General features: G+C 34.2%; 2 protein-coding genes across 2 annotated transcripts; one reads left to right on the forward strand and one right to left on the reverse strand.

Annotated features, from left to right (window-relative positions):
* Positions 1-11,787: 11,787 nt before the first annotated feature.
* On the forward strand, positions 11,788-49,373 carry LOC149780315 (charged multivesicular body protein 1a-like). The gene is made up of 8 exons (XM_089937157.1): positions 11,788-11,873; positions 19,602-19,621; positions 20,740-20,817; positions 21,995-22,141; positions 28,043-28,111; positions 33,845-33,904; positions 35,516-35,703; positions 42,214-49,373. The coding sequence occupies exons 1-8, from the start codon at positions 11,867-11,869 to the stop codon at positions 42,233-42,235; spliced, it is 591 nt and encodes a 196-aa protein (XP_089793283.1). The 5' UTR covers positions 11,788-11,866; the 3' UTR covers positions 42,236-49,373.
* Positions 49,374-60,382: 11,009 nt separating this feature from the next.
* Positions 60,383-68,691, reverse strand: LOC149780316 (small ribosomal subunit protein uS17m-like). Its single transcript, XM_089937158.1, has 2 exons — positions 68,533-68,691; positions 60,383-62,147 (listed from the first exon to the last, which is right to left on the reverse strand). Exons 1-2 carry the CDS (start codon positions 68,653-68,655, stop codon positions 61,899-61,901), a joined length of 372 nt encoding a protein of 123 aa, XP_089793284.1. The 5' UTR covers positions 68,656-68,691; the 3' UTR covers positions 60,383-61,898.
* Positions 68,692-72,089: the final 3,398 nt, after the last annotated feature.

The following is a 72,089-nucleotide window of genomic DNA, read 5'->3' on the forward strand; positions in this document are numbered from 1 at the left end:
TATTATTTCAGTATTATTATCATCGATCTTTCAAAATCTATATTTTAAAATAACACCGTGCTTAAGTTTCATGTTGGTATGAATGATTGCTTTTTACTTCTTTATACTCTGTTGTCTGATGAAACAAACATTGATAATATATTTAGAACCTTAATTTATTGTTATTGATTCTTTTATTTATCCCTTTATATATCTTTTCTTCAACTAGTTGCTCTACATGTATTTTAGATCAATGTTATACAAACTCTTGTATTAGTACCAATTTTCATAAGTGACTATGTTTACTTTTAATTTATGGAAGACCATAAATGTTCTCTGTAGAATAGTCACTTGTGTCTGAGCTAAAAATACTTTCTTTCAACCTATCACAGAAATCACCAGCCTTAACACTTAAGCACTGTAAATTAGTATCAGTGAACAATAGCGTTATATTATCAACTATTTTCCATCTTAATACACCAAAGCGGTGTTTGTACATTACCAATTTTCTTATTTTACGTACAGTAAACCCACCTTCGCTTGTAGAGTTTTATGTTCCTAGGATTCATGTTAACTATAACTAAGTTTTCAACTAGTATTACGCTTTTACAACATTGTGGTTGACGTTGAAGTTTGGAATACGTTTTAAATTATATATCTTCTTTACTATTTTATGATTCCTATAGTCATCAACTCCAAGTCTTTTTAAAAGTTATTATTGGCTTTGTGTATTAAACAGGCATTTTAAAAAATGTCATTTTCTGATAAAGGTCGTTGATTAAATAATATATAACACCTATACAAATTTATCAGCTCAAGATCTATGAATTCTGACATAGCCGAGCCATAAAGATTGTTCTTTTATGATGCATGATATATTCTTTTACTTTATTTGTTTTATACTTACTATCATATCATTATTTTAGTTTTCTATTTAATTTGTATAGTACTGAGATTTGCCTTGCACTAACAATAACCCTATCTTTAATAACCTCGTAATCAATTAATAACTCTACTTCTACTAAAAAGCATCATGAGCCAATCCCGCTGCTCTGTACTAATGAGCTGGTCCAACTTTATACATTTGCATGCATATATAATATTTAATTATTCAAAATTATTTCTTTAATTATTCATAAATACCACATAGTAAAAGTCTCTTTACAGTTATGGAAATCACCAAATTTATCGTTTATCTCTGTGATAAAAAATAAACGTATCTATCGTTATGCATTGAGTAGCACATGTACGGGGATCTGTATTGCAGAACCTATAATAATATCATTGATATTTGCATAAACAAAAAAGAATTTCACATTTTGCAGGTGTAGGACAGTATTACTACACATTCTGAATTCCACAACTGTTGAATTTGTTTATGTCACAACCTTTCGTCTTGAATATCAATGTATTTTTGATTACTTCAAACAGCGGTGTGTTCATATGTATGTCGTTAGCATTTTTAGGGTAATATAGGTTGTACCTATCCGGGTACCCTGGTCTCCCATGATGCTCCGCACACGAAGCCTGGGACGCACCGCTGAGTGGCACATGACGGTGGAGAAATTCCAGACGGTGGAAGTAATATAAAATGCTTTGGCAATAAAGGAAAAAAAAAACATTACATCAGTTATTTCTAGCTGTGTTTCCACGAGCTTTTTCGTTGTCTTGGACACAACTGTGCAATACTGTCATTTAGGCCATTATGCGTTGGGGTACGATGTGAGGTTGCGGACAATATGGGAGACCAGGGTACCAGGCAACGTTGTACCGTGTTACCGCACACTTTGAAATTCAAACCAAAGCTGTTAAAGTGAACTTGTTAAATCAGGATATCGGGTTCTATGAAGTGTTGATGATAATAGGTAGGAAGTTTAGAAGATGTTTTATTCAAATGATTTAATACGGATATCTGATATTTCGTTGTTATGTTGTAGTGACGTTTGTGTTTTAGTCTGTTGTTTACGGGTTTAAGTGCAATTCAAGTAATTTTGACTGAAGTTAGACACGAATAGGCACTTGTCAACCTTGACATTTCCTAGTACAAAATTACCATTGGTGTATATAGTTTAAACAAAATGGCTGCTGTGCGTTTGGTTTCGGAATTTATGTGCACATATATTAAAATTTATGTCAATCAAATAAATTTATGGGAGAAAATAAGTGAGTCGTTTAATCTAGTTTTGCATCGGTCTGTGTTTTATCCGTATTACTGAGGGAAAGAATGTGTTTTTAAAAAAGGCGTGCAGGTCTGAAATGAACAAAAATCGATTCACTATTTAATTTGTCTACTGAGATTAACTTGTTTACATGTTGAGAATGCCATATCTCAGCAATTCCTAATTGTAAAACAAAATCTTTAATGTACAACAAGTTTAGTTTTGTTTTATGCTTCCACGAGAACCCAATCCATCAACAATGATCATAGACGTTGACTGTTACGAAGGGACATGTATAATATTACAATGGTGTGAACAAAATATTTTCAAGGAGAAAAGAACAGATGATTTGCCATTTTTTTGGGGTGTGTGTGTGTGTGTGTGTGTGTGTTATGTTCCAAAGTTCCAATAATACATTTAATTTACACGATAGTATTACCTTTGCCGGCTTTAACAGTCAGGTTACATGCTTTTTAATCATTGCACTAACTCTGCTCTGAAAATGGGCTATCTAAATTTAGTTTTTATTGAGACCGTATGAAGAAACGTGCGCTGAATACGTCTCTCATAAGTAACAAAACCACCATGTTGTACTCTTTCTCTTGTACAAATATTGAATTTCAGCATAGTGAAAATATGTAAACCAGTCTGACACCATTTTGAAATAGTGGATCTGCTTTGAATGTAGCAGGCCCACAATAAGTGCAGTAGCTTAGGGGTGCTCACCAATAACTATGTACTTTTGAGAGAGTGACGTATGTAAGGTGAAATTGTTTGCATCTGAAAAATGCACAGTGGAGAGAATGTCGGCATACCTCTATGCTCTTTGATGTAATGTTGCTTAAATTTCTTTGGATATTGCACTTGTGGAAATTGTACATGATCTAAGCAAACAGCTAATTAAAATTACTGTTCCCTGGTGCTAAAACAAATCGGCTTGAATTAGTCTAAAGTACACTATCTTTAGCAGCTATTATAATAGGGAAAATGAAGTTTGACAGACAAGACAATACAAGCTTCTGAAAGTGCAATGAATGAATTACCAAATATATAAAATGTAAAAAAAAATGTTATCGGCTCTTTATTTTGTACAATTTAGCTCTGAAATCCAGAAGTGAAAAATGGAGCGTGCATTTTTTAAAAAGATGTACATCTGAATTAAGGCCAAGCTGTATACCCTATAACCCCTATTACACCCATCAATCATACACCAAAAAAGGGAATCAAAGGTTCTTTGAACAATACCTAACATATACAAGGTCTTTTTTAAGCAGCCAGTATGACCGGTGAGGAAATCCGGGGAATTTTTTTTGTCTCTTTTAAAGTGTAAGCCCTATGCAAAATACAAAACTGTAGAGCGCCACCTTACATACACGTCTCTTCTGGTGACCTGAAATAATGATACTATGCAAATAATACTCTAACAACAGTTCTTACTCTGCTGAAGTATTGCTCATCTAATACAATTGTTTCATAATAAATTAAATGCAAGTTAGAGACAAATCTTCATCATTCCTTCACTTGCCCATAGTTAGCTATTAAAGTTATGCAATATTGGTTCCGTTATAATCACCCGCGCTCACAGTTAATAGCTTCCCTGTCAATTCTTCCATTCATCTTTCCCGCCTTCCATCTATCCATCCTGCACATGTTGGATGGTAGTACGTTCTATTATGAACATTAAAATAATTCATAACGTCTTCAGAACAGTACTAATCTTTTCATGATGCAAACATCCTATAATTAGTTCTGATTTTGTTTCTCTGAATCGTTAAAATGAATCCATGTATTCCTACAGATTGACATCTACCCTCAAATATGTGATTAAGCTGTCTCATTGTATCTTGAAAGTTGTATCAATTGATTACAATTTGCTCTGTTGACGTCTATGGAAGAGAATCGCCGCCAAAAATATGGAAAAAAAGCAAAATAAGTCATTTTCAAAATAAAGAAAGAAAAGCTCGAATTAAACAATCCAGTTTCTAAAATAAAAGATTAAAGCGCAGCCAATAAGATTAATTCTGCAATAAAACAAACGAGGCACAAACGAAACGGAAGCGTTTGATGATGCAAATAGTGGAATAAAGCAAATCAAGAACAAGCAGAACAAGCTTATGACCTAAACGCTTGTATGTATGTATGTATGTATGTATGTTTATGATGCTGCACGCTTTGAGGTTAATTTGTGTTTTATCAGTAGATTAAAAGTCATAATAAAAAAGAAATGTTTATTTTGGTGATCGATATTACAAAACTTATCACACCATTATTAAAGGAATTATATTATTCATGTTGTAACATAGTATTTTATGATCGGATGATAATCTTAAATTTCAATAATGATACAAATACTTTAAGAAGAAGGAGAATCTTTTGGTTTTGGTAGCTCTGACTTGTGAAGACAGCAACCTTAAAAAAGCTCTTGATTGCAATGTTGGAGCTACTTATGAATTTATCTAATTATATGAATATTATATTAATTATATTAATTCTTTCCTCTCTGGATGGCTACGTATGGGCTATTTATAGGTTTATCTAATTATTTGAATGTTACATTAATTCTTTACCTTCGAATCCCATATTATTCATTCACTGAAATATTAAATGTTTGTTCTATGATTGACATGTCATTTATCTGATCACTGTTATTATGTAGAGCCAACTAGGATATATTGTCACTGTTTATACTATTTATTCCAGTGAAAATAACAGGATCCACTGTGCTTGTTCTTCAAGATATGAATTGCCTTTTTATTTTCAATCTAGTCTGGTAATTTATTTTACATAGAACTTTCAGTAAGAGGAGATAATATCTAAAGCAAAATAATATTATTAAAGTTAAATATCAGTACTATTGCAAGTTATGTGATCAATACTATTAAACGTTTTCTTTAAAGCATTACTATTAATAGTTAAAAAATAAACAATATTAAAAGTTAAAATAGTCAATACTTTTAGAAGAATTATGTGTATGCGTATCTTAAACCGCATGTTGTTCAAACTTTCATAATAAATAATCTTATTATTATTATTACATGCAAATTATTTCTCCGTTGACTTAACATTGTCAGAATTGTTCAGTATTTTTCGATAGTACACGACTTCATACTGCACGACATGTGTCTAAAAAGTATCGTGTATCTGGAACTACTGTGTGTGTGTGTGTGTGTTTTGGACTTTTAATGTAGCTTTAACAATTTTTCAGTCATATCACTACGATGTATGCAGTGTGGCAGTTTATAGTGATGTCTAGCACTGGGGCATCATGCCGCAGACATGTAGTACAATGTCCCACCCAGTCACATTATCCTGACACCGGGCAAACCAGTCCTAACACTAACCTCTTAATGCTGAGCGCCAAGCGAGGGAGCTGTTAGTACCATTGTTGTAAGTCTTTGGTATGACTCGGCCGGGGATCGAACCCACGACCTCCCGCATCTGAGGCGGACGCTCTAACCACTAGGCCACCGGATTGGTAGGAAATACTTTGTAAACAAACCATGTACATTTATGTTTAAGTATTAGACCCCTTAGCTTTTGGTTGATTAGATTTGTTTGTAAATGAACTAAACAAGCTGTTTCATCCATCTTAAAGTAGAGATAAAGTTAACGGTGTGGACGAGTTCACTGAGTCACAAACAAAATTTTCAAACAAGCACACGAATGAATGTGATATCAGCAATGTAAACAACAAAAGTGAGAGAGGCAGTAATTGAAAATACCATTGTGATCATTTAAACAGCAATGTGGAGAAATATTCGTAATTTTTCGCACATAGAATGGTTCAGACTATGGCCAATGATCTCTATGGTCTATTAAAAAAAAAAAGCATAGAAAAGCATATTCAAACCATGGGTTATCGCATGTCTATTAATGACATCCCATTTTACAAATCAGTCAAAACGCTAAATTCCAGAAAAAGAAATGCAACTGAAGGATTTGGAAGGAAACTAAGAGCATCAGAGCCAATAAGTCAAGAGGACGAAAAAGTATTATTTCCGCTGGATAAATGGGTTGTCACACAACAGCTGCTTTCCAGTTTTCTCCGTGGAACTATTTTGATACAATGTTAGGCTAGCGAAAAAAATCATGTAGTTCATAGCTGGGGTTCCTCCAACAGTGAGCATGTAAGTGACAGGGCAAAAATATGTCTTCTTTAGCTGGTAATACGAATGGCCATAAATATACATACATATATGCATCTTGAATTTCCTCAAAATGTACGTTCTGCAAATTCGATTGGCATGACCAATATCATTCGTTCCAAAACCTGATACACACCGCGAAATTGTACTGTAATTTTAACTACATTTCCAACAGAAACCAAATTCTCCTTACTGCTCTCAAAAGGAAATGAATGTGATATTCCATAGCTTCTTCATAATTTCAGTTAAAAGATTTAATATGTTTCGCACATTATGATCCTAGCCAGTCCACTGCACAAATCACCGTACATCGTACGGATTGACTCAGCTATACAAAAAATCCAGCTCATCACAAGCAGGAAAGCAAAAATGAGTTGGATCAACCCCCCAAAAAACCCAACCCAAACCATTAATTCCAGACCAAATGGCGCGCGTGACGAAGTTCAAGGATCGCTGGGCTGTGCTATATACGTATTAATACTGTAACCGTGTACTGAACAATATACGGTTGTATTTATTTTGGAATACAACATAAATTCAATTGCTTTGTTTCTTGACCGCTCCGGTGGCCAGAGGTTAGATCGTCAGCCTCGCATGCAGGAGGTCGTGGGTTCTAACCTCGGCCGACTCATACCAAGGACTTATAGAAATGGTACTAGAAGCTGCAACGCTAGGCGCTCAGCATCAAGAGGTTAGTGTTGGGACTGATTAATCTGGTGTCAGGATAATGTGACTAGGTGGGTCATCATGTTACATGTCTGCGGCATGATGTCCCAGTGCTAGACACCACTATAAACTGCCACAATGCAGACATCGTAGCGATATGACTGAAAATTGTTAAAGCTATGTAAAAAATCCAAATCAAACACACACACACACACACACACACACACACACTTTGTTTCTTGTAGTGTATTACTTTAATAATGAATTAAGCGTTAGGTAGGAAAACAAAATGAGTATATACTAAAAAGGTTACACTCCCAAGGCCGTGCAGTATTACTCAGACAAACTCATCATATTTTCCCATTAAAAAAAGCGGCACAGTATAATTACAGGTAAGTCATAATATTACTACTGTGTTCATGTGTAAATAATGTTTCAAATTATTTGAATGTAGCCTTGAAACCATATCAGTGGAATAATTGGTTGCCTCTCTAGTGAAATATTTCATAAGAGAAGTAGCGGTCTTTCAACTTGTGTAGCTTCATCTGATCAATTAAAACTTAAATAAATTTACTATTAATTCGATGATCTTGTAATGTGTTACTAGTTGTGGTAATTGTTTCACGTGATATGTTAAAAATGTCGTGATAGTCTTGGGAGCTTCTGCGTGGGCTAATGTGCTTTAGTGACAGTCTTAGGAGCTCTTGAGTAGGCCAATGTAACTCACTGATAGTCTTGTGGGCTTCTATGTGGGCTCATTTAATTTACTGATAGCCTTTGAAATCTCTGAATGGGCTATTGTTACTTGTTATATACTAGATTATCTGTGTTTATTTTGTAATGTTTTTGTTATCAATGTTAGACTTTAATTAGCGAAACAGTGACGAAATCTTAACTTCTCTCAAGCACCAGCACTTTTTATTCCGTTCTTTTTTCCCGGTCAGAGGTGTTAGAATAATTTTTTTTTTTGTTTTGCTTCTCTCGTAAGCAGTTATGGTCTAAATAAACGTCATTTCTATTCTCACTAGTTTACACTGATGACATTTGTTTTAGTCCTGTATCATTTATTAGTGAAATTTCTTCGTAATATTGAACGTTTCACTCAACCCTAATATCATATAGTTTAGTTACTGCGTTCTAATTGTTAAAACACATATATCAAATTGATGGTAACTGTTATACGTGCTGATAGCCGTATACAAATCTAATTTTTTTTAAAACTGAAAGGTTACGATGCTTACAATTATGTAATTTTAACAGTTTATTTAAATCTCACCGACCCACCCAGACACACACATGTGCTGGAATTCCTATTTATATTTTATATATACCACTTAAAATATCATATATATATATATATATATATATATATATATATATATATATATATATATATATATATATATATATATATATATTATGTATAAAAATGTTAACGGAAACTCCTATACCGACTGGTAACCGTACTTATATATACTACCTAGTCAAACGTTTTCTTCATTTCTCAAAGAACCGATTAACAAAATAAAGATGCACTTGCCTTTTTAAGCCCTCTTCCAACGTTATAAGATGCGATCTAAATGCAACACATTCGTGTATTTAGATAAATCCACATCACAGACCATCGTATTATTTTGTGCTATATCATTACATAATACAAAATGAAGCCCTGAGTACATTTTATTATCATGAAACGTGAGATACTGGGTAAAGTAAGATCTTCGCGTCTCATTTGTAATGGAAATTCGCTGCATGCGCGACAATGAACAATTTGAGAAGAGTGGTGAGATAAGAGAAGTCGATGAAATATTGTGTAGACTGTGTTTTTTGTAAAATCCTTTGTTACTCTTTCTCATCATGTGTTCCAGCTTGAACCAGTGCAGAACGTGAAGGAACTTTACGAAATTTAAGATTTGCCGTAGATCTCTCCCATACCCGACCCCTCCCCCCCCCCCCATCACGTATAAAATATGGCACTTACATAAATGAAATAGACATACATACTGACAAACAAACAGACAGTCGAAGTGATTAGTCAATTAAGGATAAAAATGGGTATATATATATATATATATATATATATATATATATATATATATAGAGAGAGAGAGAGAGAGAGAGAGAGAGAGAGAGAGAGAGAGAGAGAGAGAAATATAGTTGGACAGAGAGGCGTGTATCTTTTGAACGAAAAGTGAAAGGAGCGACATCTATGAACGAGTGATCGAATCATAATTCCCCCGGCCTAATTATTGCTTACAGTTTATTTAATTTATTCCTGAAATGTATCAAAGGTTCATACAAGCAGGTCTTCACCCGAAACTTAAGTTCATTTTAAGTCAATATTTATTGTTTTGCCATTGTATATTTGATGACTGGAGCTTCTATTTCGCAGATTTGCAGATACAAATTCACATAATGAAAGGGCATAAAAAGCATAATTACAAAACCAAGAGAAAGTGGAGACTTACAACACTGTACAAAACTGACAAGGACGAAAGCACCCATTACAAATCTTCATCAAACATTATCCGCCACGTCTAAAACAAAGATTGCCAAAATCTAAATGCAACACATTCATGTATTTAGATAAATTCACGTCACAGACCATCGTATTATTTTGTGCTATATCATTACATAATACAAAATGAAGCCCTGAGTACATTTAATTTATCATGAAACGTGAGATATTGGGTAAAGTAAGATCTTCGCGTCTCATTGTAATGGAAATTTGCTGCATGCGCGACAATGAACAATTTGAGAAGAGTGGTGAGATAAGAGAAGTCGATGAAATATTGTGTAGACTGTGGTTTTTGTAAAATCCTTTGTTACTCTTTCTCATCATGTGTTCCAGCTTGAACCAGTGCAGAACGTGAAGGAACTTTACGATATTTAAGATTTGTCGTAGCTCTCTACCCTACCTGCCCCCCCCCCCCCACCATCACGTATAAAATATGGCACTTACATAAATGAAACAGACAATCCATACTGACAAACAAACAGACAGTCGAAGCGATTGGTCAATTAGGGATAAAAATGGGTATATATATATATATATATATATATATATATATATATATATATATATATATATATATATATATATATATATATAGATAGATAGATAGATAGATAGAGAGAAAGAGAGAGAGATAGAGAGAAATATAGTTAGACAGAGAGGCATGTATCTTTTGAAAGAAAAGTTAAAGGAGCGACATCTATGAACGAGTAATCGAATCATAATTCCCCTGGCCTAATTATTGCTTACAATTTATTTAATTTATTCCTAAAATGTATCAAAGGTTCATACAAGCAGGTCTTCACCCGAAACTTAAGTTCATTTTAAGTCAATTTTTATTGTTTTGCCATTGTATATTTGATGACTGGAGCTTCTATTTCGCAGATTTGCAGATACAAATTCGCATCATGAAAGGGCATAAAAAGCATGATTACAAAGCCAAGAGAAAGTGGAGACTTACAACACTGTACAAAACTGACAAGGACGAAAGCACCCATTACAAATCTTAATCAAACATTATACGCCAAGTCTAAAACGTAACATTGCCCCCCACAAAAAAAAATAAATTATTTAATCGTCAGCACTTATATCATGCAGCGAATCTAAAATTTAAAAGGTTATTAAAATTCATTGGATCAACAAGAGATGCAAAAGGGCCAAAAGTAACACACACAGACTTGTAGACTGCGGAAGATGAACACCAGTCTCTTCGATTTAATATTTGTTACTTTCAACAAAAGCTTGGGATAGTTTGATATCACCTACTTGATAAATCTGTTGCTAGCAATGTTTTAAAAACAACAACAACCACGTCATCATCATCATCAAAACCAACAACAACAACAAAAACAACAACAACAACAACAATAATAATAATAATAATAATAATAATAATAATAATAATAATAATAATAATAATTTATTCGGTACAAGAATCGGGTCGGGCATATATCAGCTCAATGTTAATGTTAAATAACTTACTATTAAACCACTTGTGCATACAATACGTCTTTGACAATGTGATAACTATCTCAACATAAAAACAATATATTCACAACGATAAGGAACACTGACGGCTACTTTTCATTTCTATAATATTCTGAAACATTAAAACATAAACAAAGAGAGACGCAAAAAAAAAACCTCCCAGAATCGAGGGCTTGAAACGGTCTTTAGTTACTGTTACATCAACATGAATATGCATATGCATGCTTCTTTTCTTTTCTTTGTTTCTTTGTCTCTTTCTGTGCAGATGACGTCACCTTAATATTAGCAACAATATAGTTCCTTAAGGTCACTTGTGAATGTTTTTATTTTATTTTATAATTGTTTAGTCATGAATAAAAAGTAATCATTGTTACGTTACAATTGAAAGTATATTTGTTTATTTATTACGAAGATATGACGTCCAGAAAGGAATATGAATAAGCAGGCTCCAAGGAGTATGACCTAACAGAGGCATTATCTGCCTCTTGCTGCGGTGAATATGTTATCATGCAAGGTTGTCTTTATTTGCTAAGAGAACAATGACATAACAGTTACTCTTGGCCAAATTAGGAAACAGATATATAATATTATTCATTAAAGTTAGAGATAGCTAATAAATTTACGTAACAATCTTACCTTGTAATATCCTGATTCTGGTCAGTCCTTGCAACAGATAACTCTTGTCTGAAAATAGTTTGTAAAACATGTGAACTTGAACAAAAATAGAAACAGGAAGTTATGAATATTTGTTTACATCCTTTGGTATACCATGGCTATCTTCCCGTATTGCTGGTAAAGATGATCCAACATGCAAATTTCAACCAATCGCTGTCTGTAGAGATATTGTATCCGGTATTGTAACTATAAACTTGTGCAAATTAATCACTGGAGTTCGGTACAAGACGTAAGGTGAAATGGATGGTAATTCATGATACGTTGCCATGTTAATTTTGTCTCGCATAAATGTATCTTTGAAAACGTTCCCCCATGTTTAAACAATTTAATTTCAGCATAAATAACGAAGTATTCCATTAGGTTTTGGGTCGGGTTTCTCGTTTTTTTTTTCCTCACTTATTATGGACGAGCAAAACGTTTGTCTGCCAGTTGTCATCATTTTCAAACATTTTTGATCGTGCTTTGGCACACTCACGAGGAGTATGAAAAATGAGAACGACTCGTTGGTCACTTTTCCTTGACGCTTGGGGAAAAGTGGGGGATCAGCGATTTGATTCATAACGGGAGTGATTGGTGTTGGGGTGGGGACCTCTATTATAGTCGCACCCCTTGCCGTTTGTTTGTACCCTCCCCCTCGATTTGAAAAACGAAAAACATCAAAGATATAAAAATGCAAATGTTAATCGTTTCATTCATTGATTTATAATTTCTAACCTGACTGTCGTCAAATGTGCCCTAACACTCGACTTATTGGCGTTTCAAAACAAACGGAAGCTCCAATGTAAACAAGCAGACAGACTGCTCACTGACATTTTCTCGTTTCTAGAATAGTCCATTGATTAAAGTTATGATAAGTACCATTAACAAAACAGAGCTGTCAAATCGCCTTTGTCAGTAGTTTCATTAAAGAAATATTAGTACACCTACTTCTTAAATGGTGTTCTAAAACAAGGCTATATGTATTTGAATGGTGTTATAAAACAAGGCTCTATATATCAGCAGAGCAGCTGAGTATGATTCACACCTGGCACTTTTTCAGCATATTGTCAGCAAGTTTTAAAGTTGTTCCATATGTATACTGATAAAAATTAAGTAGGCCTTTTATTTTATACCAGAATTGCTGAATTTCATTGTAGAAATACATTTAATAGCATTTAACTTTTTCATATGTCATATTTTTAGTTCTTCCACCACATTAATTCATCTAATAACTGCTTCCATTTTCAGTCTTGCTTTTTTTTGGTACCATATAAGGACACTGCATCCATATTTGGAAACATAAACAGATCATAGTAAATGGCATGCATTGAATAATGTATAATAGAATATCCAAATATGTTATAGCAAGCCTTATTTGGAATATGACAGTTACCACAAGAATTTAACATTATCTGTCATGGCAGACAAAATGCAGTTAGTGTAACTATATCAAATATATTTTATCTTCTATTGGCTTAGTAACTTCGCCATAAGCTGAAGTTCCTTTAAAATATGATTCTGCTTAGAGAGTATAATTTTACCCAATTGTTCTTTTTGAGTTTAACGATAGTTTTATTTCCTCCATTATGTGATAATGTGATCAGCCCATAGCGTTGACTACATGGTAGCTAAGGACCAGCGAGTTGTTCTCCACTTTTTTTTGCTAACATGTTTGGTGGTGGAATACAAATGGATAAGGCATGATTTATGCTGGAGCATCAGCTTTGTTGATCAGGTGGATTATTGAGCTGCTTGCTACTAATTAATTTTATTTTTTAATGACCTTTGTATGTGGACAGTTAGTTTAATCCCTCTTCTTTTGAGCCATGGCATGGCATTAAATTCTTCAGACCTCTGCCTTTTATTGGGTAATAATCCCTGTCAGAACAGAAGATGCATGCATCCATCTGCTATTGACCTCAAATTTGAATTGCTGACAAATGCATGGAAAGCAGCATCACCTCAAGGCAAGTGCAATGTGTTATAACCATCCCACACATTATTTAGTTCCTGTTGATATATAGGCTTTGCTATATGGTTAAGATATATTGTTCTTGCCTTGGAGTGATGCTACTTTCATGCATCAGTAGTTCAGATTATATAATGCTTCATGAGCGATCAACATGTGAGATATTGGTCATGGTGAATCTTTTTTCTTCAGAGAATGCATACACCAAAGTGATAGCTATTCCGAGGTGGCCTCCAATGGGATGTGCTCTTAAGAGAATGTCTGATTACCATGGCAGTTGAGAAGTTCACTGTCAAAGTAAAAAATAAATAAATTGGGGTTAAAATGTTAATTTCATAAATTTAAGCAAGATCTTTGCATGCCCATTTTGTAGTTGATCGATTAAATGATGATGATTTATGTTATATTACATGGCATATTTGTAATTAAGTAAGATTAACATAAACTTAAATTGTATACCCCATGTCTAGGAAGCACCTTATATGAATTTGAAGGGATGGGCTCATTAACAACTTGCCTTTATACTCAGATCTAAGAACCCACACTGACACAAAAATCACCAGGTAAAAAATACATCCATTATGGCCCCTATAAGTTGGATAACTTTAATCATGTGATCAGTTCAGCTTGTATTATTATTATTATTTAAATTATGAATTGAATATTGTATGAATGGGATTTGATCACTTTCATTCATATTTACATGTAAGAAAAATCATCAATTTTGTTTAACCCTGAATAGAGTTACTTTTCACATTTTTAATCTTCAGGACTGTGTGAACTTCCTGTCATTAGCTTTACATGCGAGTTATTTAGATCTGATGCATGATGACAATACTGAGTGGAAACATATATATATATATATAATGTGTGATCTCATATTTGAATTATGCCCTCTATTTCCCAGTATGCATATTTGTATTTAACATTGGATTTAAGCAATACTTTATTTTCAAGTCGAAAGTTAGCCATGTTCTTTTGGCCATATGACTAAAAGCTAATAGAAACTACATTGTAACAAATTTAACTGAGTAACCAGATTATATTTTTGTATTTGCAAGTTAGTAAAAATGCTTAATCAACTACCCTTAATAAATTTTTTCAATTTTCTTTATTTGTTTCATATATTTTCTCAATGACAGCACTTTCAAAGATTTCTAAATGAGTTTGAAACAACCCTTGTACCATGTACATGAGGGCTAATGCACACGTCTTCAAATCATACTGATATTCCTTATTTCTTTGTTGCGGATAAAACATTATCATAACTATTCATACATAACACACTAAATTGCATAAAATTACAAACATGGCTCCTTTACAGTCAGTATATGAACTAAATCCTTCTTTCCAACCAAATCAACGCAGACGTGAGTGCATATAGTTTTAGAAGGAGGGGTTTTCGTAATATGTAATCACTCACTTTGCTTCATTACAATGGTCCATTGATAGGATTGCAAATTTATGGTTGATTTGTATACGTACTTGCAGTAATTTTAGGCATTGGTTAACACATTAATCCCTGGTGACGAGTTTACAGTGCAGGAGATAGTAATGTATACTGCAGGTCTTTGTAGCATAAAGGTCATGTATGATACACTAAAGTGTGTGGTATTATAGAGAGGCAGACAGATGTAGCTCTACAACGATACCAAATAATCTGGAAGTTCTAGTTGCACTACAAAATACAGAGGGATAAACCTAATTTTTTGGACCCAATTTTTTTCCACCCAAAATGTGCCCGTGGTCCAAATCTGATTTTGTGTCCAGAATTTATACTTTTTGGTCTCAGATCTAAGGTAGACTGATATGAACTGCAAACAGACAGATGAACCTTTGCAAAAAGTAGGATAAGATGGGCATTTGGAATAAAGAGTGGTCTCTATACGAAAATAATTCGTCCATTAAGCAAAAAAAACTCCTACTTTTACCCTTCTGCTCATGCACGAGCCAAATAGCCAATGAAGAATGACGTTTCTAACACAACTAGACATTATGTTATTGGAAAATCATCTGGAAGTTGATTTATTAGGATTTATTCAGAAATAGCTTTCAAAATGTGTTTCCTACTTGAATTTCAGGCGAAAACAACAAAAACCTCTAGGGGTTAATGTGTTTAACAGTATCTGCTTCACTGCTTTTTTCTGTATTTTCACAAATACAAGTTAAGTCAGAAAACAACTTGGACTTTACAACACTTCTCCATTCTCACAAATTCCACAACATAGCACTGTCCCATACGTTTCTGACCTACATAATTGCAATTTAAAAATCTTAAATAACATAATACCTAGACTTTGCTTTATATGAATTGTATATTTTTCTGAATACATTTGCCCCATGATTTACAAACTAATAAACTGGTACTTCCTAATCCTACAAGGTAAGACACATCACCTGATATTTTTGTTCTAGCACTAAAACAAAAATAATGTGCTATCTTACATTGTAGGACTAAGTACTTCCCACACATAGCGATGTCTGCCATTATTTACCTGTTACTGGTTCACTTACAGTTTCAAACTAATTTTATGACAAGTAGTGTAGAAGAGGCAGTTAAAATATCCAGATCACCGATTCTGATCTTAAAACACAAATTGCTATTTACATACTATTGTTAAAGCTTCGAAAACAAGTTTGCATGTTTTATCATTGAGGGATAACATGTGGGAAATTGGGCTGTGATACTGCTGCTAACTTACTTGGGAAAGGGTAAATGGTTGTTGTTGTTGTTGTTCTAGGGTTTAACGCCATTTTTCAGCACAAGATAGGCTATACATGGCAGCCAGTATAACTGGTGGAGGAAGAACCCTGGAAAACCCAGGGAAGAACCACCGACCCATGAGAAGCTACTGGCAGGCTTTCCCACATACCCACGCTAGCCAGACCTTGGACTCGAACCCATGCAGACAGAGGTGAAATGGCAGTGATCCGGAACAGTGAGCGCTTTAGACCACTCGGCCACTCAGGGCCCCAAAGGGTAAATGGTCAACCAGCTATTAAAACACATGCCTATGAATGTGCAAAAGCTTGTTTGTTGGCTTAATTTATATAAAAACAAGGCCTAGCTACTGATGGCTTGATGAATACATTTTGCTACAACACAACACTAGAACTAACCTGGCTAAGGCGAGGGGGCATCTCAAAATATATGGTCGGTCAATGTACCATTTAAAAAAAATAACTGCTATGGTGGCCTAGTGGTTAGAGCATCCTCCTCGGATATGAAAGGTTGTGGGTTTGATCCCTGGCTGAATCATACCAAAGACTGTCAAAAATGTGCTCAGCATTTAGAGGTTAGTGTTAGGACTGGTCAGCCTGGTGTCAGGATAATGTGACAGGGTGGGACATCGTGCTACATGTCTGTGGCATGATGCCCCAAAGCTAGACATCACTATAAACTATCACACTGCAGACATCGTAGCGATATGACTGAAAAATTGTTAAAGCTATGTTAAAAATCCAAATCACCCACACACACACACATACACACTTTTAAAAAAATAACAGAGCGAAGTCATTTTTGTTTTCCTAACAGAAGAAGGTGAAGTTTACATTTTTTAGGTGACTTAGTCACCCATTTCGCCTGGTAGCATGACCCCTGGCTACTAAGTAAAACAGTCAAGGAAAATTTGAATTTCATTGTGCCTTTTGACCTGTTTGAATTAGACGTTACTCCATTTTGATATCAACATGGATTTCACTACATTTCTCATTTGGTGGACAAAATGATGCATGGGGTAGACAATGTTACATCATATTTTGGAGATGTCATTTGTATAGTATGTCATATCTTTTAAATGACTTTAATTATTGCCATAAGTATATGATGAGCAAAATAAAAGACGTAAAAGAAAAGAAAGTAAATTGTTTAGTTAAGAATAAACCTAACACAGTTTGAAGAAAAGACATCTGGTATTTTAATATGGGATTAAAAGATAATGGCTGGGTATTTATCGAGGTGTAAATTTTTACCTAATCACTCACAAAGGAAATAATGTCCAAAGGATCACCTTGCTCATGTCATATGACCATGACCTTCAGTAAGAACTGGTTCAACATATTGCTGAAAGAAAATGGATTAATTTATTTATGTAGAGTTGCTTGTAAAGCCTGCATGCTTTATTTGTCTAAAGAATAGAGCATTGGAGTACAGTAACGACTGTGCAAAAGTATTGTTTGAACTTATAATCATCGCTTTTATCTGGGATTGCAGATTTTGATCTGTAGTGATTGGCAGGGTGGCTTGTCGTATTTAGTATGTCAGGAGTTGGTATAGACAAGGTTTCACCTAAAGTGCAATGGAAGAAACTGATTGGAAGCCAGAATTAATCCACATCTTGTACTGATGTGTAAAAAAAATCCAGATCAATATCACATGACTATTTATATCCACTCACTTTGTAGAAAACTCAGACAATTTGTAAATATTATATTTATCTTATTTAAAAAATTTCTTCAGAAATTATTTTGTCATATATTTTGGCAAGTTCAATCTCCAAAGGGAAAATTGAGTCATCTTGCCCCGGATCTAGTTAATACTTGTCCAGATCTGTAAATGTTTTTGGACTTGTGAGACCTGTGTCAACTTACTGCAGCCAAGGCAGACGAACTAGAAAGACTTTGAAAAGCTAATGTCAGTCAGAGAAATAATGGATAAACAGTGTTGCATCTCGACTGAGCCCAGGGGATATTCCCCCACCCCAAACTGCCAGTGCTCCTGTGAATTTAACAAACCCTTTTATCTTGATTATTGTACAGAGGTGCTTAATGTCTCCCAGATAGTTCAATCATGGTGCAATACTTTTTATGTCATATGGATTTTATTCACAGTTAAAATCAATTGCTTTGTGAGAAAATCAAGCATTCTGGGTAAATAGTTGTAGAAATCATCTTTAAAGGTTTTATAGCTATTCTGACATTTGCGGTATTGTTAAAAGAACCCTGCAACATCATTGTTGCACTTAAAATCCCAAGGGCAGGGGACACTGTATCCCAAATCCTCCATATTTTTGGGGGAGAAACAACATTTTAAGTGTACAAATAAAAATAGTATATTCTACTTAATTCACCCTCCCGAGTTGGGTGACAAATGAAAATTATATATTAGTATTGCTAAATAATTGAGATAAACTTACTTGCTTTGACAGTTTTGCCACTTTAACTTTGTCTTCAGTACTGTATTATATCATACATCTACTTGTAATTTCCTTGGACAGTTACATTATTGTAATAAATGTTATAAAAGTGCTGGAGTCACTCATGCAATTGTTAGCGTGATTGATTCACCTTAAATGAGCTGCACTTGGGAATATTCTGTTCCAGATCATGTTGCCTTTTAATTTTAGTGTTCACTTATTATCTAGAGCATTTATATTCCAGTCTATTCTGAATTACTTTCCATATCATATTACTCATTTATTGACTCAACTGTATTTAGATAAACTGGGTGCCTATTTCAACCTCAAAATAAACAGTGGCAGCCATCAAAGACTTAAGATTGCAAGTTGGTGAATTACCAGAAACCTTTAATGTTTTAATTGCTAAATATGTTGTTAAAAGTGTGGACATTAATTTATAGTTTTTATTACCTTTGGCAACTTTGGCCATTGCTACAACCAACATAGACATGGATGGACATGTCATAAAGAAAAGTAGTAGGCATGTTTTTCAAATTTAGGGACATCAGATGCAGAAATTGTATGAAACCTGTGATCTTTATATTAATTATATAAAGATATGTGTTTCTTGAGCAAATTCTGTGAATTCATTAATTTTGTCAGGTATCAATTTTCATACTTTTGCACCACTCCCTGGTGACATTTTTTCATACTTAAATGTATGTTTGTAGAAGTGGGTTTCAACAGATAGATCATTATTCACTGGGCTTTTAAACTTATTGTTTATTAATGAAGTGCATGAAAATTGGTATCCCATGAAAAATAAGTTCACAATTGATTCTTTTTTGTTAAAGTTATATTATTTGCTAATTTAATTTTTTTAAAGTAATTTATTTTCTCTTTCAGATACTATTTTCCAGTTGAGGGTGAGTTACATATGGATATAAATATTCAGATGTATTGAAATGTTGCTAAAGCTGGTCATGGTATCAAGGTGAAGAAATTCCCTTGCTGCCAGTGGATGTGAAAATTGCCATGTTACCCTTTTTTGACTTCCTTTGCCAGAGCATTACAAAACTAATTTATTATTTTTTGTTATTTTCCAGAAAAAAATGTAACAGTATATCTTGGAACTTGTTCATTTTCACATGTCTTTGGCTCCTAAATTTTTCTTATCCTTTATATTGGTTTCATGAAAAGTTCATTTGTCCCGTGTTGAACATTGATATGTGATGCTCTTTCATGAATTTCATAAATCTTATTATTGCGGTACATGGATATTAGTTGGCAACATGTGCAGTGGTTTAGGTAATAAGTAAAAACTTTAGACCATGCATGCAATGCGTAAAATTTCACAAATAGTTTGAGAATGTTTTACAAACTTTAAGGAGAAGAAACACCTAAAGTTCATGAAATTTAATAAGTTTGTTGGATGTTATGTCCAAAAACGTATATTGGATTTGATTTATTGTTTTGTAAGTTTTAGTTGCATTTTAACACATCATTGGCTATATGATGTCAAGGAAATGGTAGCTAAGGACACACAGAGAAACTGACCAGGGTTGTCCTGGTCAGGTATTGTATTTGTGATCCTTGGATGATGAGCCCAACACCCTACTAATAGATCTACCATGTTTCCCATCATTGGCTTTGAACAGAGAATCTGTGGTATATTCATTCACATTAAATCATGATAATCATAGTAAAACCTCGAATATCCAGACTTGTTATGGAAACTGAAAATGGTTCCTATAATCAAGTTTTGATAAATTAGAAATGTTACAGTTTGTGGAACAGGAACAAAGCAAAACTTTAGGTCTGCATTTTACTTATATAAGGTAGATTATAAAATAGAGTGTATATAGTTTAAAGTCATCCATATCAGTGCAAGTTAGATAAGAATGAGAAGAAAAAAATTGTCAGTCAAAAGAGATAGCAACAACAGCAATGACAACAAGAAGATATTCTACCAGATATTTCTTTTCACAGCAACATTTATTTTGTTTTATTAAACAATGTTACCTTTCATTCATTTGAATTTCAGTTCACAACCAAGCAGTTAGAGAGACTGGCTAATAAGGCAGAGAAGGAACAGAAAAAGGAACAATCAAAAATTAAAAAGGTAGAGCACACTTTTCAGAACAAGGGAATTAACTCCTCAATGACTTACCAAACCTTTAGACCTCAAATTCTTAATACTTCTTGAAATTGAAAAAAACGAAAAAGAAATTATGAAGGACTGAAATAATCATAGCTCCTTAACATATCCTTTACAGCTCATTTACCTACTTGAATAGGAAAAACTGCAGCAGAATGGAAAATTTCAGAGGTTAATTTTGCTAATTGATGCTGAGGCTATCAGTTTGAATTATTATACAAAACCAGTCCAGCTGTAATAGGTAAAGTGGGTTTCTGATAAACAGTACAAGATTATGGTCTTAGATTTCTGAATGTACTAAGCATGCACAGAATGGAATAAGTAGATGCTGTGTAGCATTCTTGCTGTTCTCCTGTACATTCTTTTTAAAATGATTGTAATAATAGCAGTAGGTAATCACTTATAGGTTATGTGTAAAGAAAATCAGATAATGTACATATGCAAGTTCAAATATTCACATCAATATTTGTTTTCATCATTAGAAAGGTTACTTTCTATTCTTTTTCATGTTAGAAAAAGAAAATAATTTTTTAAAAATTTCTACATAATTTATAAGTTCTATCCTCAGTATATGCTAATTGATGTGATGTCTCACAATTATGTGTACATTTTGCTTATGTTCAGGCTTTAAATCAGGGGTGAGCATACTACAGCCCACGGGCCACATGCAGCCTGCCAAGGGTTTTCATGCAGCCTAGGAACAAGTCATCATTCGCAATGACTTTGTTTATGTTACTCTGTTTATCAAATAAATGTGCTTCTTTTGAAGTTTTAGTTTAAGTTTTCAGATATTAACAACTGAAAATTAATTAGATGTTATTTAGAAAAACCTTTTGTTTTTCCTATTTCAAATATTAATTTATTTACTTAATGAACTATGTTGTCCGCGACAAGGTGTAAATTTGTGTATGCGGCACTTGCACTGGAAAGTTTGCCCACCTCTGCTGTAAAGTATAATGTAATATTAAGTATTTATCAACCATTAGATTTTCCTAAAAGAAAGTTGTGTTGATTTTATGAAGAACAAAATTATGTTGTCCAAAAATTATGTACAAAAAGGTGATAAAGCCCTCTTTGCAAGATTGCCCATATGTGAAATGAATTACAAATACACTTAATCATTACTCCCTATTTCTACCAGGCTTTACAGCAAAAGAATCCAGACGCAGCCAGGATCTATGCAGAGAATGCTATCAGAAAAAAGCATGAATCCCTCACCTATCTTCGTTTTGCAGCAAAAGTGGATGGTGTTGCAGCCAAAGTCAAGACTGCAGTTGCCATGAAAGGGGTATTATATTTTATACATTATTAATGCATCCACAGTAATTGAAGAATGTACTTGTCAGGACTTACACTACCCTCTACCATGTTGCAGTGAATTTTGTTGCCAATCATAAATCTTTTTTGGCCAATTCAGATTTCTATTTTTTCAACATTTGGACCAAAATTTGTATTGAAATCCCTTGATGTATTGCAAAAATAGTTATTTTCTATAATCTTTGAGTAGATGGTTGATTGTTCTCCTCACTGGCATCACTGACAGCTGATAATTTAACAAATTCAAAAGCTTGTAGTTGTATTACTACCTGTACAAGTGCTTGATGGCAAGTTAAGTTTTCTCCTCATGGTTTAAGAAAAAGTGAATAATTTAAGTTGAATTTTAATAATTATCCTGGGTACATGCTGGATTCAAATTTTTAGTACTATTTAGGAAACAATTCACTTCATTTTGCCCCTTTTAGACAGAACATTTAGAGAAGTGAGTTTTTTAGGTCAGGTTTTATAATGGACAACTAATTTTCTCAACAAGTGTTTATCTTGCCCTGAAAGTTGATAGTATTAAAATGCTCATTATATTTGATAAAAAAATGTCCACAACTTGGTCTTGAATCAGGAAAACTGTTTCATAGCATTGTTGACTGTATTAGATCATAACCTTACATATAGGTAACTGTTCCTGAAAATTGGCAAATAATACTTGTCCAAGTCAAATATGCTCATTCTATTGATTTTTTAGTTCTACTGGTCATAGATGGACTTTCATCTTTTGTCCATCATCCTGTGTCTGTTGTCCATTAGCATGTGTTAGTTATTACTAATCCTCCTACACTGCATGGGAGGATTACCAGTAAACTTTACAAACACATATATTGAAAAGAAAAAATTGAACCAGTGAAAATGGTGATCATTGTATGTCCAAGCAGCCGTCTTCAAAATTGTGTTATCTCTAATTCTCTAATTCTCGTGAATGGATGGTCATATATACATGGAGTTTTCAATTAGAGACTTTTATATCAAGTTGATCAGACAGACGTTTATTCCCACATTCCCATCCATATGTCCTCATGAATGGATGGTCATATATACATGGGGTTTTCAATTAGAGACTTTTGTATCAAGTTGATCAGACAGACATTTATTCCCACATTCCTATCCATATGTCCTCATGAATGGATGGTCATGTATACATGGGGTTTTCAATTAGAGACTTTTGTATCAAGTTGATCAGACAGACATATATTCCCACATTCACATCCATATGTCCTTATGAATGGATGATCATATATACGTATGGTTTTCAATTAGAGACTTTTATATCAAGTTGATCAGACAGACATATATTCCCACATTCCCATCCATATGTCCTTATTCAAATTCCTGCAGTTTCATGCTCACTCCTGGCTTGAATATAGTTCATGGGTCTTTATGAAACTACTCTCTGTCATATCTCTGTTCCATACAACTTAATCAGTGATCTTCTTGATCCAGCAATAAATCTACCTAGGTCAAACAGCCTGAGATCCACATGTTCCATCCTTGCCTGGACTGTCTTCTCCTTCACCCTTTTTTCATGTCCAGAGACCCTTTCAGCAGAAACAATTCAACTAAAGTCATGGAAAGAATTGTGCATGACAGAATGTTAGAAGGCTCTCCACTTTAAAGGATTATGGAGGGAAGTGGCACATTTTCAGGGACTGGTGCAAAGTCAAAACCTTGTTCCTTTGAGTGCCTTTGTTCCACAGGTAGCTGACCTTTTTCTTTGGCTCTTTGAGGAGAAACAGTTGGCTTTAATATAATTACTATTAAGGGTAACCATTTTGTGATATTTGACATGTTCCATCATCATGACAGGGAGGATCTTATTCATAAAAAAGACCTCTCTGACTTGTTGTCCAACTTTGATTTGTACAGGCCTAAATCACTGACATTATTTCCTTAGTGGAAACTTACCTGAGAATTTAACTTAGCTGAATTCAAACAGATTTGAGCCTTTAGCCATGACCTCACATAAGCTTCTTTCATACAAAACCTTTTTTACTGATAGTGCTTGTTTTGGCATGCAGAGTCTGTGCATTACATGCCCTCTCTGTTTACCCAACCTACCTTCAGTTTTAGTTAGATGGCTCGGCAGTCCTTATGATGTAACTCAGTTTCATCACAAGGAATTGGTTGCCATCAGCAGGCAATCAGAAAGTAATTATACTACCTTTCTTCTGCATTGAGACAACCAAAGAAGATTTCAGACAGGACCCAGTATGTGTACTCAGACTTCATCTAAAGCAGACTGAATCAATGTGCGGAGCTCAAAGACACATCTTTTTTTCCAGTTAAACCTGGGCAAGAAGACATAATCCCACTAGCCCTTTCATCGTTGAAGTGGGTAATACACATGGCATGATCTGACATATCACCAGAATAGATCTTTGTTTATGAGATAGCAGCAGTCTTTGTAACCTGTGCCTTTGGCTGTCATATCTGTATCAAAGATGCAAGGCCATTGGTTGGCAGGCACTGTCAACCTTCTCCAGTTTTTATCTACAAAATACTAAATCTACCAGTTGACCCAAATAACCTGCAGTTCGGACAAGATAGTTCAGAATCAATCATGACAGCCTATGCTTTCATTGTGAAGAACAGACTCCCATTTGTGGGGCATCAGATCTTTGTAACAAAATCACTGCATACTCTGGAAGCTTCATCTCAAAATCATGTACATGATCCTGTGTAAGCTTGTAAGTGATACTTGTAAAGTATCGATACAGTGCACTAAGTTAGATCCCACCTCTCCTTACCCCTCAAGAGGGAAAAGATGATGCATCGGCACAGGCACTTTGGTGCACAATAAAATGGGGTAATTGCACAGAAATAATTCTCAAATCAAAGCATTTTGGCTCACAATGTTAGGAGTCACCACAAGCATTCCATTTGAGAGAAACTGTTCCCAAACTGACATTTTCCATGCTTTGGGATGCAGGTCAGAGTTCATTGTCTTTAGAATTTATTCAGTTAGGTTATCCAGAGGTGTCTCACATACCTTAGGGGACCGGAGATGGCCTCTCTGGGGTAAGATGTAACTCCTTCCACCTCTTATATATTCTCCTAATTTTTTATGATTAGGTAATGTATTTGAAGAAGTAATCAATTTTTCTGGTGATACTTACTTATAATACTTACCAGATCATAAAACACATACACTCTCCCAGCCTCTCCACAGTTTCTTCCATATAGAATGTGACTTCCACTCCAGTAATAACTGAAGTGTGTTTAGGGGAGATCACCCTAACTGCTACCTAGATGGACAGATAATTTTTTGCTTTTTAGTTAAACTGTTTTAGCTGGGAGGGCTGGATTTGCAAGGTGGTAGTAGTTCTAAGGTATTATGATCAGGTATGTATTATTGAAGAAGCATATTCTGATTGAAAAAGAATTAGTTTCTGTGAATATTGCATCCATAAAGTGCACAACATCACAGCCTCTCCTAGGTCATACTTCAACAATTTCTGTTAATTCAGCATTTCTGGTACTTTCTTTGTCTTTTCTGTTAATCATATTTGAGATCGTGCTCATTTGTCATCATCTGATTTCTGCCATTTTTGTGGTAGCTCCACACCTTGAAAATACTTACTAATGTTTACATTTGACTGCACAGTGTGTTTGAATGTTTATTAAAACATTATTTGTTAGAATTCTGGATTATTTTGAGTTGGTGAACATTACCTTTTCCAACTGGTCAGTACTAGCCTTAGAGCCCCATACCTTTTGTTATCATTCATAATCTAATCAGTGCTTACAGGCTAGTTTCATATGCATGAAGACTGTTTTCAAACTATAATTTCAATTATTTGTGATTACTTAGTAATCAGTTACAAACAATTACAATTGCAGATTACACTTGCTCTAGGTCTGAGCCATGTTGGAACATCCCACAGTGTAAGACCCCCACATTTATAAAATTGTTGGAACATCTCACAGTGTAAAACCCCCACATTTATGAAATTGTTAGAGCATCCCACAGTGTAAGACCCCACATTTATAAAATTGTTGGAACATCTCACAGTGTAAGACCCCCACATTTACAAAATTGTTAGAACATCTCAGACTGTAAGACCCCCACATTTATAAAATTGTTAGAGCATCCCACAGTGTAAGACCCCACATTTATAAAATTGTTGGAACATCTCAGTGTAAGACCCCCACATTTATAAAATTGTTGGAACATCCCACAGTGTAAGACCCCCACATTTATAAAATTGTTGGAACATCTCACAGTGTAAGACCCCCACATTTATAAAATTGTTAGAGCATCCCACAGTGTAAGACCCCACATTTATAAAATTGTTAGAACATCTCAGACTGTAAGACCCCCACATTTATAAAATTGTTAGAGCATCCCACAGTGTAAGACCCCACATTTATAAAATTGTTGGAACATCTCAGTGTAAGATCCCCACATTTATAAAATTGTTGGAACATCCCACAGTGTAAGACCCCCACATTTATACAATTATTGGAAAATCCCACAGTGTAAGACCCCCACATCTATAAAATTGTTCACATGTAAAGATACTTAATGACTTTGTGAGAATGATATCATATGTGGCCATGTTGGATTACAACAGATAGATTTTACTATGGCTTATAGAGGGAGTTTAGCAATTTAAATCAATTCTTTAAGTCTCAAGAAAATAGTTTTTTATGTAAATTATTTGCAAAAGTAGACAATATGTTTTTTGTTAGTATTGTATTAGTACTTTCACTTTTGATTTTGTGTTTGTATTGTTAAAAAATTTCAAGTTTTAGTTGACTTGCTGCTGACTTGTACTCTGCAGGGGTGCTTTCATGACCTCAGAAGCTTTGAATAGTCTGCAAGTGACCTTACCAAAAAGCATGGGTTATGTTGTTTAGTTTGGTAGCCATTTACATTTCATCATTGTTACCAAATTTGAACCCCACCTTGGTGTATGCAATTCGATAATGTAGCCAGATTTGAACCTCACCTAATACATATGCTTTCATTAGCTGAGTGATTTTATTTTCTTTATTACTGAACATTTTTCAAAGAAAGTCTTCTATTAAATACGTGTTAAAACTTTTCTGCATTTGCTACCTTATCTGAATTTAGAATCGTTACAAAGTATAGGTTTGGAGGTGTTCCTGGTTGTGTTTTTCTAAGCCATGATAAAAAAAAAATAATTCACACATGTGTCTTAGTCTTATCCACAGTTAACTACACCAGTCATGACTATTCAGCTTATCCTTTATCCATGGCAAACTCATTAGTCATGACTTTTCAACTTGGCTTTTATCCATGGCAAACTCATTAGTCATGACTTTTCAACTTGGCCTTTATCCATGGCAAACTCATTAGTCATGACTTTTCAGCTTGGCCTTTATCCATATTTAACTCTTTAGTCATGACTAGTCAACTTAACCTTTATCCCTAGTAAACTCATGAGTTATAACTATTCAGCTTGGCCTTTATTCATAGTAAACTCATTAGTCATGACTGTTCAACTTAGCTTTTATCCATAGTTAACTCATGAGTCATGACTTTTCAACTTAGTTTTTATCCACACCTAACCCTACCAGCAAAGGTGATATGTAACACATGCCACTTTGAATTTTTTTTGTAAGACAACAATTGTGGAAGCAAGAGAAACATTTTTGGCATGTGATTAACCCAATGATTTTGTTTCCACGAGTTGAGATTATTTTTTTTTTAAATTTGAAAATTACTACACATGATTTGGTTGATGTAACACATTTTTCTTTTTTGTAGATCTTCAGTATTTTAGAAAGCCAGTACTGTACATTTAATATTTTGTTATCATCTTGCTGGCTTTTGTCATTTTGTTGAAATTTGTATCAATCAAATCCCATCCCTAATGAATAAATTCTTTACTTTTAGTTGACTAAACAAATTGGGGAAGTAACCAAGGCTCTAGACAAAGCTATGGCATCTATGGACCTGCAGAAGGTAAATATTTCCAGATGGTTAGGTGCTCATCTTGATAATTTATAATCACAAAATACATTCCAAAATATACATTTTATTTGTACACTTTTGTTTGTACCAAAAGGGATACTCAGTTCCAGTTGTCACATGTGTAATCAGTTTTCTTCAAAGAGTACAAGATGTGAAAATTTGAAATCTTTAGGGATTACAGAACATGAAGAAAGTATCCATCACTTGTGAAAGTATCCATACTTGTGAAAGTATCCATCACTTGTGAAAGTATACATCACTTGTGAAAGTGTCCATCACTTGTAGCTCAGTTTGGAATAATTTATGAATTAGCCATGTAAATCAATTTATATCTGTCTTTAAACAAAGACAGTTATAAATCAAAAAAACACATTAAATAGAAAAATGTTGAAATTTACCTCATCCTTTTGTTGATTTATCTGGTAGTAAGCTTATGCAGGGTGACTGAAAAATGTCACCACAAACCGTTATCACCGGTAAGTGTGAATTCATTTATTTTTGTGAGTACAGATTTTCTTTGTTTTGAAAACAAACTGAATTTTTTTTAGGTAATTAAATTTGTCAATAGGAGAAACGTTCTTGTTTCTACAGTTAGATATGTCTTTAAATTTGTTGTTTGTAGCAACCATGAGTATCCACAAAATGTATCCAGGATAAATAGTGGAATCACAGTATGTGGGAGTACCAGAAAAAATGTTTTAAGTTATGAATGTATAGTAGTTTCATGGTATAGAGTCAAACAGAAAGCTTCGTATTCCTGAAAAAGTATTGATATGTTATATTAATCTTTCAACTTCCCACGAATTTAGTCCTGTGTAGATTTCCATGAATTTAGTCCTGTGTAGATTTCCATGAATTTAGTCCTGTATTGATTAACATGAATTTAGTCCTGTGTAGATTTCCATGCACTTATGAACACAAGACAAACTTGTGAAAAGATGATGTTATTGTCTTTTTATCCACTGTACATTTCATGTTAGGCTATTAATTACTGTTGCTCATTGGAAAGGTAGATTGTAGTGTACATCTAGATTTCGAAAACTTTGTGTGTTGATGTGAAACTGCTGCTTCTCACTTGCATCTAATCCATCTATTCAGAACAGAACAAATAATATAAAAGCAAGAATGGAAAATTGAAATTGTCTTTATGACATCTGAGATTTTGCCCCTAAAATATGACAACAAAATATCACAAGGAAATGTTAGCAAAAAAGGTAAAATAAGTTACAAGACATATTTTTGAAATAGTGTTTTATTAATTTCACAGATAAACAGCTTATGAGTTAAGATTGATTTTTTTAAAAAAAACAGTTGAGTCATTCCATTAAAGACAAAGGAAAAATTAAAAAATATAAATGTAATATTAATTGAAAATTTTATTTATGACTACAACTTTGCACCACTGCATGCAAATCCCTCCACCCCTAAAACTTATCTGGTTATGTTCCATTTGACTGCTCTGGTGGCATAAGTGGTTAGAGCATATGCCTTGGATGCAGGAGGTCATGGGTTCGAACCCCAACCAAATCATATAAAAGACTGACACTAGCAGGTGCCTTGCTAGGAGCTCAGCAGTAAGAGGTTGGTGTTAGGACTGGTCAGTCTGGTGTTAGTATAATGTGACTGGATGGGACTCATGCTACATGTCTTTGGCATGATGTCCCAATGCTAGACATCACTATAAACTGACTCAATGCAGACAACTTAGTGATATGACTAAAGCTGTTAAAAATCCCAAAACACACATTCCAGTCAGTGGTTCACAGTAGTTCAAGTATGTATGCATGTAGCTTTACCATTACAGTGGGTGGCATTCCAGTCAGTGGTTCACAGTAGTTCAAGTATGTACGCATGTAGCTTAACCATTACAGTGGGTGGCATTCCAGTCAGTGGTTCACAGTAGTTCAAGCTGTGTATGCATGTAGCTTTACCATTACAGTGGGTGGTGTACATGAGTGCTTTGGAGCTCTTGTTTGCATTTTGACTATAAAATAAAAAAGGAAAAAGAAGCAGGGGTGGGGTGGGGTGTGCAGGATTCAAGCAACAAACTTGTTTCAGCAGGACTGTATGATGATTGACTGAGCAGGCATTAGCTGTCTGTTGTGTCTCTTAAATAGGTGGGTCAGTTAATTGATTTATAAATTCAGGTGAGAAACTTTTAAAAGCTTTGCATTGTCTGATGCTTGGTTGTAAGGCAGCAATGTTTACACATGTAAATTTCATAGTTTAGTTCACTGTCTGTAAACATTTATAGAATAAGTAACAGTGTAAACAAAGAGGTGCGTGGCCATCAATGACACATGATCTATCCATTCATATTTAAAATATATATTTCCACATCTCGGTTTTAAAATGATAGTTTAGTAAGATTTTTCTGTTAGATCTTTACTTAAAGTGTGGCTGATTTTGCCAGAAAAAAAGCCAAAGCTGATGAGAATTGGTTGTTCTGTATGTTATACAGCATTGCACATCATATTGATTTACTGATATTGCTGACATCAAAATTATTAAAATCATTTACCTTTGAAAAACATATTCATTAACAGAACCTTTGATGATTAACATTTTATTTTTATTTATTTATAAGAAAAACATTTTCACAACTTTTAAGCGGGGGCCATGAGTGGCCGAGTGTTCTAAAGTGTTTACCATTATGGATCACTGCCGTCTCACCTCTGTCTGCATGGGTTCGACTCTCAGGCTTGGCCATTATGGGTATGTGAGAGAGCTTGCCAATAGCTTCACGTGGGTTGGTGGTTCTTTTGGGGTTTTTTCCAGGTTCTTCCTCCACCAATTATACTGGCCACCATGTATAGCTTATCTTGTGCTTAAAAATGGCATTAAGCCCTACAACAACTACTTTGTAAACACTACAGTTTCTATAGTCCTTGTTTTGAGTTGTATTTTCCATTTTCATCCTGGGACACAAACACAGAACATTACAGATTAATATTATGATTATCTTCATGACGTTTACCTAAACTGTCAGATATATTCAACAAAGACATATCTTAGAAACTGATTCATAATAAGAGGTAAATGATGAATGGCAAATTAAAAAATCACAAGTTGAATGAGGTATGGCATGCACATTGTCGATGGTTTACATAGAAATAGTTGTCAGCTGTAAGCCTAACGTGTAGATCGTTGTGATAAATGGCATCATTTTGATTATTTTGATTATTATTGCGTACACATTTGCAAATTTGGGAAAACATTGTAGCCTTTCTTGGTTAAGTATGCCAGAGGACTGAACAAGCATTTGTTGGCTATTATTTGCCCTGGATTGAGCAACAGTAGTTCACAGGATACATTGAAGACAAACACAAAGAAGATCTAATGGCTTTATTGTTGATGGTTCAGTAACAATAATTAGTTTAACAATTATGAGCTTATTAAGGAGCCAAAAAAAATTCAAAAACAACTGAGCAGATATTTATTTTATTCTTCAATAATACAACACATCTAGGGAATAGGTGAAATTATTGCAAAATTTCTAGAACTGTGAAGCGATCTTACTGTTTCTGAATTTGTGTTATAACAAAGTGTGTTATAGCATGGTTTCACTGTATTTCTCAAAAACTTGCTTCATATAATGATTATTCACATTATGACATCTCTACAAGAAAATGGGCAACTGACCCTGACAATAACTACAAGATGGAAATAGCAGACTTGGACAGTTTATCAGTGTAACAGAAAGAAGCAAACCAGCAAGTTTTGTAAAATTAAACAAATAATTTATTTACATAGAATACAAAGTGAAACTTTCAAAGGAACTTACAGTATTGTGATATAAATCCCAAATAATCCTAAATTTTCTATCACAGGCCCAAAAGTATAGAGTGTTAAGAATTAATTCCAATTTTGAATGTTCTGATGTATCATTAGTCTTGAATAGTTTTATTTACCAACAGTCTTGATATATCACAATGATATAGTCCAGAATGTCTTTGAAAGAATTCACAATAATCCGAAAATAGTTTTAATCCAAAATGTCAATGAGCACTTTGTAATTCAGATGAATAATTTAAATAAATGATTCATCACAAATTATGTCTACACACAGTAGAAACTGAGGTAGATTCCAAAAGACTTATTTTAAGATAGGAATAAATAATTGCCCACCCAGTACCTTATATACAGACCATCACCCATTCTTGACATAACTATTTACATGTGAGTACACCATATATTTACTTAACGTTTTCATCGCACCTTTTGTCATATGCAATAGTGACTTTGGCATTTTAAAATCCATGCAACATGAATCAAGTGTTTATTTTGCATTTCAAAAACACTGTGATTGTTTCTGCATTCATGGATTTCTTACAGTGTGTGGATATTTTTCATCAGTGGTAACATTTAATATTTCATAGGTCGATCACTGATGTGTTGAAGCAGTGTTGAATAAGTCATTTCATTTCAAAAGTGAAGGCAGTTTTTAACAAGAGATTCTGCACATGAAGGCTGATTTAATGATAGCATCTATATTTGCTGGTTATATGCACTGTATCAAAAGAAAAAAAGATGCTCACCTGGGTACCTACTACACACAGAATATTACATTAGTCAGGTAGGCCCAAACTCCTACCCTCAGTTACAGACAAAGGTCTAGCACTCAATGCAGATTACATGTTCATAACAGTCATGTGCAATAGATGTTAAATGAAAGAATGGAACTGCAGGTATATATAAATGCTTAAGGATTGGGCTAATATATGTACAGTTATGTGGTTGCAGAGCCCAGTCTTAATTGTTTGGACTTGCCTATGGGCATGTACCTTGCAAAGTTAAGATTGCCCAGTTGATTAAAGGTGATTCAAGATTGAAACTGCAGATGTATATGCAACAGATGTGTGGTATATATAAATGATAAAGAATATATATATATGTTATGTGATTACAGTGTATAAACCTTGCAGAATATAAAGCATTATGAACTGAGCTTGACAGCCCTATCTTAGTATTTAGACAAGTAAAGTTATGCTTGTCCAGTCTGAATTTACGTGTCCCAGGCAGCAGGCAAGTCTGTTTCCCCACCCTTGTACAGCTTTATTTCCTTTCTACATGTGATGGCTCGATTTTTGTTAGCTTGGTCTCACAACCAGTGAATTACAGGCTTAAATCCTCACTTTGACTTGCAGCCAGTAGATTATAAGCTTAAATCCTGACTTTGACTCACAACCAGTGGATTACATGCCTTAATCCTGACAGGAATTACAACCAGTGGATTACAGACCTAAATTCTGACTTGGGCTCGCAAGCAGTGGATTACAGGCCTGAATGCTGACTTGGGTTCACAAGCAGTGAATTATAGGCCTAAATCCTGACAGGACTCACAACTAGTGGATTACAGGCCTATATTCTCATTTTTGGGCTCATACCCTTTGGACTGCTGGCTTGAATCCTGACTTGGGGCTCACAACCAGGGGATTACTTACTTAAATCCTGATTGGGCTGACAACCCATGGATTTAAGGCTTAAATCCTGACTTGGACTCACAATCCATAGATTACAGACTTGAATTCTTTTTAGGCCAGCCTGGATTAGCTGTCATAGGATATCTCAGATGTAAGGTATTTGACTCGTATTGCCTCATCATCAATTCTCCATACCATTATCTATGTTGTTAACTATTCTGGCCATACTCTAGCTGGCAGTGGGATTAATGCTTACGAGTTAAATAATAAATCTCAAAGATTATAATTGATGTTTTTACAGGTAGAAAATATTATGGAGAAGTTTGAAAAGCAATTTGAAGATTTGGATGTAAGGACTCAGGTATGTAATATATATGCATTGGTAATTTAGATGTAAGGACTCGGGTATGTAATATATATGCATTGGTAATTTAGATGTAAGGATTTGGGTTTCTAATTTTTATATATGGATAATTTGGATTCAAGGACTCCAGTGTGTAATATATATGCATTAGTAATTTAGATGTAAGGATTTGGGTATGTAATATTTATATATGGATAATTTGGATGTAAGGACACATGTATGTAATATATTTGTATCAGTACTTTGGATGTAAGGACAAAGGTATGTAATATTTATGTATGGGTAATTTTTCAATTCATCAATGGAAGAATGTGTTATTCAGGTTAATAAAATCATTTCGTACTGTTGAATATTACATGTCTCATTATGTTACAAATTATTTCACAATGTCATATATGACTGGCATAATAGCCAAAGTATTCCAATTACTTCAAGTCATCGCATGACAGTATTTTGAGATTTGTTTATTACTTTATTCCTGTTATAAATATATTAAAATATACTGTTTAAATATGAATTTCAGTTCTCATAATTACAGATAGTTATAAATATAATAACATATCTCATTAAACAAATTTCAGTACTATATTTTAACAATCATTTACAAATATTGTCAGAAAATACAAGAAGGATGGATGAATACGTACAGTTCTTTCTGGTGTTATGAACAAAGAATTTCTGATTTCTTGCATCACATGATGCAGTTTTAACCAATGTAAATTCTTGTTACAAAGGATTGGCAAAAATGTGTAACTATAATATTTTGAGCTTTAATTGTTATTGTAGTAATGAAACTTGTTGCACTATTTTCATCCATTGCAGCCAAATCTTGCAAGAAACAGAAATTATTCGTATGGATTTTATCAATTTTATTTAAAATAAGCACTTGAATAAAATCCACCATGTATATTTGAGATCTTTTTTCAACCCAAGTTGAACTTCATCTGAAAAAATTCCAGTTTATATGGCCTAAATTGGCTTTGAAAAACTCTTCCGCTTATAATTCCTGTTTCAATAAGCCCTTGAAATTCACTGACTTGGTCATCTGTTGAACATCAGTTATGATGCCTATGTAATGGGTACATAGGAGTTATCTGTCTTTAAATACTTTCATAGTTTTGTGATAGATTTCATTAGGATATCCTTTGATAGTATATTTTGGCATCACCAAAACAATGGCAGGGCATATGGTGCTAACTTTGTCTCTCCATCCATCACATTTGATTAAGTTCTGCATTTAGGTCAGTTTCAGACACTGGTCAGTCATCCATATTAAAATGTCTAGCTTTTGTAAAATAGTCATGCTAGATGCGCATTATTTGAAACACGTTTCTGTGTTTTATATGTCAAGCATACAGCTTCTTGATATAAAGTAGATTGGTTGATTTTTGGGGGTCAGTTCTGTTTACATAATATCCTAGGTTAATGCACTATGTAGAATACCTAGATTGTACTTGATAAGCTTGACCTTGAGATCATTAGGATTTCCTTAATTACTAGAATTACGGTTAAACTTAATGATTTGTGATGTTTACGGGGATTAGTTGCAAATGACGTCTGTGTATAGGAGTCGGGTACAATGATGAATCCATCTTTGTGTCATAACAGACTCTGGAGGACTCTATGGGCACAGCGACAACACTTTCAACACCCCAGGACCAGGTAGAGGCACTGATACAGCAGGTAGCAGATGAAAGTGGGCTTGAGATTGTTGATCAACTCAAGGACCTTAATCCTTCACAGGCTTCTCTTCGAGCTGGTGCAGAGAGCAAAAAGGAGGATGACCTATCTAGAAGGTATACCCTGGGAATTAAATGCTTTGTGAATAACTATTACTGTTAGCCATTTTATTTCTGTATAATTACAGATTCAGTGAGTCAGTCATACCAAATAGGTCATTGTGGCCTGTATATCATATTCAAGTTTTGTGCATTCTGTGTATATTCAACACATCCAATTTTCACAAATTATCATCATCAGTGTGAAAATTATAAGACTTTTTGTGACAAGACTGATTGTAAATCTGTTTCTCTGGCATTGATGTGGTATCAGCACCATCAATATTAAGATTCTGTTCTTTTTCTTCAAATTTTGTCAGGTTAGATACAGACACATAATCCTGTTGCAACATAAGAATTCCATTAAATCCTTGTGTTGTGAATGTAATTAAGTATTTTTGAGACTAGTTAGCCCTATTAAGTCAGTTAAAATTTTGTAAAGTATCGTAAATACGATGAATCGTAGGCAACATTTGTTGTGTTCATTTAATGTGATTGTCAGCCTAAAGTTACCTTATGCAGTTTGACCCAAATATTTCATTTTAAAACTGTCGTACATGTATTACAGTTTTAAGGACCTTAACTCCCATATATTCATAGTGCAGACTGGTGAGAACAAGAACGTGCCCCCAAGCTACTGGACTGCTGCGGTGGCCTAAGTGTTTTAAGCATCCACCTCAGATGCAGGTTTGAACCCTTTCTGAGCTGGATCTCAAAGACTTATAAGCAGCTGCCTTGATTGGTGCTCACTATTAAGAGGACAGTGTTAGGACTGGTTGGCCTGGTGTCAAGATAATGTAACTGGGTATGACAAATCACCTATATGTCTGCAGCATGATGCCCCAGTGCTAGAAATCAGTATAATCTACCAAACTGCAGACTTCATAGCGATATGACTAAAAAAATTGTTAAAGTTACGTTAAAAATCAAAATCACACACACACACACACACACACAAGCTACTGTAACAATACAACTTTTTGTCTGAACTTCAGTTTATGCAGGTTGCTGTCAGTAGAATTTTGAAAATGAAAGTAAATTTCCATTACATACAAAACTACAATTCGTGTTTTAGAAATCTAACTTCTCATTCAAGAGGCTTTGTGTCACAAAAAATTTACTTTCACTTTTACTTGTGACTTTTTCATGACATACCTGGACCCATTATTTTTTTAATATGACACAACTTTAATTTTCTTTTATTGAAAATGTTATAACTTCATCATACAATTGGTTATTTTTCTAATTATCCTCTTTAATAACATGCCCTTGGAAGTATTCACAGCTGTATGTGTAGTGAGATGTGGGTGTATACAGTGTTTACAAGTCAGATACAAGTGGAGATCATGGCACAGATGCAGGAGAGACCCTGTCATCCTGTGTAACATGTTTTATGATATTAATAACAAAAAATATTTAAAAAATATTGACTAAAGGATGTTAGCATTCCAGAGTGAATCCTTTAGTTATGTGGATAATATGACCTCAAATATGTTTTGAATTGTAAAAATGTTGAGATGTTATTTAAAACTATCTTTCATGTCATTACATACCAACATATGGAAGGAATGTGTTCAGAGGATAGAAATTTATTTGTATCACTTCACAGTTTGGTATACTGTACAATCCATTTGTGTACTGCAAAAAAAAATATCTGGAAAATCCTGAAACCAGCGTTCTCCTAAGGGCATTATACTGTTATTTGTCCTGATCTATTATTATTTTAGCCCATGATGCTTTTGAACCAGCCAATATGCTATGCAAGTGTGCCAATATGAGGGATAGTGCTGGCTTTAAAAAATGCTGTTGCCCCAAAAATTAACAACCTCAATATTTTGTGGCCAATTTTCAAAATATTTCTCTAATAGAGTTCTGTCGGTTTGTCTCAACATCCTTGGGACCAAGGTAATATTGTCGACATGAGCGGACATTTATATAAGTTAATGTGTGTGTGCTGAAAATAGATTGTAAATTTGCATGAAACTTGTTTGTTAAATTTCAATCTATTTTCAGCTAACCCCATCCCTTTACTCTTATAAATGTCAATTGAAATTTTTAAGAGGTGACCTGTCATCAGTGACTAGGATTTACACAGAGAGAGAAAAAAAACAAAGGGAATTTTGATTAAATGAATACAACTAGTCTGAAATACACTTGTATATTGACGACTTACAATTTTGTAGTACACTCCACAATGTATTAAATAATGTACATATGAAAAATCCACGAATTTGAGATCACATGTGAGAAAATTCATGTATCAGTCAAATCCAGTTTGAAAACACATCTATAACACGTATTTATGTAAAATGTTAGTCATTATTTGATCCCATTGTCCCACTGTCATTAAACACATATATATGTAAAATGGTAGTCCTTGTTTGATCCCATTGTCCCATTATCCCATTGTCAGTAAACATGTTTGCTCAGATATTTATTATCCTACATAGTTGTTTATATGCTACGTGTACTTAAATTGGATTAGATTTTGGTCAGCTAGAGACAACTTCCTTCATGCCAAGGCTACCAAGGGACCAAACTTAAAAGTTTGACAAACATTCTTACTAGGTGTCCCACCTTCTTTTAAGTTGACAGCCAGATATCTATTATTTCAAAATATTGGAGTTATAATTTGGATTTTACACTGCCATTGCTCCCAATGGCAGCGTAAAATCCAAATTATATTTCTAGTATTTTTGAAACAATAAATATATTGCTGCGGCAAAATTGTAAGCATCAACTTTTTTCTTACAAACAAGAAACTTTCAAAGATCAAGAAATATGTTCCAATCACTATGAAAAACGAAACAGTGCTTTTATTTAAGCTTGTTCATGACTTCCTTTTTAGCAAAGGTCGTTGGCTTGATTTGGGGAAGGTGCATGTGTTATTGAAGGTGCCTCTAAAGGCCCTGTCTGAAAGACAAACAAGAGGGAGTTTGTTATTGCTGCAGCATTATCAAATAATTGATATATATACACACACACAGAACTATTATTGCTTCAAAGATAATCAGTTTTCTTTGGAGTTTCAGCAGAACTAATTTTTCTGGTATATTTAAAAAGAATAAGTATTGCCATCTTCTGATTGATTGTAGTTGTTCCCGTTCCCACCTTCAGAGGTGGTGTCAGGTAGCATGACCATTTGGGTTATATTACAGTAATAAGGCCAGACATCAGCATTCTGATATAACAATGCACTGTTTGCATGGTTTGTCAATATGACCAAAGGATTTGTTTATGTAAAAATAGATTCCAGTGCATTTCATATCCATGTTTGAGGCTTGCTTTCATTGTGCCTTTTAATTTCTCCACTCCAAACCCAAGTTTGTATATGCAGTTTTTGAGAGCCCAAATTTTGTCACCCAAAAATTCGCCAGATGGAATATTTTGTCACCAATAATTAAATAAAATTGCAATTTGTGACATTGGCAAAGCCCAGTGCGATCCCTGCAGTATGTTTTTATTTTTTCTGCTTTCCATTAGATGTTATCCTGTTAATTAAATATTCTGTTACATCATTCCAATCCCTATCACTCAGAGGACACCTTTCTTAATGTTTCTTGGATATGCAATTAAGTGATGTGATTTGGATTTTTAACGTAGCTTTAACAATTTTTCAGTCATATCGCTACGATGTCTGCAATGTGGCAGTTTATAGTGATGTCTAGCACTGGGGCATCATGCCGCAGACATGTAGCATGATGTCCCACCCAGTCACATTATTCTGACACCGGGCCGACCAGTCCTAACACTAACCTCTTAATGCTGAGCGCCAAGCGAGGCAGCTGTTAGTACCGTTTTTGTAAGTCTTTGGTATGACTCGGCCGGGGATCGAACCCACGACCTCCCGCATCCGAGGCGGATGCTCTAACCACTAGGCCACCGGAGCGGTCGGATATGCAATTAAGAAAATCGAGAATAATTACCTGCTCAGTTAGCTGTTACCTTTTGTACCTGGCATGGCCTGATTGCCAGTGTGTAACCTTTAATGCTAGTTCAGTCATTGCACTGGCGTATAATATGATTGGCCCATGATAATCAAGTGTACTAATAATGGTGTGTGTTCTTATTTCAATTGTTTCCACTTTCAGCTCAGTAGGTGTCATGTATGTCACTTTTGAAGTTAGTAAAGTCCTTAGAGCTCATTTGGTAAAATGTACACACAACTGTCAAAATAATCAAACAAAAAAATGTTAAATTACCCAGCACCTGTCTAGCCTTGTGTTGACTTGGCTAAGATCAGAGTTTGGAATCAGATTCAGAAAGCGGAATTTTGTCCATGAAGGATCCTAAGAAACAGAAATATTGGAATGGTTGAACACTGATTTGCAGATTTCCTGTCCTTGGATAGATACTGATCAATGAGAGGGTAAGTCTTCGATATTGCAAACTTTTTAGTTCAGATCCCCTTAGATGACATGAGGTGGGGTGAGATCGCATACAATTCCTAAGAAACTCTTACAGTGTTTTATTTCTAGTTTTGTACTTGCATTAGTAAGTAGTTCCTGTTGTTGTTTAGATGTTGTTATTTTTTAACATGTGACGAGTGAAGTTTCTTGAATGAAAATTGCATCTCATCCACAAGTTACTCTTAGATTTACATAGTATACTCTGAACAAGAATAAAAAATAATTTGGTCAATAAAAATAAAAAATTGAAATCTTAATTTGATTGTATATCGATCTATCTTACAAAGAAAAGTTTCAATTTTTATCTTCAGATTTTTTTCAGTCTGAAAACATATAAAGAAAAATGTTTTGTTTTATTCCTTCATTTATATATGAAATGCTTCTCCAACAATAAGAAATGGTGTCTGAGTAGGTAAATAAAACACTAAACTTTTGAACAATATTTTATTTTTGACATTTAGGGAATTAAGCCATAACAAACATCGCTCTTAATGGAAAAGAATACATGTTATAATAATTGTTGTCGTTATAATTTAAAAAGACTTCACTCTCTCAACTCCTAAACAATCTGCCCTTTGTAGTTAACTTAACCAGGAATCAGTTTAGTACCTTTTCTTACAGCTATAATAAATGTTCTGTTTTTTTTTTCAGACCAGGGTTTTCTTTGGCCTTGAACAGAATCAAAAATATGTTGGGAAACAAGCTCTTACAGCAGGTGTTCAGTAACCTTGTAATCACCATTCCCGGAGAAATTATTTGCCTTAAGAATGTTTTTTTAATTTCAGAAAATAGATATGGAGATTGAAGAAAAGAAAGATATTATTTTTATGTTCAAAGAATGTAATGTACATTGGCATGAAAATGTGATATTGCTTGGTGAAATAAAAAATACACTGTCAATAATTATGTGTATTTTTTTTTTCTCATTTCATTTGGGGTTTTATAACTGTTATAATGATAATGTGCATTTTTATAACATTTTCTGTCACCGTATGTGTGTTTACCCCATTGCTATCAGAAACTCCAGGGGAGAACACTGGAAACATCATGCATTTGTGATGAATACAGGGAAAAAATGATGCCTTTCAGGAAATGATTTTTGCATTTTATTATAGTTGTTCATTGATCTGCCGGTTCCTGAGTAGTGATAACACGTCTGCCAGGGTGACCATATTGGCTGTCAAAATGTCATCATTCTTGCTTAGAACCAACTAGATGTCATCATAAGTAGTCCCCATGACTTTCCATTTAGTTGAAGATTTTTATGATGGCTTCATATTGAAATCAGATTGGCACATTTCTCATTTCGGATCAACTAGACATCATTGGAAGTCTTTTGGTTAAAAATCCAATGTTGATGTGACCATCTATTCAGGAAGAGTCGTAATAACAAGATTTTCAATATTGTTATTGTGATATCCATTTTCATATAGGACCATTTATATCTTGGAAAACTGCGTATGTACAGTTTCATGGCAATCCAGGAATAAGTTTAGGAAAGGTAGTGATAACAGTCTTGTACTAGCAGGTGAATAGGTGATGGGATAAAAGGCCAGCTGAGAAGCTATTCTGGTCTATGATCAGTAGAGCTAAAACTAGATAGGCATTCATATCACATAGATGCTCCTACCAGTATGATCCAGTTGACCTAAAACTAGATAGACATCCATATCACATAGATGCTCCTGCCAGTATGATCCAGTTGACCTAAAACTAGATAGGCATCCATATGACATAGATGCTCCTGCCAGTATGATCCGGTTGACCTAAAACTAGATAGGCATCCATATCACATAGATGCTCCTGCCAGTATGATCCAGTTGAAATGCAAAGTTTAGCAAGGGCAATAACTCTTTTGATTTGGCCAGAAATGGTGAAGATCAAAAATATAAAAGTTGGTTTCAATCCATATAGAACCTTCAAAGATTTTTTTTATTGAATGAAAATGAAAAAAATTGCAATAGATGGGATGTGCAGGTCATGGTGTGACAGGATAGATGGACATGGGTTACACTATATGGTATTTTAAATGGGGGGGGGAGGGTTTAGAAGCTAAAAACCTTTTAGACCATCATAATTATTTGCATCAGATGTGTTACTTATTCCTATTCTGTTTCAGATTGCAAGCACTCAGGAATTAGATGTACAGTATAGCCATTTTATCAACCTTGCATGTACAGGCCAAGGACACAGTGTGGATGAAGTGTGCATTTTGTGGAATGAATACAAATTACTAACAGTGGCTGAGGTCAACCATATTGGAATGACATTTATGTAATTCCATATGCTTGATGAACGAAAGTGACACATGTCAAAGATAAAATGTGAAGCCAACTTTTATTTTTTTAATCTGGTTTGAGGTATATAAGGATGGCATAGAAAAAAAAAAGATTCACAGGCTAGTTTATTATCTGAGACTTTATTTATTTTAATGCATTTTGCACATAGCTTAGAACCAGTGTTGACCCAGCTTTGGGCTGACTTGAATAAGGCTAGCAGTATGTTATGTGGGCACTAAAATCAGTCTATCTCTCCTTAAAGAAAATGAAACAGAGTAGACCCAGATCTGGGTTGTATTCAGTAAAACACGTCAGCTGTGAATTACATCAATCTCTACTAAATAGCCTTTCTTCTGCTGGGAATTTTCAACATAGTGTACATATGATCACATAAGGCAGACATTGAATTTTCAAATTTTGAAACAAGCTTGTCAAAGATTAACATATGAACATTACTTGCCCTTAGTAAAGTTTATTTAATCCATTTTGTAATTCAAATAGGTCTAAATATACTGCAGGTGTTTGACATAAAAGGTAATTTAAATAAAGTAATGATGTATTCAAGTTCTCCAAACCTGTTTATATGTCTCACTAAGCAAGCTCTCCTGAGTGTGAAACATAACTTGCATGCATTATTGCATCAAGCTGCCTGTCTTTGACTGTTGGCTTTTGTCACCTTCATGTGCAGCCTGTACAGTTGGAATGTTAGTCTGTCACATAGGTATAACACTACACGATTCCAGCTTTATTGAACACAATCATGATGTTGCATAATGCATCCGCAGATCTGGTTCTTCATTGTTCATTACTCTTTTTATGATATCAAATCAACATTGTAGTCCTTTATATGTGTTAAGTAAAATACATATCAAAGCAACATGATAGTCCCTGATTGGGATAAATATATATCAAAGCAACATCATAGTCCCTTATCTATGTTAAAATAGATACCTCTCATCTCTGGTTTTAAGTATCATACTTTATGAAAGAGGTGCATGTACAACTAATGTAGTATTCTCCATGTTTTACTGGTCTCCTTTCTGTTCCACCAACATATAGATGGTTCCTGTCACATCATTGTTTTTGATAAAGGTATATTATTGTATGAAAACCTAAATTTTTACCAAACCTCTCGTAGCCATTTGCTGTTGCCTAGTGCTGCAGAACATGAGGTTGTACCTAAAAACATATTAGCACAACAAAAGTAAACAAATTATTTTAATTTAACTTGTATAGTTATACTTATCATATATGGTTACCTTGACCAACATGTGAAATTAAGATATGTAACTTTAGTCTGATAAGGATTTTTATATAGTATGTTATCACCATTGAATGTAGCTCTATCAATGCTACTTATTTCATTTCTCAGTTCTTATACCTGACAAGAACCAATTGTATTGTCATTACAGATCATTAAATATTTTATATGTTGTGGATTCATATATTTTATATGTTGTACATGTACAGCATAACCCAGGATGACATAGCTTCACAACACAGATGTACCTTAGCATTAGTTGGCCCACACTACTGCAGCTTCTGTAAACCATATTGTAATTAGCGAGCACTTGGCTTGATATGGTGCTTGTACACTAATGTAAAGATGTTGGACACATTACAACCAGTTCAATAGCGGAATTTCCCACTACATGGAACCTTTTAAAAGACTGCTCTGAACCATATATATTTTGCAAGGTCTTCTCAACCATACATCATCTTTCCTGTAACGAATATATTGAGATTTTTTTCTTTGATGGACAGGAATGTACCAGTTTTCCTCACCTTAATTTGTAACTGCAATTTTGTTCATCAATTTTGTGTATTTTTAAATTTTTGTTTATATGGATGTAATTGAAACTGCAGTATAGAAGTGACATGACTCAAGTGACTCGTCTTATTTTCTGAAAGTTTGTTAGACAATAAAGTTAAAGAGTGCTACACACATGTATTGTGCCTGTTTACATCAGTTATAGTGATAATTTAACTTTTCTTGGCAAAATAATATGTGCATGTAAAACACAGTTCTTATCATTTTTGATGACATTCGGACCTCTTCGTGAGCACTTAATTTTTGTATTTACATAGATTAATAACCTAATTATGTACCTTTAATTTAACTATAACCCATATTTAATTGAAATGTGTACATGCCAAAAATGTAGTCTTGGTAACACCAAAATGGGGGCGGGGTGTAGTAATGAGAAATTATAATATTCCTGTTAAGAAAAAAAAAATTAAGTTTAAATAAAGAAGATTGCAACAAATTCTTAATTGTTATTTGGTGTTTTTCTTCTTTCAAATTTATCGTAAACTTTGGCATGTGTTGCTGATTGACAGAGAACTTTAAACATTCCATTTAAATTTTTTGACTCAAGCTATGTAAGATACAGAAATAGTTTCCGGAACTCACAATAAATACTTTGCTTATCATGATAAGTGCTGGGAGTGAGGGTAAGAATGATTACCTTTAAAATAGCAAGAGTCACATTATTGTCTTCAGATTTGTAGGATGAGTTGCAATTTTTAAAAAATTTAGGAATGGGTTCTTTTAAATCTACACATTAAGCATGCTAACATTGAAAAATCAGTGTTTTCCATATATAAGTATTATGTGGATTTCTTTAACTTCCTTCCTTTCTCAGTGTTGAATACTGATATCAAATTTGCTAAAACAAAAATAAATTTATATAGCTATTACAGTTCAGTATTACAAAGTAGAGGTAAGCTATTGCACTGCCCCTAGTGTCAGCATGGATATATAAAGCAAATATAGATCCTCACTGAATAAAAACCATTCTTTCTTCCTTGGTCCTAGACATCAGTTTGGAGTGGGTTTTATTGCACCTACCGCCTGGGGATGAGGCTAACTTTACTCATACCTGTACATTCTTGGTTAAGTTTTTCTATTTAGATTAGGTTTTTTGCACACGGTGCTTCATTGATACCTGGAATCATGAAACTTGGTTAAGGGATATGGCTTGATGAGTACTAACCTAATTATACTAGTAGATCACTGTGGTACTATATTTCACACTTCACTAACTTGGGCTAAATTTTGTTTTAAATTTATTTCCCTGGTACCCCGAGTGGTCATGTGGTCTAAAACACTGGTCATTACTGATCACTGCCATCTCACCCGTGTCCTTGTGGGTTTGAGTCTTGACATGGCTGACACAGATATGTGAGATAGCTTGCCAGCAACTTCCCATGGGTCGGTAGTTCTTACTGGGGTTTTCCATGGTTCTTCCTCCACCAGTTACACTGGCTGCCATATATAGCTTATCTCATGCTGAGATATGGTGTTAACCCAAAACAACACTTCTTTTTTAAGCTCTGTTCAAGCAGGCTTGTATTTTTCATATACATACTGGTATACAAAAGATTAATAAAACTTAGTGAATGGATGGATCTAATACATAACTATGACCCTATTTCATGCTTTGTAGGTCACTTTGACTAATATTTCATGTTTTACTGACTTGGGTGCAATCTCAAGCACTGTTTTATGCTAAAACATCCAACTAGATGATTGTATGCATTTCTTTTAATACCAGACCCATAAGGCAAAAAAAATCAATGTGATCTACACATTTTACTGGATTTGGTTAAGGTTTGGCAATTAGTTTATGATTATAGATTCATTTATGATTGACCTATATATATCGTAGTCTATCCAAAAGGTCCTTTCTGATGAGTGCAGTTGGAAGTCTGACTAAATATCTAAATTGTATGCTTGGTCAGGAATTACTAGCTTTTCCAGGTGAAATATGACAATTCACCACACTGAAATACAATAAATATTTTCGCTGCCATGTCAATAACATTATAAACAATTAATTTGAGGCATTTTTAGATGACTGTCTGGTGTAGCTGGGAGGTATGGGTATCTCACATGCAAACAGAACAAGTTAAATCCAGTCAAGTGCATACAGCTTTTCAATCAACTTTTTGTTAATGTGCTGCTTTGCCTTGAATTAGGATGTAAAATTAAGCTACTACTGATATTTTCTGTGCGAATGTACATAAAACACAACAGAACATAAAATGTAAACTGCTGATAGTATCAAAAGGATACAGCAAGATAACTACTATCATTCTGTTGTACATATTACCAGCCAATACATTTAAGCATAAAATGAAATAAACTGTGCTTGCTCTGAGTGAACAATGGATATATTTCAGCACGTGGGTGAAAATCTCAAGTATTTTCAACCAAATGTATCTGTCGTTCATTCAGAGCAAGCAAATATCCACTCTTTATTCGGTGGTAAATGTTCCATATTAATAAATATACCTTTTATATTGTGATATGTTATCCTCCACAGGTTCAACTGTCAGTTGTACATGTGAATGAGTATAAGAATTAAGGAACGGTTTCCATGCTTTTCATACAGACCTCACATGTTGTGGCTAATCATGGTAATTGTGGATGCATGAATTACGTACTGCTGATTGTCACTTGGAGACTACTGAAATCCTGTGACTTTCACATAGTATAAATAGGGCTTCAAGGGGTTGCCTTTCTTTCAGATTTTAAGACTAATGATTTAAAATAATAATACAAAAACAAAGTTAATAGCTAGTTTTTATCAACTCATGGTACATCTTGTCAGACACCATTGAAAAGAATGTTCTTTTTTATTGTTTTCTTTCTTTTAGGCCCAGTCACTATATAGGTGGGTGGGTAGGTAAGTGGTTTCACTGTGAGCTCAATACTAGCGATATGGTGCAGATTAAAAGCTAAAGTTTTAAATTTGAAAAATAAGATTACAAGTTCATATGTAAGGTAAAAGATTGCACAAAAATCTTTAATTTGAAAAGTGTCATAGATCGATTTATGCTGGATTTATTTTCTGTATGATGATGTTTACAATGGCTACTGGAGACTAGTGAAAGTTATGTAAAGGCGAGTCTGTAATTGATGATTACACAATGGTTTTTATATATTTCCTATACTAATGCATCAAAGTAGAATTTTGTAAATTTTAGATTTGATTCAGAATAAATATATAACTAAAGACAATTGAAGGAAATTAAACCAGAAGCATTTGCTTCCAAATATTCTAAATAAAAAACAGAAAGTTCTGAATAACATAGGCTTCAGAGGCAGATAGAAATAATAAATAGCTGGTGCAGTGGCAAGCGTTTATTTATACAGACTTTGTCAGGAAAGGTTGAATGCTTGTTTAAATGTAGTTTGATGCCAGTGATGGAATATTTCATGGGTTTCTACTGTTGATGCAGGCGAATTATTGATTGGTGATTGATAGTTTATCATTTTCCAAGTGTTGTTATGTGTACTGTGCTAATATTCTATCCAGTTGTTGATAACTAAAAAACTTTTATTTTTCATATTTTTTCAAGTACAGTATGTTAATGTTTATATATGCCATTAAATTAAATCTTATTCATCAGAGAATGTGGTTTTGTATGTATTTTAACCCTATAATTTGACTAATAAAATTTCATTGCTTGTCCAACACCATTCATTGCATATCAAACACAGTTTTGATCAATCAGTGATTAATTTTTTGATCAATCAATGATTAATTTCATTTATCAGCACACCGTTTAAAACCCAATGTTATGTTTGTGGCAGGTAGCGTGAGTTTGATATATTAAGCTAAATTTAGTATATGAAAAGGAAATATTCCTAAAGTTGCATATTCAGTGAAGTTGCTTTAAAGAGACTGTATGAACAAAATGTATGTACATACAATTTCAACCTAATTCACAAGTGCCTGTAAATTTTGATCAGTCATGTGGCAAATCTGAAGTAAGGGGCCGCCCATTTAGTACGTATGCATGGAGGGTGGAGGGGGTTTAACACAAATGCATACACTTGCATATGGGGGGGGGTGTCTACTGATAATGTATGTACACACAGGAAATGAGGGGGTGAAACCTTGATAATAATTTGTCTAATATGTAACTGTGTTCAGTAGGCGTTTTAATTTTAGCAGACACTAGACAAACTTTTTAAAGTTACACAGCTTATTTCTTTGATGCAGCCAGACATTCAACGTTGGTGGACTGTTTTATTAAACATATTAATATTATTAATCCTTGATTGTTTCTGCGTGGATTAAAAATAAGCCATTCTATAGAATTCGGGGGGGGGGGAGAGAGAGAGGGTCAAGCATACGTACGCAGGTGGGTGGGTGTAAAAAAGTATGAATGTGTACAGGGAGGGGTTACGTTTTGCCTGATTTTTGTGTACATACTAAATGGATGGCCCCTAATTTCATGTTTATTTTTTGTTGAAACATCAGAATATGCTAATGTTAAGTTATTATACCTACTATTTTGCATTGTATACAATAGTGATGTGTATTTAAACTTTGTATAAAAAAAATGTATTAATCATTTTAAGGAGATAATTGTTTTGAGTATCTCCAATATTAAATTTTATAAATTTAGTTTTGTTCAAACTGGAAACTTGAGCAATAAATTATAACCAGTACCATATATACTTGCTTATAAATCAAAGACCAACTGCAACAACACAGATCCTGATCTGCTGTTGCATAGGATGTGGCCAGATCAAGATATCTGTTTGTTTTACTGATTACTCCTAACAAGCTGCATAGATTCAGATCTGCCAGTGCATTATGTGAAGTTTGCAGTTTGACTCTACTGATAAGCAAGTGTAGATGGTATCTGATTAATTCCTTTCCCTGCCAGCATACTCTGATGGGGAACTAATATTTGTGGAATTCACGTATGCTTCTACTCATGGTCCATTAATCAAGTATTTTATCAGTAGATATAAAAGTATACAACTTCACGGCATAGACTCTGAAGACTAAGTAATGACTAATTAAGATTATACAATTGATGGAACAATTTAGAGATTGTTTTCTGGAATGCAATTAGGAAATGAGAGCCTCAAACTCTTTTTGTTTTTAATTTTCCTGTATTTCAGATTGTAGAAAAACTATTTGTATGGTTGCCACTGCAGCAATTGTAACTGACTTGTAATAAATTATTAACTTGATAGTTGTCTTTGTCTGGTGACTGCTAACACCAAGTCATTTAAAACTCTAGTCCAGTTGGTACAAAAATGTACATCAGTAGGGTTTACTTCAAAGTTATAGGGATTTCAAGCCAATGATATTTGAAAGAAATCTGACAGTAGTTTGACATGGAACTTGCAAAGAACTGTATATATTATTCCATTTACTGGTTAAAGGCCATGATAGTTTATGCAGTGATACAGATGAGTCATTTAGCTAATTGTTGTCAATTGTCCATCATCTGCCCTCTGCAGTTTCTTTTTAGCATCTGCTAGATGGTGCTTATTATTTTAAGCCTGCTTTTCTGGGGGCAAGACCAATTTTGACCTATTACCCTGGCAAGGACTATGCGAGGGAGAAAGGGCCTTGAAATTTATTCTTTGTCCTTTGTAAAAACAAAAAAAAATGGGCTCAACCTATTTGGATGAAATTTCACTAGTCCAACAATGAATGTATAGTTACTTATTTTTGTTTGGTTAGGTAATTATTTGTCCCTTATGTTTTTCTATTTTTGATGAATAAATTCAGTGATTTCCCAACTCAGGCAGCTTCTTGACTTAAGCTCCATGGATATGGTATACTTGTATCTTTGCTGTTTATAAATAATTGCCAGTTTGCTTCTAATTATTTTTGCACAAAAAACGAATTCTGCAGAAATAAAAAGCACGAGGAAAGAACATAGGCTTACAGTATTTAAAGAAGCAGTGACGATTCAGGATCCTAAGTTTTATATACAAGTCCTGGCTTAGCAAGGCAGTCAACTTTGCTTGCTTCAGTCTATTCAGCTGAGTGAGAACTACCATTTGACGAGAGTTAATCTGTTATGGACTGGTGTAATGTCCAGCAGGAAACCATTGTATAAAGTTATTGAAAGAGAATTACACAACCGTTTTCTTGCTCAGACTCTGATTGCATTCATAATTCTGATGTGTGATTGGTCAGTAATTTTAGGTTTAATTTAAGTAGCCTCCAAGAATGATTCTCATACCTCCAAACCAGTTTTAGCTTTGCCTAACAGAGCTCAGGCCACCATGTAGATATCAATGTTAACATTTGAGAAAATACAATTTGCTAAATGCACTAGATGGCCCTGTACATAAACACATGTACAGTGGAACCCCACTATAACACGATAATTGGGGTCAAAAAAATTGGATCGCGTTAATAGCGGGGTCGTGTTAATGTGGGGTTTTACAGTATTTTACTTTTATCAGAGAACAACTCACTGGCAAATATACATGTATTCATGTCTAATGTATATGATGAATAGGGTATCAACACCATTTACTGTTGCACCATTGTGTCATGCAGTTCATCCATAATGCATGTAATTCCATTGAAAAATTGCACACAGATTTACCGTATTCAATACCGCTCCAGTGGCCAAGTGGTTAGAGCATCTGCCTTGGATGTGGGAGGTCGTGGGTTCGATCCCTGGCCTAGTCATACCAAAAGACTTACAAAATGATACTAACAGCTGCCTCGCTTGGCGCTCAGCATTAAGAGGTTAGTGTTAGGACTGGTCAGCCTGGTGTCAGGATAATGTGACTGGGTGGGACATCATGCTACATGTCTGCGGCATGATGCCCCAGTGCTAGACATCACTAAAAAACTGTCACACTGCAGACATCATAGCGATATGACTGAAAAATTGTTAAAGCTACGTTAAAAATCCAAATCACACACACAATATTCAATAATTTTGTCACAGATCATTGTGTCTGAATTCAACGTCTAATATATAGCATGAGCAGAGTATTAACAATGTTTACTTGCCATCTGATATCGTACTGTCGGGGCTTGCAATTAATCCATAATACATGTAATTCCACTGCTAAAATTGCATACATATTTAAACTATTCAATAATTTTGTAACAGATCATTATGTGTCTGAATTCAGTGGGAAAAATTAACAGCAAATTTAGGTTAAGAAAGACGAAGCATGTCTACGGTTCATTTTGTTCTAGTGCTTATGAACAGTGTCTGTGTAAATTTCATACTGCTAAACATTTTATCATATGCGTTTCCGTGTACATTTATCCATTGTAAATTTCCAATAATTTACACTTGTATGCCTATTCTTCATCTGAATGACTACAGCAAGAATAATTAACAATCAACACATGCTTTCAGCAGTGCATATAACTTTTACTTCAGATTTTGGGAATATCAAAAGAAACGTGTGAAAACTACTATACTAATCATTGTGCAAAGTGCATAGAACAACTTGCGTTTGTGAACTTGATTTTCCATAATGGTAAAATATTTTTATAAAGACTAGGATAATAATAATGAGTTCATAAGCAAACACCATACACATGTAAAACCCGAGAACTAAGCGCAGTAGTCCTGCAATGGTCACAAATCACTTTTATAAATTTTTTAAAGCTGAACGCATGTATAATATCACACCCTTTCAATTTCCAGCTAATAAAGTGGACATTGTTTACAGGTCAACTGATTGCGTCTAATAACACCATCAAGCCCAGCAAATATGTTGGCGGCTTCCGTTTTCTGATGTTTATTAAATTGTGAGAATCGTTTATCAACCACCGCATTGTCTGCTGCTTGGTTGTATATGCAGTTAAAGAAGAAACGCATGTTGACTATTGTTTGAACAATGATTGTATACAGAATTAATTGAAGACAATCACAAAGACGACTTACTGGCTTTACTCATGGATCAATAATAAGTAACATTTCCGATAATGTTTAATTTGTCATAACACTTCAAGAACCTGGTGAAATTGTTAAATTTCAGAAGCTACACCATGATCATAATATATTTAAATTCATACGCAAACTCTTCCCCATAATGATAATAAACGTTTTACACACTATTTCTCTTACATTAAAAAAATATTTTTTCAGTACGTGAAAAATACACATACATGTATTTAAAATTTCAGGAACCACGCCATGATCGTCTTATATTCGAATTTATCCGCGATATCTTCCCCAAAATGATAATAAATTTATGATATTATATTACACATACTTTGAGAAGAAATTTTTTTTCTTCATGTGCAAAAGAATTTACAAAATTTCGAGAGACATGCCACGACCACGTTATACTCGAATTCACATTATCGCGGGGCGCATTATGGCGGGGTCGCATTGTACTTGATTGAAATTAGAATCCACCTTCTGGACAATCACAATGGTAATGTTTCTAAATAAATGTCTCAGAAGCAGGTACCAGTAAATGATGCCATAATAGTCTCACACCATGTATGCACAACATAATTTTGGACTGCAGGAAAATATGAACATAGTCTTTGTGCAGAGACATACATTTTTTTTAAAAACATGTATACCTGATCACTATGGTGAGAAGACATTTTGCATGTGCTCTTCTGTGCATTTAAAGGGTTGTTTCAAAATAGTTTTGAAATGTTTTTGGCTTGGTCAAATTTGAGTGAAGATTTTAGAAACTAAGAAAACTACACACTGTTCAAGTGGTAATTTACAAAATATTTGTACATATTATCAATAACCATAATTAATTCTAGGCACTTCTCAGAATCAGTTAAAATGTGCAGTTTCAGTGGTGTTCATTGGAAGTTGTGGTCAAAATACATTGTGTAATCAGCTGAGTGAACATGAATCGTAACTAATTTTTCTATTGACCTTAATATTAGTGTTTTTGCTAAACAATAAATGTGCTTTTTGCACTAATTTGTCAGGTGCATCATATTCCACCCAGAAGATTCACCCTTGATCAACCAGTCGAGACCTGAAAAGCACAGTATTCCACAGCACATTGGGGAGATAATTCCATCAGATTTAGACCAGGATGAAGAACCAGAATTAATAAGGAATAAATTTCACATTTATGACGGACATAAATAAAAAAAGTCAGCGAACTTTTTTTCTCAAAATTATCCCAAAATAATGATTGATGAGAGTTATCCAATCCAAATATCAAAACATGTTAGGCTGGGATCCCATAGTTGATGTTCCTGGATCTTTCCCTGCCACCCAGTGACTTAACTCCTGGATCATAAGATCAACACCCTCCACCAGATAATATACATTCACTTTCTGGACATTAAAAGACAAATTTATATATTGCACTAATATTGATTCCATGGTTCATTCTTACCACAAAATACACATCTGCTGGACATAAAAAGACAATATATGTAACTGACACACATTTGCCCTTTCTTACCATCCAGAAAACTTTGCCACAGAATAATAGCTTGAAAATTATTGTGATGCCTGCCTTATAGTCATGTACATGCATACTGGATGTGAAGAGACGTATATACACACCAGGGACCAACTTCATGCAGAGGTCAACATGGAGCAGCATGGGGATAAGTGTTTTACAGAGATTTCTGGTATAATCTTAGATATATTGTCTTAACATTACCTGAAAATTCTGAATTGAAAGAATGTTTTTTAATGACATTAATTTAATTATGATGCATTATCTTTCCCTGAATTAAAAAGACTAGCTTAATATTTAAACGTATGTGGACAAGTGAAAGCAATTTCGTCTCAAATATGAATATTTTGTGACCTATTGGAGGTTATGCTGACAAAGTGACTCGAGTACAGTGCATAAAAGCCAGTTAAGAAATGTTTTTATGTTTATCTTTATCCAAAATCAATGCCTCTTGAGGAAATAAACATTTCATTTGGGTGCATGGTTGGGAAACACCTGGCCCTTGATCATAGAAAACATTAATGACCATTTAATAAAGTCAATGCTTCTGTACATGATATAATGGGAGTGAGAATGGCTGTTGATACTAGATGACTGCTGTCTCTGCAGGCATGACTGTATAGTGGTCAGAGACTGTTTATGACTTAGAAACATGGCACACATTCATTCAGTGGTCTAGTGAGTCCAAACATCAGATGGTTTTCCTCTGATGGTAAACGTGACTGCCATGGCAGCCATCTTGAAAATCTTAGCTGCTTCCGAATACTTTTACATTCAACAGAGTCTGAAAGCTGTTGTGTACTGAGGGAATATGACATTCAAGGACTACGGAGGATGTATTGATCTTCAGATTGTGAGTTTTGGGTTAAAGGTTTTGATTGTAACATTTATTACCAACCAACTCTTCATCCCCTTTTATTACAATCCACTTGGCCCTCATCCCTTACCCCCCTGAACACTGGAACCAATGTTGGGCCTATCTGAGGTATGTAAGGCAGCAAAATATCTTATGTAAACACATCCTTCTTTGTATTCACACAAAAATAGTTTTAAAATACAAAAATTTAAAGAGCATTATAGCAAATAAACAGGAACCCTAAGTGGGTCTGAGATTTCTCACCTGGCTGACATCTTCCTAATAGCCAAATGCAAGAGCAGCTGGCAGAAAAAAATCTGGGTCAACAGGATAATTTGTTGAAATTTCTTGAGTACTGATTCCATACACTATAAAAACAAATATTTTAAGATTTCTCTAGTTTTTTTAAAAATAATTCTGTTCAGCACTTCTTTTTAAAGTTATTTAAATGTTTATTTACTTTTACTAATGGCATCCATACTTAATGGCCAAATGGCACCTGTTGAATTAATCAGAAAAGTGTTCAAACTAAAGCATGTACAATCAAATTACTTAAGTTTTTTCTTTCTTTATTTTTAGTAACAATAGCCATATTTGATGGCAAATAGGCATAATTTACACAAATTTGAAAGGTCTTCATCCAGAATGCTTTTGTGAATGTAACCATTAATTTAATTATTTTTCTGGTGCCACTGATCACACATATTACTATCGATATGGGTTTTTCAACACTTCTGATTGATGTATATATGATAACTGGCACAGTAGCAATTCCCACAACACACAAACCAATGATTGTTGCTATGGCAATTTCACAAATACTGTACTATCCACAATAAGACACACCTTTAAATTTTGCAAACAATGGTTTTGAGGATCCATCACAGCTCATTTATTAATACTGCGATCGCGTAGTATAATTTCTCAACAAGCTGGCCTTATCCTGATGCAACATGCACGTGCACTTCTAACCAATTACCTTTTTTTTTACTGGTACAAGTGCCATGCAATCATAGAAATATCTTAACTGGGAAATATTTAAGTCTCCAGGAATTTGTGCATTCTGGGGGTCATATCACCATGTTCACTTAGAACCATTTTGATTACACCATCAACTGGTTTCAGAAATGATCATTCTCATTTTCACCTAAGAACTGTTATGCAGACAAATGTGTCTTTGTTCATTAACAGTCAAGATTTTTCTCTTCTTAACTGAGTCAATGTTGTAACCAGCACTTGTTGGTGAATTCAACTGCATCGTTGTAAAGAAACAATCCCTGGGTATTTTCAAGCCTAATGACACAGTCATTGTTAATGCAATGATTCCAAACTGTCTTTGAGTTGGTTTTCACATATCAGGGTAGTCCCAATGGTTGATTTCTATTTGACCCTTAGCAAGATTATATTTCAGCATATACGAGGGTTGGTTAACACTGTTCTTCAACAATAGGCACAAAATTGCCATCAATGATAGCATCCTTTATCAGCCAATCCACCAACTCCTCTGCAAATTCTGCAACATCATCATCATCTGGCTGTTCAGAATCCATCATGCATATGCAATGATAAATCTAAATCTTAAACTGATGCCAGTCTCATTTATTCCATATATATCTATTATTTCAAACTTGTTAATCTTGAAACCAAATAGGTTTTAAAAGAGTTGTCATCGAAACCTGATCTAAAAAAAGAATTTTATATTCTAGTATTTTTTAACCAGCATTAGGATTTTCCATTTGATTGTTTTTGTTCTACTAACTGATTACTAAGAGACCCTCATGTGGTAGTAGACACATGCATGATAAAGAAATAATATCTATCAGCAACTAGTCAAAACAGATCGATACTTACATGCATTACAGCAAATATTTCAGGGTTACTCCATCACAGAGCTTAATATGTGTCAACTTAGCAATGCCACCTGCAAACTTGAATTCATTTAATTTCTTGCTGATTTTCACATTAAGTATTGTTTAATCACGGCATCCATATCATTGATGAGCTCTTGCATGTTTTGAATTCAGTTCTTGTTCATGAAAAGATCTCCCCTCAATGCATCACCTAATTTTTAAACTTTCTATAACCTATTTGTATCAATGTAGTCTTTGAGTGATGCCAACTTCATGCCAGAGTCTCCAATTCCATGGAACTCACTGATCTTGGCAAGGTTTTTCACGATAGCATCTCACAGCTTCAAAATAACAATGTCGATGCCCACTTTAGATGTTTTAAGTTTTCCAGTTTGATCTTGAAAAATCATAAGTTCACCCAGGGTGAAGCAATAACAACCCAGTTCCTCAACTTGATCAAATCAGCTTTGGTTGCAAATCTAGTCTGAGCCCATCTGCACCAAGCTGGGTCACTGTGCTATCACATCTGTAAATGTCAACAGGCAGTTTTACACTATTAATTGTAGTTTCTAAGTGATAATGTAAAATCAACAAGTGCTTGGGGAGGGTGTGATCTTGAGCAAGCTTTGCTTCCTGTTAGTGCTTGCAGTGCTTCAGAAACTAAATAATCAACAACTTCGTGTGACAGTGCAAGTCCACAGGTGCAACAATTATCCTTCATTCAGTCACTCAAGCCCCGCAGCAACAGAAACTTATCAGAGAAGATCAAAACAATACACTGTACTCTGGATCACTGGTGTCTCCTCCGAGATATGTTTTGATGTACATGTCAACCAGGACTAGATGCTCAAGAGAAAAATAATAAATCAGATACAACATAGTGAAGTCATGCTGGGAAATCAGCAAGCCAGTGTCAACATACTGCTATCACCCCATGTATTTCAATAGCTGATGTTACAAACATGTAACCTGATTGTTTTCAAAGTTAGGCAAAATGTTTTCGGTGGGTTCTTTGTGACTGTCTAACCTCAGCAATACCTCAGTCAATGCATTTTGCAAATATCATCAAATTTTCAAGTTGGGTGTTCTGTACTATCAATTCAAACGCTATAAACATTTTGTGCTGACACCTTGCTAGGTACTTATTTGCCATGAGAATTCACTTCAGACACTGCTATGGTGCAAGTCTGGTCACTGCAAGGAATGAGAACGTAAATGTTCTGCCAGACTTCATATATGATGTAAAACAATTTCTGTGGCATCTATTTCTTTAACATGTAGCCTGTTGCTGCACCCTTTAAAACCTATCTGGATATACCAACCCAATCCAATTTACAGATGCTGCCCTTTCAGAACATTTCTTACACAGTTCTGTTGTGTAATCTTTCTTGTTGACCTTGGAGAAAAAACTGGCAAATTTTGTAGCATTCTTCTCAATCAGTTGGCAGCCTAGCTAGTTAAATATTTCTTTGACCTGGGTGGTTCTGCAGGATGTGCCCTTTTCTCTTACTTGTCCGGTGGCCTAGTGGTTAGAGCGTCCACCTCAGATGGCGGAGGTTACAGGTTTGAATCCCTGCCAAGTCACATCAAAGACTTATATAATGGTAATAACAGCTGCCTCACTCGATGCTCAGCATTAAGAGGTTAGTGTTAGGATTGACTGGCCTGGTGTCAGGATAATGTGGCTGGGTGGGACATATGCTACATGTCTGCAGTATGATGCCCCTGTGCTAGACATCACTAAACTGACGCAATGTAGACATCCTAGCGATATGACTGAAAAACTGTTAAAGCTACATTCAAAATCCAGATCATACACACACTCTCTGACACTTTGTTGCACTCTCATAATATTCTCAGCAAGTATTCAATGGTTTATTTACATGGCTCTGGCTGTTTCCTTTATCTTGGTAGTGGTTTATGCGACTTTCTTCAGTTCTGCGGTTTCATGTGTTGGTTTGATCAGCAGTGCAAGCATTTGTTTGGAACCTACTGTGAGGTCTTTCCATGTGACCTGTCATGACACAAATATATCTTTGTCATGTTCATAGACACCTGTACGTAACTTTCAAGAAATTCAATCAATCCTGGGCAGCCATGAAATATTATCAGTACGTTGCAGCTGCTCCGGATCATCCATTATTGGAAGGGCGAAGCAGCTGTTGAAAAGTAAGCGAGCACAGAAAATGTTATCAGAATTGATATAGTCCATTACTGTGACCTTGACCCAGGGTGCACAGCTCTGATATGCAATGCATCATCTATAACCAATATACAATTGGCTAAAAGTTTCATTAAAATATATTCACTGGTTCTAAAGCTGAACAAGGAAAAAAAGTCAAAGAATTATATTTTTCCTTGAAAAGACGTTTGCAACAGGTCCTGGCTAACATATGCAACATGTTGTCTGGTCATGAAATACACTTGGCAAAGTTTCATGAAAATATCTCCAACATTTACAAAGTTATGGACTACACATAAATGTTAATGGACACAGAGACAGACGATGCCACAAAATAACATACCCAACTTAAGATGGGCATAAAATGAGGAACCTTACTGAGTTCCAAAGATAACTTTAGATGCAAAGATGCAGCATATTTCCAAGAATGGTTTCTACATGAAGATCCTTGTGTTCCACTAGAATCACCTAAAGGCTTGGGGGCGCCAGGTCACAGAGTGGTCTAAAGCGTTCTCTTTTCTGATACTGGATTCGAGTCAAAGGCTCGGCTGATATGAGTTTGTTAAACTACTTGCCAGTAGCTTCCAACGAGTCAGTGGTTCTTACTGGTGTTTTCCCAGTTTCTTCCTCGACCAGTTATACTGGCCACCATGCATAGCCTATCTTTTGGTGATGCATTCTGGTGTCAAAGACAATCTTTATATTGTTATGTATACAGAGATCTTGGAAACGCTTAATTACGCATATCTGGACGCTAATTTATTATCTGGGATGCAGAAAATCCCTGAGGCAGGAGTCCTCCGTACGCATGTAATAGGTGTGTGGCAAAATTCAAAGATTTGCCAGTCCTGCTTCAGCCACCTGCTTTGTGGGGAAATGTGTTGATCAATTAGCTGTGCTGACATTTACAATGACAGAATTCACTGAAAGACCCCTTGATGTACATATATGTTGCCATTATAAGAGTAGATCAAAAAGAACATGATGCAATAGCTGGGTGGCAAGATCAAAGGCTCTGACTGGCGGCCGGGTGGGAAAATGTACTATATTTACAGTGATTGAATTCTTGAAATCAGAGTCAGAAAGACCCAAAGATGTACATGCGGTCATTTATAAAAGTACATCAAATAAACAACTTTAGCTTTCGTTATTGTGTTCATTTCCAAATGTACTGGAATAAGTAGTGCACATGACCTCAGAATCAAAACATGTTGAGACTTAGACAAAATGCCATTCGTAAATCTGGATATGTATTTTGGGGTTAAATGGCAAACTTATGAAGATTGTAACGAGATTCAAAAGAGTGATAAAGCTGCTAGAATTGATAGTTCAGATAGGACAGTAGCTAAGTGTAAGAAAGTGTGTGATGCCTAGCTTAGTGTTTGGAATAAGTCCTTACTTGGATTGACAAAATTCAATATCACTCTGATGGATGAACAAGAGCTATTTAAGAGGTACATTGACTGACCATACTTTTTTTAAAATGCCACTCACCTTAGCCCGGTTAGTTCTAGTATTGTAGCGAAATGTATTCAAGACATCAGTAGCTAGGCCTAGTTTTGATATCAATTACATTGACAAACAAACTCTTGCCCATTCACAAGCATATGTTTTGATAGCTGATTGACCATTAACCCATTTCTGACTAAGGTAGCAACTATCAATTTCCTGCATGATATCCTTTGATGATAAAACATACAAACATGTGTTTTAAGATCAGAATCTGGTGATTTGGATATATATTAACTGCCTCTTGTACACTATTTCATCATAAAATTAGTTTTAAACTGTAAGTGAACCAGCAGGCCTAACAGGAAATAATGGCGGACTTCACTAAGTCTGGGATGTACCAGTTTATTAGATTGCCTTTTTTCGTAAATCATCGGGCAAATATCTTCAGAAAAATATACAAATCATTGAAAGCAAAGCCAAAATATTATTTTATTAAAGATTTAACTTTAAAATGCAAATTATGTAGGTCAGAAACGTATGGGACAATGCTATGTTGTGGAATTCGCGAGATGCGCTTTAAGGTCTAAGCTGTTTTCCAACTTGACACGTATTTGCGAAAATATGGGGAAAAAACAGCAATTCAGATACTATTTAACCATTGCCTAAAATTACTACAAGGATGTAGACAAAAAAACCATAAATTTGCAATCCTATCAATGGACTGTTGTAATGAAGCTATGTTAAAGTGAGTGATTACATTACAAAAACCTCTCCATCAAAAAATAGATGCACTCACATCTGTGTTGATTCTGTAGGAAAGAAGGGACTGCAACTTTTGATGGTGGGACTTCTATTTTTACCAAAATGGGAATCCTGGACTCCTAGTTTTAAAATCCCAGCGAGACCTCTGTGTATATTTATTGTGTGTGCTTGACCTTTGTCCATGATTGAGGATTGAGTTTTGTGTGCATACCTGGTCTTTGTCTTGTTAGTATAACGTATTAATAGGTTGTTTACTTGGGTTTGAGTTAAAGACCCAGCCTTGATCATGACATTAGAAGATTCTAAACATGAATTAGTGTAATTTTCCATTAAGATGAATGTTTTTTTTCTTCAGGAAAAGGTTATTGTGACAAAGGTCAAGTGGGGATATATGTAAGTTTGAGCTCAACAAGACCATGTAGTCAAAACAATATTATGAAACAATATTGATGCTAGAACTGGGTCAATATTGATGCTAGAATTGGGTCAATATTGATGCTAGAATTGGGTCAATATTGATGCTAGAACTGGGTCAATATTGATGCTAGAACTGGGTCAATATTGATGCTAGAACTGGGTTATGTTCACAGACAAATTAAACGTAGATGATGAACAGGCATTCATAATTTTACAAACAGAAAACCTTCTCGAGGGTCGGTGGTTCTTTCAACAACACCAAAGAGAAAACCAAACATCACAAATGCAACTAGAATTCATTATTTCTTAAAGAACACTGAAACATTATCATGCAAGTGTTCTTTATTGCAAATAAGGATATCATGCAACCTGGTTTACGTACCTACATGTCATACATGCTAGATTCACTGATACACAACTGTGACAATAAAGATATTCATTTTCCAGACAAAAATTTGGGAAAATTTAACATTTTTGCTAGTGTATGAATTATCTGAAAAGTAATTAATTTATTAGTCTCCAGACATTTGCGTGAATGATGGTAGTTACAATGTAAGCGCCCCCCCCCTTTTTTTAATCACACCAAAAGCAAAATTCAGCAGAAAGAAACAAAAGGATATATTATATCTATTCTGCCTTCTTACTTATTATTGTCCCTGTTACTTATTATTGTCCATTCTGGCATCCTGTTTTTGCATAACTAGTCTGTGCAAAACATCCTTTCCTGACCCATCATCACCATAAAATGGCAAGTTTACCACCTCAAGTTCATAATCTAACTGAACCTGAAACACACTGAATACAATCACCCTTCATCCAGTTATTTCAAATATTTTCTTCTGTTCTTCTGCTCTTTTTGTCTCATCAATAAACTGTCTACCTCTACATCGTCTTCCTGTGATAGGGTCTGTCACCTCACCTTCTTTGAAAATTACATCCACAATTTCAAAAGTTGTCTGAGGATAGGTTTCTTGATTCATTGCTTTGATTAAAACAATATCTCCTGCATCACATTTTAGATCCTTTGTTTCTGCCCAGTAGTGCTTGCTCTCAGTAAAATACTGAAAATTACAAGAGAAAGGTTTTAAAATAAATATATTAACTGATTTAGTTAACCTGACTTGGGTTATATTTTACTTCGATGCTAAAATACAAACAATGACACATGTACCTTCAACGATCGATATATATATATATATATATATATATATATATATATATATATATATATATATATATATATATATATATATATATATATATTTCCAAATATCTCAATGTGCTGGCCATATATTTTTGAAATTCAATATAAAATAATGAAAGAAGATATATATAAAAAAATTAAAAATGACAATATCAATATAAATCATTATTAAATGTAACAAAATGTTTTACTTCCAGGTTTGCTGCTGCTTTAGTGTTAGCATTATTCTGCCATGATTAACTGGTTTCCTATCAAACAAATTATTTATATAAAAAATTCAAGTTTTTTTTATTTCATATGGAATTTCACCCCAAAAACAGTACTTTATTCCACTCTACTGACTTTTAAAATATATTAACTGACAAAAAGCTGACTTACTACAATGAAAGTAAAACACCTCTGGTAAAGTCAGATATTGAAGTTTCCCAAATAAACTAGAAGGATAATAACAAAAGTTGGTTATTGTTCCTAGTACCCTTTTTCACACCTTTTGTTCTAAAGGAATCATATGCTTACACACCCTGACACAATTAAAGTTTAATATCATGTTGTGTGAGGGGCTGACATTATGTTTATAGTACAGATCCTCAGGCAATCATTCAATTAGCGGTATATAGTTGTTGTTCTTTTTAATCAGTCCAGGAGATGAGCTTTCAAAATTGTTTTTTTCTTGTGCTCAGTGACTGCAAACCATTAAAACTAGTGGCAAAGCATAAAACGAGCTTTGCTGGAGACACCTCTTGATTGTCTGACAAAAACAGAATCTACAAACTATAATGTATGACCTAATATGTTGATGCTTTCAGGTAGGGTGTATTTATTCAGCTTAAATTAAATACTGACTATTATTCTAAAATTTAATAATAATGTATTTTCACTAAAGTCTATGCAATCCTGATTATTGAATTCTCTGCACCTTAACTGTCATCAAGAAACTTCCAGAATTTTTTTTTATCGCTATGGACTTTTATGAACTGGGTTAAAAAAGACCATTTCAGGTCTAATCATCATAATATAGGGTATTAACTTCTTTTTTTTCAAAACGCATAGCTTTCATTATGACATCACAGTGTGTGGCATTTAATATGGTTTGTACAGGATCACACCTTGAGACTGACCTCATCCAAAAATGTCCATGTACTTTAACATTGAGTTTTGCTGTATGTGTTTGCCGGGGCGTGTAAAAAGAGACCTTCCAATGGAATGTGAATCTAGAAAGATCCAAATAAAGTGAATAATTTTGTGTACATGTGGTTATACTGGAAGAAACCACCAATCAGAATGCAATATAATACATTTCACAGTATGATACATCGGAAAAGAGGGGAAAATCGAATTAGCCAGTAGTAGACAAGATACATATCAACAAGGTAATGTTGCATACAAGTGGTTCATAATTGATAAGTAAAATACTTCATGTACTTGAGGAACACATCTGGATTGCAGTTAGGATAATTAGCATGAAATCAGCGAGGTGGGAGAAGAGCCATTAAGAACCATGTCACCTTGTGTTAATTTGTAGAAGGCCAGCATATGTGGTCAATAGGTTTTTCTTTTTCACTGACAAAAAATGACTGCCTGTCCTGCAACATCTCAGATGAATTCTCAATTTAAGGAAAAAAAAAAAATTGACAAATAATTATTCATGACAGCTGAATATTAAAGTAACTTGTACAGGTTAAGTATCATTTTGTATCAATTCTCCACCTCTTGTATCAATATGTTTATCGGTATGGCAAATATACTGATGCATCAATATGTTGATGAATCATTTCACCTCTACAAGCATGTTGTACCTCAGATGGTTTCATCCTTATGTTGCTCAATATTTAGAAAATCTTGACCTCAAAAGTTACTTCAGTCTTTTTGTACATTCATTAATAAATATTTATTTTCCATTTGTATTCAACTGTAAGAGGTTGGTATGTATGTTGAACAGATTCACGTGTGTTAAGGAACAGGCAGACACAGAGGACACTGAATTACCTTATGACAATTAATAAAGAAGAACTCTGTCTAAAAGACTTTAACTTGTTGGCAGTGAAAAATATATTGGGAAGTGAAAAAACAAGGTTTCCGTTTAAATTTAAATTTAAAAACAGACAAGTCTGACATTAAATCATGTCATAATTTAAGGAAATAAAGAATACTATATAAATATGTGTACTCTTTTATATTTCACTGATATTAATATCTTCACTTTCATGATAATGCATGTTTTAAAATATTTTATGACATCTGCTTACCCACTCAAAATATGACTACCCTCATGGTGCATTCACTTAATCATGTACTGTCACATGATGTCAAAGAGAGCTTTTAATCTGCTGAGCAGTTTCCAGTCTCTTTGCTATTGCTCTGTGAATGTGTGAGATTTTTAATTAACATAACTATGTGATACAAGGTTATAAGAAATGCTTCTAATCAATGAAAGAGTCTATTTGCATGGCTGCCATGTACCAACTTTTGGAAAGACTGTTTACAAGGCATCCATGTTCCCACAATAGAAAATATTACTGACATGGTGACCAGTCAGTGAAATATGATGTGAACTCAGCTAAATGCAACACAAAACCATTAACACTATTCCAAGTTTGGTGTCCGACTACAAAACACCTTAAACAGAGGAAATTGTTCTATAGTCTCTATTTCATGTTGTATCCATGTTCTAAATTTTACAAAGACTATTTACATGGCTGCCTTTTGCTAACAATATTCACTCTGTACCATCTCTTTTAAATAAAAAATTTTTTTAAACCACTGGAACTTAGGAATTTTGTATCTGCACTTTGACTACTATCTGTCTCACAGTTTGGATTATAATAATTACAGTTAGAGGCTAGTCCATGAATCAGTGGGTATACCCAAGAGGAAAATTTCTGATAATTCAGTTTTACTTGAACAGTCCATAATGTTGTTTTCACTATTCAGCAATAACATAAGCAAAGAAATAACTCTTCTGACTTCTCAACTGCCATACTTGAGTGCAAATCTGTTGCTCTGTTATACAAACAATTCAGGATCAAATATCATTCTATTCTTTTTTTACTTTTCATGGATGCTTTGTAACCTTGAATTAAGAAAGAATTATGTCACTCAGATTTACAGTGTGAATGTATATGCTTGGTTATCCTGAACTGTGTGACTGGACACAAAACACTAAAACATAAACAGTAAAGATGATAGTACACTTTAGCTAGCCAACTCATGTAAGCATAAAAAAAGAAGAAAATTTGCGTGTTCAGAGAAAATAATGGAAAAAGTTCATTAATTGGGTGACAATACTGGAGTTTTTTACAGAGACTCACTCAATATTTACTAAAAAATTAATATCCCTACCAGAAGTGAAGGAGTAAGATATTGTACAAGTTGCAAAAAAAATCACTCGCAAATATGAAATTTAAGGTAACTGGTCGCAAAACTAAGTATATCTCGCAGATCAGGTACATGGCAGCCATATAAAAGGTGTATGAAACTTAGATGTAAATTATATACACAACGGTTATGCAAATAGTCTTTCCCAGAAAATATGCATGGTGGTCATGTGAATAGGTCTGGCCTAAATGAAATGTCGCCATAGCAAAAATACTTTTCTTTAATGTGTTGCTACCAGTTCAAGTAACTAGCACCCACTGTAAGGGAAACTCAAACATTTCTGTCCACAATCTTAAACATACATGTTACATGAACTGTAAATGGGAACAAAATGGACTAATGCAGAGAAAAAAATATAGTTAAAAATATACAGTATATACTAACAGAAAATATGTGCAGAAATATGGTGGTAACCCCACTGCTAGTCCTACATGAAAAACCTCGAAGCTGATATTTATGTTTGGATGCCCAAAACATAAATATCAGCATTGAGGTCTTACATGTAGGACTACCCGACTCCATACAGCATGTTTAATATATCCACGCGGTTTTCTTCATTAGAATCTATGGTGTGTTGAATAGGCAATGTATATGGAGAGAGTGGCCACTTTATATGCACAATTAGTTATGTTCATATTAGTGGTGACTTAGTGACATTTTGCTGTATTTGTGATAGCTAGCTATTCATGGCGATTTTGTATGACATTTGAATACTGGATAAATTAATATCATTGGACAGTGTAGTCATCTGCAAAGACATGGGTGCTTAAGAAACCAGGATACAAGGAGGCAGTCTAATTTGGCTGGTGATCTACATAATGGTAAGACATAAGACCAAAAAAGATGTAAAATTTTTAAATTTTGCCTTTAACCAATTATTAAGACACCATGAAAATGGTTACAGATTTAAACTCAAGATTCATTTATTAATAAAATTTTGGGAAAACTAATTACCAACTGTGGTACAATAGATAGTTCAGCATCTACAGAGAGATATGTGAAAAGTAGACCAACCAGGTCGGGCCATAGAATTTTGAGAGAGATAGAGAGAGAGATGTAATGTTGGATATTCAAGATAGAAAGAATGATAAATGAGATAACAAAATGTGCTAAATATTTAATAATAATAATAATAATAATAAATAAAAAATACTAATTTATTTTATTGTTATTACTAGCAGTATTTTCAGTGATATTTAATAAAATATCTACCATGATGGTGTTATTGAATATTGATGGTATTATTGAATATCAGACATACACACAATATATTAATAAATTAGTATTATTTATTTATTTATTTTATTATTATTAAATATTTAGTATATTTTGTTATCTCATTACAGCTTATCATTCTCTCTATCTCAAATTTCCGACATGATATATCTCTCTCTCTCAAAATTATGCAGTGACAAACAGACCTAACTGCAGTTCCATCTTAAGCATTAGTCAGTTCTTAATGATACGGTCCTCATAAGAAGGTTTCCGGTTGGTATTCTTGCCTTGGGGTGATGCTGCTTTCCTTGCATGCATCAGCAATTTAAAAAAAGGTCATTAATAGATGTATACTTAACTTTGGTGTTTTGTTCTGACAGGGATTATTACTAAAAATGTAAGTGTTGTGAAGGATTTAATGCAATGGGTCAAAAGAAGAGGGATTTTACTTGCCATCCGCATACCAAGGTCAATCAAAATAAATTTATTAATTACTAGCAAGTGTCCAATAGTCAGAACTGATCAGAAGCATAAAACTTCAATATGGAATACAGCCTGACCTGGTTGGCCTCCTCTACCAGTAATGTCAGAAATTTAAACAAATAAAAAAGCAGAGATATACTTGTAAATAGAGAATATGAATATTCCACTCTTTATTTTGGGAATCATCCTAATGTTTTAAACTAAAATTTGTGTAATTACTATCATCATTATCAAAATACATTGAGAACTGGGGGCCCCGAGTGGCCGTGTGGTCTAAAGTGCTCTCCTTTACAGACCACTGTCATCTCACCTATGTCTGTGTGGGTTCGAGTCTCGGATTCGGCTAATGTGGGTATGTGAGGAAGCTTACCAGTAGCTTCTCATGGGTTGCTGGTTCTTTCTGGGGTTTTCCCCGGTTCTTCCTCCACCATTAATACTGGCCGCCATGAATAGCCTATTGTGTGCTGAAAAATGGCATTAAACCCTACAACAACAACAACATGGAGAACTGTCTTCATCCTAAAATGCTGCTTATGACAAATACAGGCCTTTGTACCTTCTTTAGGAACTAATGTCAAGTTTGTTCAGGACTAACTAGAATCCATTTTATTTGCAAATAGCATCAGCAGAAATATAGCTCATGTTTAATTTCTCTGAGTTTTATACAAAACCCACTTCTTCTTGCCACTACATGTCTTATTCATAAGTGTCAGTGGCATTTCTTTTTGCTACATCCAGACTCCATCCATATCGCTGTACACTGCATCAAAGTCTGTTGACAAAAAGGTATTATCTTATGCACTCATTGCGAAATGGTGCATGATACTTAACTAAAAGAAACGAGACATCACTCATAATTTTTAGCCATTTCCTTGCAATCATAGCATCATCCCCCCACCCACCTGTACAGAATTGTGCATTACCAATGACCCTTAAATTAATATGGAATGTACTGATCGAGGACAAACGTCCCTGCACTATAACTGAACAAGCTTCATAACGATCTCCTATGCCGGCACACGATGAATCACTCCAACTCGTTGCCACTGGTTCTATTAGCCTCTCGCCGTCCGAAGAGTACATACGAGCCGTACCCCACCCCACTCCACCAATGATCGACCTTCAAATCGCCCGATTAGAAGATTGACAAAATGAATGCTTGAACATACCATCAACAGGTACTTATCTAACTTCATAGATGAAACTTTTATTTTTGCTGATGGATACAATGAACTTCGTTGGACAATCTGCCCAATACGATACAAGGTGTTTGCAACACGAGATTGTGACATATTCGATGCACTCCAAATGATTTGTTAAGGGGAAATAAATGTAGAATATTGGGTTACCTTTCCTGTGTCCAGTTGATTTTTTTAATATATTTTTTTCTCCCCCCTTTTTCGTCACGACCTCTGGTGAAATTATTTTATCGCCAGAATAAGCATAACCGCACCCTCCTCATTTCCAAAGCACATCACATAAAATCAAAGTATGTTATGTTCAGACTTACCCATTGTGAATAAGTGATAATTTCTTTTTAGCACAAGCTGAAATTTTCATTGAGAAAAATTACCGAAACACTTTAAAAGTTTGCATATAGTAAATAGCGGCAGTATGGTGAAGTCTGAAAGTGATGTTCACACCCTTGCCAGCGACAGCATTGTTTGGTATCCATATATACTAGCACGTTATTAACTTCTTTGTTTTTAAATAAGAAGACAATTTACATCTTGGCTGGTTTTAATTTTAACCTATGATACATTTCTAATTATTTTGACTTGGAAATAATGCATCTTTTAAAGTGCTTTGCTTGCTTACATTTTATTTTATTGTGTGTGATGTGTTCTTACTGTGATTATCATGTATTATGCTATATTTTTTATAATTATTGTTATTTGATGTTTAAATTATATTTATATGATGTTAGTAACAAAATTTTTTTTATAGAAGAGACATGCAATACAATATTACACGTCTGTGGTTAGAACATATCTTTCAACATCTTCGCTAGCCAATGTTCCTATGTTAACTATATCTACATATAGAAAGGGTTAACATATCGGAACATTGGCTAGCGAAGATGATGTTCCAATGTTGTTTTCAATTATGCTGACTATAAAATCAGAATCTAATGTCAGCCCAGGGTAGGTATAACTTGCCAGTGTGGAAAGTTTATGATGGCTCTGTGCCAGTTTGGGGATGTAAACACGTGGTGTGCAGTTTCACTATGCATTAAATGTTTTATTATACAACAAAATTAATTGCTCATATGAAGAATTTGTATATTTGGTATTATAAAAATGTTTGTAATTAAATTAAATATATTTCAATTTTTATATTAAAAAATCTAATATTTGAGGTATAAAAAAATGTTTTTATTTGTTAATTTGGTTTAACGATATTTCTCAGCTCGTGATACAAACATGGCTGAATGATGGATGAAGAACCAGGGAAGCCCCAGTAAAAACCACCGACCCACGGGAAGCTACCGGCACGGCTTTCTCATATATCCCCACTGGCCAAGCCCGAGACTCGAACCCACGCGGACAGAGATGAAATGGCAGTGATCGGTAGGTTCAAGGCTAGCGTTTTAGACCACAAAGCCACCCGGGTTCACCAGATAAAATATAGAATATTTTGTAAATTATTGTGATTTTTTAATATCAAGAATCAATTTTTGGAGTCAACAAAATTATTCTTATATCATATATCAGTTTACATAAAGTGTGCATAATTCACAATAAATGTGTGCAAGAATTAAACAATGGTCAAATTTCAAGTGACTATTTTTCTGTGTGTACGGGTTGGGGTAGCCAGGGGGAGGTTGTCCAGTCCCCACTCCCCCCCCCCCTTTCTGGCTCTGAGAAGATAACCAGGCGTGACTTAATTACTTCCTGAAATTGTTGCAAGCATGAGTGTGTTTCAGCGTTTCACGACACGTCAACATAATAATGGCAAAGTGGTGCAGATTACATTTAAGTTGTCAAAATGTAAGAAGAATTGTATATTTAAATTTTTTTTTAAGGAAGATAACACTTCCAAGTAAATGTAAACATTATGTAATACGCGATTGAAGATAAAAGGTAAGGACGTTAACGTTCTGTAACATGTAAGCAAAACAAGAGACATATGTAACATGTATAAAATTGATGCAATTTTTACCACTCAAGGAAGAAACGATGCATGTGATGTATTTTTCAGAAAAATATAAAAATACGATTTTCATAATTACATTTTATATTACTTTTATTCCATAATAAAATTCTTATATATAAAATGTTATTCAATTTTTTAGATCCAAATTTATCTTTTATATAAAATATTAATCTCTCTCTCTCTCTTTATATATATATATATATATATATATATATATATATATATATATATATATATATATATATATATATATATATATATATATATATATATATATATATATATATATATATATATAATTATAAAATAAACAACACCAACACGTAGAATGTGTGACCGGTTTCGCTTTAATGCTTCATCAGACTCTATATATATATGTAACATTTTTTAAAATATTTTTCATTTTTTGACACCAAATAAGACAACTTAGCATATGTTATGTTCTGTATCATTTTTTAAAACATGGCTATTGGTACTAATACAGTATTTAGGTCATTTGCAGGGAAAGTATATTTTATATAAAGAGTGAAAGGGTTAAAGGTCAAAGGCGAAAGGTCAGCCCAGGAACAACAAAATTACCAGTGTGAAAGGATGCTGATCTAGGAAGTTTTTGGATCATCCCAATATTGGTTTTTCTAGAATGGGATGCTCCAAAGTCGGTCCTAGGTCAACATCCTTTCGTATTTTATTGAATTTAGGTTGTTCGGATTTTACATGTCCCCCTACATCACCAGCTTTTGTGTTGGGCATTACCTTAAATTGTTTTGCATCCTGATCTTTAGATACGTTCGCTTACGTAAACACACATCCCCCACCCCACACACATTAACAAACATTGTTCACAAAGACACATTCGCATAAAAAAAATCAGGTGTTTTAAATTATGTTTGTTTATTACATTTTTAAATGTAATATTTTTTTCTTTGCCCCTTCATTTGAAAACCTCCCAAAGTCATGAGAGCTTAAATAAAATATTAATTTAAAAAGTCACATACCATAAGTTGGCAGTAGGGTCCACTTTTATCTTAAATCATGTTCCACGCTTTTGCTACATATTTTTCCAGTGTTTTATATGACACAACGCAATTTTTGTACAGCTGAGATTTGTTTTGTTTTTAAAATGATCTACGTGATTTGTATATAACATATTTGCAAGCAAAGTTTAGACTGCTATTAGGATCATCACCGTTGTCATCTCCTATATAGACATATCTTCGTGCAACTCTGTAATTTGGATCACGTGTTTAGATCAATACCACAAAGTAAATGAATAGTCTTAGAACAAGTGCAAATTTTTGTCTATTCCCTCCTTACGATAAGTGCACTTATCAATATCACTTAAATTAATATTTTTCAAAAAAACAGGTCTGGGACAATATTTCCGTGAAGAAATATTGAATTAAAACTAATCAGTTTTGTATACTTGTATTTTGTACAAAGTTTAGCCAAAACAACAGAAATGCGCCATCCATCTGCATTCTCTAGCTGTCTGGACCAAATTTCATCTTTACCTTTTGGCTTTTGTATTTTGGTTCTTACAAGGTCGTAACAAATAAATGTATTGTGGTTT

This window comes from Sinohyriopsis cumingii, chromosome 16, assembly GCF_028554795.1.
Source record: "Sinohyriopsis cumingii isolate HCF-2022 chromosome 16, ASM2855479v2, whole genome shotgun sequence".
Taxonomy (NCBI): domain Eukaryota; kingdom Metazoa; phylum Mollusca; class Bivalvia; order Unionida; family Unionidae; genus Sinohyriopsis; species Sinohyriopsis cumingii.

Excerpts from the sequence above, each read along its gene's own strand:
- LOC149780315 (XM_089937157.1), top strand. Across the intron at positions 22,142-28,042 it reads CTGCAGTTGCCATGAAAGGG|TTGACTAAACAAATTGGGGA; the intron begins GTATTATATTTT and ends CTTTACTTTTAG. Across the intron at positions 28,112-33,844 it reads CATCTATGGACCTGCAGAAG|GTAGAAAATATTATGGAGAA; the intron begins GTAAATATTTCC and ends ATGTTTTTACAG.
- LOC149780316 (XM_089937158.1), bottom strand. The coding sequence starts at position 68,655 with ATGTCACAATCTCGTGTTGCAAACACCTTGTATCGTATTGGGCAGATT. Across the intron at positions 62,148-68,532 it reads TAGATAAGTACCTGTTGATG|TATTTTACTGAGAGCAAGCA; the intron begins GTATGTTCAAGC and ends TGTAATTTTCAG.